At 48.3% G+C, this 71,353-nt stretch overlaps 2 protein-coding genes across 4 annotated transcripts in view; one reads left to right on the top strand and one right to left on the bottom strand.

Annotated features, from left to right (window-relative positions):
* Positions 1-27,687: 27,687 nt before the first annotated feature.
* FKBP6 (FKBP prolyl isomerase family member 6 (inactive)) lies at positions 27,688-62,390 on the bottom strand. 2 transcript variants are annotated; one of them, XM_054008448.1, is made up of 9 exons: positions 62,340-62,390; positions 61,415-61,532; positions 57,605-57,694; positions 55,916-56,118; positions 54,790-54,909; positions 53,412-53,606; positions 52,648-52,757; positions 48,759-48,887; positions 27,688-28,186 (listed from the first exon to the last, which is right to left on the bottom strand). In XM_054008448.1, the coding sequence occupies exons 2-8, from the start codon at positions 61,503-61,505 to the stop codon at positions 48,764-48,766; spliced, it is 933 nt and encodes a 310-aa protein (XP_053864423.1). In that variant the 5' UTR covers positions 61,506-61,532; positions 62,340-62,390; the 3' UTR covers positions 27,688-28,186; positions 48,759-48,763. The 2 variants fall into 2 exon arrangements, with proteins under 2 accessions (XP_053864423.1, XP_053864422.1); XM_054008447.1 differs by having other exon boundaries at positions 48,797-48,887.
* Positions 62,391-64,228: 1,838 nt separating this feature from the next.
* The window catches only part of TRIM50 (tripartite motif containing 50), a 17,236-nt gene continuing 10,111 nt past the window's right edge, over positions 64,229-71,353 (top strand). The window contains exons 1-2 of one of the 2 annotated variants that reach the window (XM_054008814.1): positions 64,229-64,605; positions 68,909-69,371. In XM_054008814.1, the coding sequence (XP_053864789.1) occupies positions 68,967-69,371 (405 nt within the window). In that variant the 5' untranslated portion in view covers positions 64,229-64,605; positions 68,909-68,966. Of the gene's footprint in view, positions 64,606-68,903; positions 69,372-71,353 lie in introns of both variants that reach the window. The other variant, XM_054008813.1, reaches the window with a different exon arrangement.

Raw genomic sequence — 71,353 nt, 5'->3', positions numbered from 1 at the left:
ATCAGGGTTGGAAGGGACCTCAGGAGGTCATCTAGTCCAACCCCCTGCTCAAAGCAGGACCAACACCAACTAAATCATCCCAGCCAGGGCTTTGTCAAGCCGAACCATAAAAACCTCTAAGGATAGAGATTCCACCACCTCCCTAGGTAACCCATTCCAGTGCTTCACCACCCTCTTATTGAAATAGTTTTTCCTAATATCCAACCTGGACCCCCCCCACTGCAACTTGAGACCATTGCTCCTTGTTCTGTCATCTGCCACCACTGAGAACAGCCGAGCTCCATCCTCTTTGGAACCCCCCTTCAGGTAGTTGAAGGCTGCTATCAAATCCCCCCTCACTCTTCTCTTCTGCAGACTAAATAAGCCCAGTTCCCTCAGCCTTTCCTCGTATGTCATGTGTCCCAGCCCCCTAATCATTTTCATTACCCTCCACTGGACTCTCTCCAATTTGTCCACATCCCTTCTGTAGTGGGGGACCCAAAACTGGACTCAATACTCCAGGTGTGGCCTCACCAATGCTGAATAGAGGGGAATAATCACTTCCCTCGATCTGCTGGCAATGCTCCTACTAATACAGCCCAATATGCCGTTGGCCTTCTTGGCAACAAGGGCACACTGCTGACTCATAGCCAGCTTCTCATCCACTGTAATCCCCAGGTCCTTCTCTGCAGAACTGCTGCTTAGCCAGTCGGTCCCCAGCCTGTAGCAGTGCCTGGGATTCTTCCGTTCTAAGTGCAGGACTCCTTGTTGGATAAAGGAGGGAGATCTAAGGAGGAACTAACTGTGGTGTGTGTCTGGGCCCTTGGGAACAGAGGAACTTGGGTTTTCTGTGATATTACAGTGAAAAGGGCCGAATATCACAGGGATCTGCTTATGTGCTATCAGAGGGATTGGGTTTCCCAGGGGACTGTTTAAATTCTATACTAAGGCTGGCAAAAGCCTAGGGCGCCCATGAGCTGTGTGGTTAGCTGGTGTGTCTAAGGAGCTAGTCACAGCTGGCACTGGGCTACCCTCCCTGCTATTGAAAGGTCTGCCCTGAAGTGGAACTCACTGTCTTGGCTGTGACAGAGGCATTACTCTGGGAGTTGCCCCTTGCTTGTTTTTCTGTTTATTTCTGGACTCTAAACTGTTTTACCTTACAGGTGCCAAACATGCACCCACAATGAGAACAGTGATACAAAGCGATAACCCTGACTAGGTCATTGCATGGGGTATCGAATGGGCAGAGTGACACCCTGTCAGAAGGGAACCATCATTACACCAGGACAAGGTCCCTCTAGGGACCTTCTTCAACTGAACAATCATTCTGTCGGTACTCACTAACAAGCCACCGCCCATCGATGTTGTTAATAATTTTTAAAGGTGAAGGGATCTTTGCTGTCATATGCAAAAATGGCAACCAACTATCTAAGTATGTCTTTGCCCTCTGTCTGTTTTGCCATGTATATAATTGTAGTAATTTCCCCCTAACACTGATCCCGTCTACAACAGAACCTTTCCTCCAGCTGGGAGAATTTTCCCCTCTTCCAATAAGAAGCTACCAACAGTCTAGCATCAACTACCAGATGAGAGATTAATTTTTCAGTTCTTTGAGTGAGACCATTTCTGCTGGGAAGACACAGGAGGAGCATTTGGTGATAAATATCCAACCACTGGTAATTGTGACCGGGATCCTAGTGGGGGCCAGCTGTGGTCACTCAATTAGGGTGAACTGCAAAGAATGGGGCAGACAATCCCCCCAAAGCTGGTGAATATTCCAATACTTAGATTCACCAAACCAGCACAAACAGCTTCTTTATTACCTTACTGGTTCCTCAGAAGTCCAAACAACACAGTTCCCTTAAAGAGATCCAGCCTCAGGTCTCCATCGAGATACCCACATCAAATATGATGAAAATTTCTGTAAATCTTATTTCATCATATAAAAGAAAAGGTTCTACCAGTCCCAAAGGATCGGACACATTTCCTCCCAGGTTACTGAATATTCCAGGTCTTACCCAAATACACGCTACTGCCAATTCTTATTAACTAACCTAAAATTTATTAAAAAGAAAAGAGTGTGGTTAAAAGATCAGTATACACACAGACAGTTCAGTTCTTAAGATTCAGATTCAGAGCAGAGATGGTGAGCTTTGTAGTTGCAAAGAGTTCTTTCAGAAATAGTTCATAGGTTATAATCCAATGTCCAAATCTCAAATTCAGGGCGTACCAGCATAACTGGGACCTCAGTCTTGCGACTCAAACTTCCCCTGATGAAGCCTAAGCAGATCTGAGATAACAGAATCAGGACCCAAGTATCTTTTATCCAATTTCATGTCCTTTTTGACAAGTTGGAGTTGAAAAGGTAATTGGCATGACTTTGAAGGAGGTCCATCAAACCGGTACTTAGCTATAGATTTAACATAAGGCAATTTGCTTGTTCCTCCACCATTCACAGATTAGTTGCTATACATGTCAAAGGGAGATGAATACAGAGATTTCCCATGTTTACAATTCATGTAAATGATAGGATGTTCTTTTGACCTCTGAATTCTCAGAATACAGCATAGACAGGGACTGTTGATTACCTCGTTGACCCTACTCATACATATGTAAATACACAAACATTATCGCTCCACATGTCCTTTGAGGGATATTTATTTTGCAAGATGTTTAACCCTTTCTGGCCACGCATCACAGGAATCAATATCCAAAATTAGTAATAATGGGCTACAAATCGCATCCCAATACTCTTAAATAGTCCGACACATCCACCCTGAAATCACCTTTCCCCCACACAGTTTCTGCAATATCTGTCCCCACCCTATTTGTATAGTGTAGCCTTACTGCAGTAATGTAGAACTGAAACCTTATTTTAAAGAAATTTTCTTTTATCACACTGCAAATCCGGGCTGCTGATCAAAAGCAGTATATAAGAGCTTGGTATTATTATCTTCTTGTTCCTCTGGCATAATTTGCCCAAATCCTTTTCCCCATTGTATCGCATATGGGCATTTTCTTACCAGTAGAGACTGATCGAAATTAGTTATCACTGTATTGCTTCCTATTTGTCCAGAAGCCATCCCTTTGAATAAAGTAGCTTTCTGTACAAAACAGCTTTTCTAGAAAGCTGACAAAAATAAAGCCTAATCTAACAGTCCCATGAAAAAGTGGGACAATTACGGATGATTTTGATTTCTAAAAGAATCAGAAAAGTCTCTTTGGCAAACAATTGACCAGCCATCTGTATTCCATGACTCTCCAATCCTGGACAACTCTCTGGTTCATTATTTGGGCTACGGTCTGTACTATCTGTAATAGGGACCATTGGCGATTACACGTAAGTTATTTTCTCTCTAGGTCCAGCCCTAACTCAGCGAGTGAGCACAGGTTCCTGGAAGGTGTGATTTTTAAATTAATCCATGACAATATTCACTGCTGCAATGTTCTGGATCCAGAAAGAGCCCATGGTGGGCTGGACTACTGTGCCTTCAATCTGCTTTGAGTTGGCTGGCTTGACAGTACCATCTACTATACATAACAGTGAGTCCATCCTATTTAATGGTGGGGAGGGATATAAAACAACTGCACTTGCTCAGACTGAGTTTTGTCGATGAAAGTTATGTCGACGACCAAAAAGCGCTATAATAACATCGCTACTGCATGGTCACACTACGCTCCCTCTGTCGGCCGAGCGCAGCCACACTTGGTGCTGTAGCATCAACAGTGAGAGCGGTGCATTGTGGGTATCTATCCCACAGTGCTACTCGCCACCTTATGCCACTGTGACTTGTGGGTCGGCAGAATGGATCGCAGCACATCATGGGTGCGGGCTCAACATCCCATGATGCATTGTTTTCGGTCCCAGCATTCCATGGTCTTCCGGCTTTGGTTCGCAGCATTTTTCAATGGCCCTTGTTCGCTGTCCACCCGCCATCTCTGTGTGAAAGGATGGAGCCTACACTGCTCTCCAGTGCTCTGCTAACTGTCAGCATCCTCCCCTGCTTCTTGCACCCAACGCTCCTCAGCTGCAGGGGCAGGGGCAGGGATTACTGTACAGGGAGCTGCTCTCCCATCCACTCAATCCCCATGCAGCTGGACCTCCCATACCCAGACACCCCTGCCAAGCCTCACTCCATACACCCAGAACCCCCCTAGCCCTCCATACTCAAACCCAACAGTCTAGCATCAACCTGAACCTCAACCCCTGCATCTGGAGCCCCCCTGCACCCAAACCACCTGCCTCCAGACCCCCACCCCTGCACCCAGACCACCCCCCACTGAGCTCCCTACACTCAAACCCCCACCCTGACAAGCCCCACCCCCCTGCACTACCCTGAGCCCCCACATCCAGACTCCTCTGCTGAGCTGCAACCACTTTCACCTGGAAGCCCCTGCGGAGACCCATTGCCCCTGCACCTGGAACCCCTCCCCCCATCCAGCTCCTCCCACACCTAGACCCCCCACTGAGCTGCCTGCACCCAGATTGTCCCACACACAATCCTCTCACCCCACACCTGGATCCCCCTATACTGAGCCCATCCACACTTGGATCCTGCCTGGTTGAGCCTGCCTGCCCAGACCTTGGTGTGCCTGACGCAGAGGGGCAGGGCCCCAGGGTGTTTCCAGAGCAGGCCCAGGCCTTGTGCTGTATCAGGGTTGAGTCCGTGTCCCGCGGGTGGGGAGGCTGCAGGGTGATCTCCCACCTTCGTGCAGCCAGTGCCCTGTGCTCCCCACTGCCAAGCTGGAGCCTCTGCATTTATTTATTGACAAATAAAACTTGCAGAATTTTAAAATATTGTGCGCAGAATTTTAAATGTTTTGGGCGCAGAATGCCCTCGGGAGTAATAGTAGGAAGAGAGCCTGAGATAGAAGCCCTTGTATTAGAAGTCTGGTATGAGGCCTGAGCTAAAGTAGTGGGCAAGCTCTGCTTATATAAAGCAAAGTTAGGCTATGAGCAAACATCAGGCTCTGCCTGCAAGTTCACAGAATCTGGCTGGAACAGGGCTGATATTACAGAAACACACATTGCTAAGAAGCGCTAGGCACAGCGTGCTCACGCAAACACATTCCGGAAGAGTGGTACCAGATCATCCCGATATTAAGACTGGTATAAAAACGTTCCCCAAGGAGAACAGGAACACACTGATCCCTCCTAAAAGCTAAGGTCAGGCTGACAGTGTGATGAACAGAGATGTTTTAATTGAACCAACATGTACAAGGACATGGGTAATAACGAGTGACGTCGGGGGCAGTAACTAACTGTGTCAGAAGCAGTACTAATTTGTTTGTATCGGGGTATAACGATGTATCTCAGAGGGAGTATCTTTGGCCAGCCGAGGGGGGAATGGAAAGTCCTGCCATTCACTGAGCTGCGTCCATTGTCATGGGCATCCATGTCTTAGTATCTTCGTAGATGCTCCGAGGTGCTATCACCGTGCTTGGCCGACAGGAAACCTGGCCTGGTGCCTTTGTCTTGAATGGATCTCTCCTGCTTCTTGCTTGCTAGAGTAGGAGAGCCGGGACTGGCTAAACCTCTCTGGGTGGAGAACAGTTCTTGACTGGCCTGTCCACATGGCGACCCCACCACGGGCTCCACAGCATCCTCTAATTCCACCTTCTTGTCCATGACCTCGTCCTCTAGGTTAGGTCCACTTTCCACCGCCTCAAGCCCCACAGAAGTGTCCACAGGGCTCTTGGAGGTGGGGTCGCTGCAGAGCATAGCGTCCAACTCCTTAGGCCTTCAGCGCAGCACACGAAGGACAATTTGCCTTCCTTGCCTTCTGGTACGCCTGTCTCAGCTCCTTTATCTTCGCTCTGCCCTGCACCGTGTCCCGATCGTACCCCTTTTCACGCAAGCCACGAGAAATTTGCCCATAGGTATCAAAATTCCTATGGCTGAAGCACAGCTGGGACTGCACAGCCTTCCCTCCCCAAGTACTGAGCAGCTCCAGCAGCTCCGCAGTGGTCCAAGTGGGAGAGCGTTTGCCCCGTGGAGCTGCCACGGTCAGCTGGGAAGATGTGATGTGAGCGCTCCACCCTGAGCAAACAGGAAGTGGAATTTCAAAGATTCACAGGGCAGTGGAGTTCGAACTGTTGACCAGAGCGGTCAGGATGGGCATTGTGGGACACCTCCTGGAGGACATTTACAGCGTGTGTACACTGGCACTTTGCTGCTAAAACTTTGGCACAAAAAGCACCATGTCTCTCATCGAGGTGATTTTATTTTGTCACCAAAATAGGGCAGTTTTGTCGCCAAAAGTGGCATTGCTGTATGTACACCCTTGCTGTTTTGCTACCAAAAGCTGCCTTTTGCCGACAAAACTCTGTAGTGGAGACAAGGCCTCAGAGTCTCTTCTTTTCCCCTGTTCTCTCTATAACTACCACTGCTTGATCTGGAACGTCTGCAAGAAGATTTTGAAATGAGAAAGAGCCTGGAAGAGAGGTTTGTTTTGACAGTGACTCTTCGCCCTGGGCAGGAGTTTGCACAATTCTCCCAGAACGCTGCATCTCCGTTGCTCTGCTGCTCTCCTTGTTGTTTAATGTCGTGCTTATCACAGGGAAGTGCTATGGTACATGGGAGCAATGGTTTATAAACTGATGCTTAATAACAGTGAGTGATCCGCCGATCCTCGGGCAGATTCCCAGCTGCTGCGTTTTGTACCAGTTGCTCACAGCAGGGTCCATCAGCCTTTCACTCACTGAATCACTCAGAACCCGGGTGTGCAGGACATATGCGCTGGCCTCATTCCAGAAGAGCCCCAGGGGTGAAGACACAGAGGGGGGCAGGGAGGTAGGAATGGAGAGCAGAGGGACGATAGAAGGGAGAGGCAGAGACAACAGCAACGGTAACAGGGATGGGTGGAAAGGGGGTAAATTTGAGAATGAATACCCTAAAGAGAAGAACTTTAGAGAGAAAAGTTAATGGAAATATTTATACAGGGTGAAAAATGTATGTATTCTATATAAACAGAGATGTTTTTCCTGACATTTAACCTAAACATTTATTTCCTTAATTTTGTTCCATCAGTCCTAGGTAAAACCTAAATATCTCACCTAAATCATGGCATTTTGAAGGGCAAACTGGCTAGCTACTTCCACTCTGTGTGGTCACGCTGGATTTCAAAGCCAGGCACATGGCCAGGCAGTCATACGTCTGCTGTTATGATGCCTACTTCCTTTTATGCCTGAAGAGCTCTCCCTAGGCTAAGCAACTGACCCTGAGGCGTCAAGGCAAAGTCAGAACATTGGCTCTAGACTATTCTTGTTATTCCCCTCAGAGTTCACATTCTAGCAATTTCTATTTGGGTGTTGGCATAAATGTCCTGCTCGTGAAAGCTGCCGGCTGGAGAGCTCTGGAGATGGAGTTGACGGAGCTGGTCCAGCAGCCAGGGCAGTGTTGCCAACTCTCACAATTCTATTGTGAGTCTCGAGCTATTTGGTGGGTTTTGAAATCTAAGAGAAAAGCTTGACAAGGTGATGCGAGGGCGCCCAAAAGACTCACAAACCAGATGCAAAGAGAAGAACCCAACAGTTGTTATATTTTTAATCTCATGAATTCTTGGGACCCAACGCCTGTTTCTTGAGTTTGTGGGGTTGGGAATACTGCTCACCAGTCTGCTCGGCCGAGGCGGCTGAGTCAACTCTGACCTGGAGAGCCTCTGAGGGGCAACCTGCATGGCCCATTCAATCCTGCAGAGGCTAACAACGGGGGGGCCAATTAGAGCCAAGATCATTAGGAACAAGCCTGACACCAAACATCCATGAGAGGTGGCCCGGACTGGATATGAACCATCAAGACGAAAGGCTCTGTACTCCATTGTTAATCCTGAGACGGGCCAACCCTCCATAATACCCACTTCTCCCCATCTCCTCCACACACAAAACCAGCCCTGTCTTCGGCGCAGCCCAGGGCAGAAAGAGGGCTCTAGTCTCCCGGGCAGGCCCACCCCGCAGCACTGGGGTGGCTTCATGAGCCAAGCCTGTTAAGACAATAGAAGGCTCCAGAAGGGCGGATTGCTGATTGATGGGGGAGGGGAACGGGCTATAGATACACACATACAGAGGGCTGCTGTATTTATGTCGAGGTGAATGGGGATGGGGGTATTTATATCGCATTCACAGAGGGTACATGCATGGCTCACGCTGTTTCCTGGGGATGGGTATAAATAGCACGAAGGCATGCGCGGCTTATGCCCAAACCGAACGGTGTACAGCTCTTTCCCCTTTTCCTTCCTTTCTTTCTGGGCCAACAACGTGCACATCTAATACTTTTCCATCTCACGGCGGCACAGCTCAGCCAAAACAAACCCAGCAATGTGTTAAACTAACACACTGTCGCTGTCTGAGCGTCAGGTCTGTGGAGCAATGGGGGCGGGGGCTTCCCGCTCGGACACCTACCCCGAGAGCAGAGATCAAACAGCGCCCGCAGGACAGGCCGGAGCCTCTCCCCAGAGCTCTCTGCGTGTCCCTACAAGAGCTGTGTGTCATGGTTGCAGGGCTAGCTTTACCTCTGATCCCTCTCTGGTCTCTCTGACACTTCGGGGCCTTTACTTCTCCTGGGGTGGAATTCCACCAGGCCCCCACTCCTAGACCAGGCCCCAGGCCCCAGCACTCCGCGGATCCCCCGTTCTTACCCTGCAGGTCCGACGGGGTTCTGGTACCTGCGATTCTTTCCTTTGGGAGTCTGTGACCAGGGGATAAAGTGATCAAACAGCCTTACACCAAACGCATTGTTCAGTTTCAACAGTAGGAGCAATACGATTAGAGAAAAGGCTTTTCAAACAACAGTCTCTTCCCGTGTCTATCTTGCCCAGAGCGCTCCCCCACCCTCGTGTCAGCCTAGGACGGCCGAGCGCCTTCAGCCACCCCGGCAGGTGCCCGTGTCAGTCTGAACAGCAACCCCGCCTGGAAATGGGCAGGTTTTGGAACAAGCCGAGTTCCTTTCTCTTTCTCCGGGTCCTGCCTTTTGACCCTGCTTGTCCAGAGCCGGTCGGCGGCTCTGCTTGGGACTGAGCCAGCATCTCCAGAGGCAACAGCAACGTTGTCCCATAGCAACCCCCAAGCGTTACGGGCAGTGGCTCTTCTTGACCCGTTGTTTCTCTTTCCTGCTCGCCCTGCTGACCTAACCCAATATCCACATACTGCAAACAGCCCCATGACCAGGCCAACACTCAGCACCATAAATTATTCCAGAGCTGCTCACATCCACCACACGGTGCAGCAGCACTCCCCACACAGCTCTCCAAACACCTCTTCTCAGGAGGTTGCTGGTTGATTGGCTGCACATTACTCAGCACGCTGTGCTCTGGCTAAGGGAGCTCTCTGGTTAGTCCTGAAAACACTTGGCTCCCCAGAGTGGGGGGCAGGGACATGGGGCCTGACTTGCAGACGTGCCGGAGCCGAACGACGCCAGCTGAAGTCCACGGAAGCTGCCAGCGCTCAGTGCTTATTGAGTGCAAGAGACCGGGAGGCTGGACTCCTGGCTTCTGCTCCCTGCCCGACTTGCCACCTGCAAGATGGTCTCATGTACCTGCCGCTGTCCGGGCCTCGTCTGGGCCAGGACAGACGTGTTGGTTAGGGCGCGTTCGCTGCCACGTTCCCATCACAAGGGTGGACAAGGCCGTGTTGTCTTTAACGTGGGCTACGTTGGCTGCGTGAAGGCCTGGACTCCTCCCTACGGTGACGCCGCAGCTGGAGGTGAGAGTACCAGCTTGGGCTCAGTGCTGGCTTTGATCGTGGCCACAGCGGTGCTGGCGGCAGTGCGGGCTGGCCATGAGGGCATGGATCAGGGACCTCAGATGGGCCTGCACTTAGGTCACTAGCCCAAGCCACCACCTGCACTCCCAAGGCTATGCTATTTGTAGTATGCTAGGTCAGTCAAAGCTAGCGCATGTCCATCTACGCCAGCTGGAAGTTACGCCTCCCTAAGGGTTAACGCGACCAGCCGGGCACACACAAAAAAGGTCGTGTGAGCCTGGTCTGCAGTAGCTAACATCACAGGCGGGTCGAGCAGCCCGGATACCAGGCATGCACCTCGGGGGGCTGGAAAGCACAGGGCCACCCTCGGAGCAGAATGCTCTGTGGCAGCCGTTCTGCCCCCAAGCTCTCCCAAGTTCATCGCAGAGGGGCCAGTTCTGGTAAAGCCACAGGCGGATCCAAAACAGCACAGCAGAGGGGGAAACAATGAGACGCCAAAGCCAGAGGCCTGAATAGGGATTTTGGTGTCTAAAGCAGGTATTTTGGGGGTTAGGTCTAAGCACTCAATCAGGCTGGGCCCAAGGAATCTTCTCCTGCCATAGATACCTACAGCCAGTGACGCTAATCACCTTGCGTCCCAGGGCTGGGCCTGCTTGGGGTGATGCCCACGGCTCCTGGGGCCCAGTCCGGTTCCCACCAACTCCAGGAGGGGCAGGACCATAACGAAGGAGATTCTCTTCCTCCTTTTGACTCCCAGAGCCAAATTCATCCTGGGGGGGGGGGGGGGGGGGCTCCAGGGGAGGCAGCAGACGAATCTGGCCCTCTAGTTGCCGAGCCAGAAGTTCTCTCGTCGCACTGCCAAGCCCCTCTGCTGCGGTCGCTGCTGAGAACACCTGACTGGCTGGTCGGCATCAGTCAGCGGCGCATCTGGAGCAGCTGGCACTGCCAATGCCAGTGCAGCGCATGCCACTTGTTGTGCCCTCTTGAATTCACCATCTAAATAGACAAGAAAGGGCACGGGGAACCCAAGACCTGGGGTGGGGGGTGGGGTGACTTGCCCACGGGACGGGCAGAGGCAGGAAGGGAGCACTGGCCCGTGCTACCCCAGGGAACCCCGGGAGAGAGAGAGGAAACAGCTCCCAGCTCCAACCCAATGTCTGCAGGGGGCAGGGACAGAGGCAGACCCTGCACGTGTAGGGAGAGGCCACACCCCTGCCAGTGAGTCCTTCGGGGTAAAATCAGCCTGGCTGGACATTGTGGGTTTAATTCCCCTGGGGCTCCAGGACAGAGGTCCCCACGCACTGTCTGCAGGCCCAGGTCTCTTTTTCAGTCCCATTCCTTTGCCTTTATCCTCTATTTCTTGAGCAGCCCTAACCACACATGGCTCCCCGGCCATTCAGCACACCCAGATTATACAGCTGCACATCGGACACCAGGGCAGCTTCACCTCTCCTTTCCAAGGCTGGGCAGAGCTCTGGGCAAGGCTGTGGAGAAGGTGGGACTTCACGATCACACGTGATTTGCTACAAGAAAGGCTGAGGCCGAAGGCCCGGGGGGGCCAATATCCAGCTGCCTCGTGCTACAAACGAGAGCCAGGCTGACCCTTTCTGCCCTGAGTCTGACAGGTGAGTCGCTATTGCCCTGAGCATCTTCCACAAGCAAAGGTTCTTTCTCGCTCCCTGCTCCACCCGCTCTGGCAGCCACATTTTTCACCGTCACTGCATCTGCTTCGACCGCAGCGAGAAAAGCGACAGCATGGAAAGCCAGCCTATTCCAGGAGCAGCCGTGCCACCTTCCCCAGCCCCGTCCGACTCGCAGCTCACACCCGTTATGTTCTGACTGACCTCCCCATCATTCCTGATCTCCAGACACTAGGTGCAATGTGATGGGCATCCTGGTGGCTCCTGGGTGCTCATGAAAGCTGGGTCCCGGGGACAGCGCTGGGCCAGGAAGGGAGCAATATCTTTGCGCCATCGCTCTGTGCCAGGTGTCTTGTTGTCCTGCTCTGCTCCCACTCCCTCCGTGCTCTATGGGCCCCCTGAGCCCCCATGTGGCAGAGCTGATTCCACAGGCTGAGGGTTTGGAGGGAAACAGTAACAGCAGCAGGACGTGAGGCGGGTAAGTGACCACCATGCCATGTATGGGACCATCACAGCCTCGTGGGGAAATAACGCGGAGAAAGTCACAAGCATCTGGAAAAGTCCCTGCAATTTGCCCTGATATTACTCCTCACATTCTGAGCTTCTCCACCAGTTCCACCTCTCGGCTCCCACACCAGCCCTGCCACGTGCTGCTCTCACACCAAGCCCTGGGCAGAAACATGGTGTCTCGCCTTAACTGCCTCTGTGTTATTGGCTAAAGCGAGCAATTCCCAGAGAGAACAACCAATCACTCGATATGAATGGGGAAGCATCTGAAACCTAACCCAGCTGGGACAAGAGGTTAGCTCTGAGCCACTGAATACTTGGGAAGTTCTGTTCCTCCCTTCCCCCCTCCTCCCGCTTACAATCCCACTGCTGGGAATCAGCACTGTAACCTCTCTCCTCCCCTTAGACTGACTGAGTCATGCAGTGTGTCAAACACTCACTCACTCCAGGGCCATGGCAGGGACTTCAGTCTTAAGCTTAGACCTCATTTTCCATTTTAAGCCCAATTCTCAGCACCCTGCCCCCAAGCCCCCTCTTCACTGCCTGCTCACAGAAAAGCTCCTTTCTGCCTGAAGCTTTTCATGTGTGGTCTCCTGCCAGAGGAGAATTTTGGGGGGAAAAGTTTGAGGTTAATTGGACAAGGCGTTTTTGAGATGTGGGGCTTTGGAAAACACAGATTGATTTCCACTCCTGGAAAAGTCCAATCGTTACACACACCCAAAGTCATGTTCCAAAGAAAATAATTCAGCTCTGTCTAGAAACTTCAAATGTGTCTTATCCTTCCACAAGCACTAGTGCAGAGGGCTACTTTGAATAAGAGTGGGTAGATCATTGGAGTTATTCCCTATGCAGATGCAAAGCCCGAGGCTACATGAGGTCTCAGTGAATGTTATAGAGCATATTGCTTGGTCTTGAAGAGCGCTCAGGCTTCAGAGATAGCCAGAAGAACTGGTCAGGTCAATGAGTCAGATTGCTTGTGTCAAGGAGCTTACAAGCCCCAGAGCTCTTAAATTCCATGAGTCCTCCCGCTAGTTCAAGGAGTTTTCAATCTCTGCTGGCAAATCTGGTGGAACTTGTACATCATCAATCACCATCACAGCAAAGGCCAAAGGGATTGGCCTCCTTGCAAATCAAGGGCCACCCAGACTGATCTCTGGCAACGTGCTTAAGGGGGTCTGATCGTATATTCAGTTTATGACCATTACTGGCAATCTTATCGCTCCACCGAAGCATTTGGTGCCTACATGATCCCCGGCCATGTGGCAGCACGCCATGGTACACACGCTTCGAATTTAGCTGGTCTTCCATTCCTATCATATGTCACACCAAGCTGCTGAAACCAAACCAGTGCTGATTGAGGCAGCTGCTGGGTTCGGCTTTGAATATCCTCATTGCTGATCTTGTCCTGCCACGTGACGTGGAGCAGCTGATGAAGACGAGACTCAAAAACATCAATCCAGTGTTCTACACCCTTGCCGAGCACCCGTTTCACTTCCATACAGCAGAACTGGTACAACTGTGGTTCTATAGAATCATAGAATATCAGGGTTGGAAGGGACCTCAGGAGGTCATCTAGTCCAACCCCCTGCTCAAAGCAGGACCAATTCCCAACTAAATCATCCCAGCCAGGGCTTTGTCAAGCCAGGCCTTAAAAACCTCTAAGGAAGGAGATTCCACCACCTCCCTCGGTAACCCATTCCAGTGCTTCACCACCTTCCTGGTGAAAAAGTTTTTCCTAATATCCAGCCTAAATCTCCCCAACTGCAACTTGAGACCATTACTCCTTGTTCTGTCATCAGGTACCACTGAGAACAGTCTAGAGGACTGTTCCTCTTTGGAACCCCCCTTCAGGTAGTTGAAAGCAGCTATCAAATCCCACCTCATTCTTCTCTTCTGCAGACTAAACAATCCCAGTTCCCTCAGCCTCTCCTCATAAGTCATGTGCTCCAGCCCCCTAATCATTTTTGTTGCCCTCCGCTGGACTCTCTCCAATTTTTCCACATCCTTCTAGTGTGGGGCCCAAAACTGGACACAGTACTCCAGATGAGGCCTCACCAATGTTGAATAGAGGGAAACGATCACATTCCTCGATCTGCTGGCAATGCCCCTACTTATACAGCCCAAAATGCCGTTAGTCTTCTTGGCAACAAGGGCACAGTGACTCATATCCAGCTTCTCATCCACTGTAACCCCTAGGTCCTTTTCTGCAGAACTGCTGCCTAGCCATTCAGTCCCTAGTCTGTAACAGTGCATGGGATTCTTCCGTCCTAAGTGCAGGACTCTGCACTTGTCCTTGTTGAACCTCATCAGGTTTCTTTTGGCCCAATCCTCTAATTTGTCTAGGTCCCTCTGTATCCTATCCCTACCCTCCAGCGTATCTACCACTCCTCCCAGTTTAGTGTCATCTGCAAACTTGCTGAGAGTGCAGTCCACACCATCCTCCAGATCATTAATGAAGATATTGAACAAAACCAGCCCCAGGACTGACCCCTGGGACACTCCACTTGAAACCGGCTGCCAACTAGAGATGGAGCCGTTGATCACTACCCGTTGAGCCCGGCAATCTAGCCAGCTTTCTATCCACCTTATAGTCCGTTCATCCAGCCCATACTTCTTTAACTTGCTGGCAAGAATACTGTGGGAGACTGTATCAAAAGCTTTGCTAAAGTCAAGGAATAACACATCCACTGCTTTCCCCTCCTCCACAGAGTCAGTTATCTCCTCATAGAAGGCAATTAGGTTAGTCAGGGATGACGTGCCCTTGGTGAATCCACGCTGACTGTTCCTGATCACTTTCCTCTCCTCTAAGTGCTTCAGAATTGATTCCTTGAGGACCTGCTCCATGACTTTTCCAGGGACTGAGGTGAGGCTGACTGGCCTGTAGTTCCCCGGATCCTCCTTCTTCCCTTTTTTAAAGATGGGCACTACATTAGCCTTTTTCCAGTCATCTGGGACCTCCCCCGATCGCCATGAGTTTTCAAAGATAATGGCCAATGGCTCTGCAATCACATCCGCCAACTCCTTTAGCACCCTCGGATGCAGCGTCTCTGGCTCCATGGACTTGTGCTCGTCCAGTTTTTCTAAATAGTCCTGAACCACTTCTTTCTCCACAGAGGGCTGGTCACCTTCTCCCCATACTGTGCTGCCCAGTGCAGCAGTCTGGGAGCTGACCTTGTTCGGGAAGACAGAGGCAAAAAAATCATTGAGTACATTAGCTTTTTCCACATCCTCTGTTACTAGGTTGCCTCCCTCATTCAGTAAGGGGCCCACACTTTCCCTGACTTTCTTCTTGTTGCTCTTGCTAGCTGCAACTCCAAGTGTGATTTGGCCTTCCTGATTTCACTCCTGCATGCCTGAGCAATATTTTTATACTCCTCCCTGGTTATTTGTCCGATCTTCCACTTCTTGCAAGCTTCTTTTTTGCATTTAAGATCCGCAAGGATTTCACTGTTAAGCCAAGCTGGTCGCCTGCCATATTTGCTATTCTTTCTACACATCGGGATGTTTTGTTCCTGCCACCTCAATAAGGATTCTTTAAAATACAGCCAGCTCTCCTGGACTCTTATAGATCCGCAGCTTTGTAGCAAGCTTGACAGCATGACGTCCCCATAAAGGCCGCCCAAGCAGTGCTGCTAGGTGAGCGTTCACATCACGTCCTCCAGCACAATCTGTGATGCTGCCAAAATATTTGCCAGCTGCCTGATGTCCTGTCTGGACATTAGTTATGTCGCGGAGTGCAGGGGACTCAGGGCCCTGCGCCCCCGGCTTCCTGCGATTCACCATGACTCTCAGCCAGCCAGTAAAACAGAAGGTTTATTTAGACGACAGGAATACAGGCCAAGACAGGTCTTGCAGGCACAGACAACAGGACTCCCCTCAGTTGGGTCCATCTTGGGGTCTCAGGGCACCCCAGTCCCTTGGGAGGTCAGAGCGCCATCTGCCTCCCAGCCATCTCACCAGCCAGCTCCTGAAAACTCTCTCCTCTGCGACCCCTCCCACAGCCTTTGTTCAGTTTCCCAGGCAAAGATGTCACCTGGCCTCTAACCCCTTCCTGGGTTCTCATGTTACATGCTCAGGTATTCTTCATTGGTCAGTCTCCCATCCCCCAATGCAGACTATCCCAGCCACACTCCCCTGTCAGTATTCAAAGACCACAGTAAGAACAGATCCAGTTCGTCACAAGTTAACATTAGTCAAGCTGGTTGTAAATCTGGAGCTTGAGACTGCTTGATGGTAATGGCGAGGGACTTTGTTTTATCCAGATTAATAACTATACTTGTGCACGCTGCTTCTTGTCTGACCAAATTGGCCATCCGCTTGTACCTCGGCCCAATAACTATCCATGGGCCACAGACGCTGCACAGCCCAGGGAACGTTGTATACAACAGTCATTCTGCAGAGAAGCATCAAGCACGAGGGAATCGGCTGGCAGAGGAGTATTGGAGCATTTAACTTAGGGGTAACTGTGTAGGCAAGGGGAGGCTATTAACCCTCATTCACTTTTCTATTACACAGCCACCATTTAATAAAATCCCCTCGAATTCAACAGGCCGAATGACCAAGCGGTAAGGAGGCTCCCAAGCGGGCGAGTCAGGCCGGAGTGGAGCTGGAGATAGAGACACATGGGACACGATGTGAAAGGCAGGAAGTTCCAGGCTAGGGCTTCACACCCTTCCTTACCACTGAGCCCTTCCCCGTGAGGCTAGAAAACCCCCTACCAAGCCCACCCTGCACATTGACATTTCCAGACTGTGCTACCTCAGACTGCAGGTAAGTACCAGTCACCACCTCATTTATACCTTCCACACACTGGCTGGAGCCCCGACCCTCTCAAAGGTTATTCTCATAGTATGGGCCAGATATCACCATATCTTCCTTTACCCTCCACACTGCTCCGAGAGACACCCTGTTCCAACCCCACCGCACTAGGAGCCAGAGAAGCCAACGAACAGATGAGAAACCCCCTGGATCGACTTCACTCACCCTCCTGATATTACTCTTCGGGTCTGTCTTCAGGCAGGGTTAACTGGCGTTATAAACGCTCGGGTTACGCCTCTCTGGCTAGCCTGGTTCGAGTGAGCGCGTCCATATCAAGCCGGAGGCTGCACTCGCTCACAGGTGGCACTCAGCCAGGTGGGGAAATCCCAGGGTGCTTAGCACTGCAGTAGGCTGCGCTGCCCTGGAAACTCCTGCCAAGTGTATTGTGGGAGAACTTGCCTGTCCTTTCTGGGCACCCGGGGAATTGTGGGAAGGAAGTGGAGAACTAGCAGGACTTGAGTGGCGCCAACCTGCATACCCACTACAAAGTGGTCGTGCTAGCAGCTGATGAGTGGCGCTTCACTTGGATTTTAGCTTCTCCCCTCTCTCAGGCCAGCCAGCGGGAGTTAAGTGCACCATTGCACTCAAGTGAAGGGTTGTGTGCACAGCCAGGACTCAAGTGAGGGGCAACACTCGAGTTATAACTCGTGTTAACTGTCAAGTGGAGTAACCCCTTCGTGGACTAACTCACACCGCAGTGAAGACAAGCCCTTAGACGCTATTCTTCATCCACGGGCCACATAGATGCATTTTCATCCCCTCCCCTTCCAACATACAGGGCCAAGTTCGACCCAGTGTAAAGCCAAGGACCCTGAGTTTGTGAGCTGCTACAATGCTTCATATATGCCCATCAGGGGGACAGTAGGCCAGGATACGGGTCATGGATATGGAGTCTGTCCAGACTGGCTTGGCAAGTTAACGCCGTTTTCTGAGTTTTAGATGCTAAAGCTCTTTTTAAACCATAACATTCTGGGGAGGTTCTTTCTGTTCATGGCCTATAAATAACTCACTTTAACTCTACCCTTAAAGAGCATTTGTACTAGAGAGGTACATGCAAGAGAGTTTTTGCAGCGTGGGGAGGGAGACGACCATGTCATCTGGGCCACAGAAATCGGCATCAGTAGCAAAAGCAAACAGACGTTCACTGAAACAACTGCTAATTTTTACCAATTACGCCTCATTCTTGAATGATCATAATTACATGGGAATGTCCCTAATGCATTTCCCAGGATTGTAAAGAACGATCATAGCTGACCACAGGGAAAAGAAACACATTCACTTGGCTTCTGCATTTTTGAAGCCAGGCGCAATGGGGGGTTTTGTGTGTTTACATTCCTTTAAAAGGAGAAATATGTGCTTGTAAAATACTACTGCTATATGCTTCTCCATGCCTTTTATTTGAGGAGTTCAAAGCATGTATAAAACATTAATTATATCTCAGCATGGTTATGAGATAGATAATGAAGATCTAGAGGGACGCTTTACCACTACTGAAATGCAGCCATTTCTCAAGTGGAACACGGCAGCTGATTTAACAGCTCACAGCAACACTGCACAATACTTGAGGATAGAAAGTGAAGGAAAAGCACGGCCAAGGTAGTTGTGTCATAAAGGCCCTGGAGGACACCTAGGTCAATTCCCGGCTCTGCCACAGACTTTCTGCATGACGGTGGGAGAGTCACTTAGGCCCAGATCCTGCAATCAGTGGAAGTTCGGCGCCTGGAGGATCTGGGCCATAGTCTCTCTGTGTCTCAGTCTGTCAGTCTGTAAAATGGGACTAGTCTGTCCCTGCCTCACAGGGAGGTTGTGAGGGGACATTTGTGCAGTGCTCAGAAAGTACAGGGATGAAAACGAGCTAGAACTCAGACTGCAGGGGGACTAGAACTAGGTCATCACTAGGGTGACCAGATGTCCCGATTTTATAGGGACAGTCCCGATTTTTGGGTCTTTTTCTTATATAGGCTCCTATTACCCCCCACCCCCGTCCCGATTTTTCACATTTGCTGTCTGGTCACCCTATGGCCTGAGTGTTAAAACCACCCTCACTCAGCTTGTGGAAAGTGCCATGAGATCTTTAACCAGCATAAATCTTCAGACCCGTTTGTTTGTTTGTTTATTTGGAGATTTGTTGATCTTCAGCAGCACCATGGCATGCCCAGGTAGTGCTCCGTACAGACTTGGGGTGGGAGGGCATATTGTAATGGGGCACCTCAGCGTTCCTGGGAAGCCTGCCATCCAAGTACTGGTCTGGATCAACCCTGCTGAGCTTGCAAGACCTGACAGGATGAGAATGGAAAGAGTCATGGATGCAGGAACAGTCCGATACTTGATACGGGTTAGACCAAACACCAGTTGCTGCACAGGCCGACTGCATTAGGACACGTTGAGAGCACGACCTCCCAGGGAAGGGGTTTGAGAACACAAAATCAACAAGCATATCATGCAGGGTGAGGTGGGGCCGGCCTACATGGCCTCCTAGAGGCCTCTGCCGGCCCAAGGCACAGGGAAGGATGCAGGAATTCCACAGCAGGCTCAGAACAGTGGGGCAGGGCTGGACTCTTGTCGCAGAGTGGCCAGAACTAGATGCTGCCGCCGAATTCTGCAATAACGTGTCCCCAGGAGACATTTCTTCCTAAGGCCGGAGTCAATGCTTTGTTTGGGTCCTGAACCACGAGAGCTGACGTCCTTCACGCATCCAATCCCAGCTGTTGTAGCGAAAGCTATACCTACTATTCACACTGATGGAGTTCTCCTGATAGGCATAGGGGCCTTGTACTAGTTCCTGTCCATGTGCAGTAACTATCTTTCAAAGACAAATGTCTTGGAGGCTTTACGGGGGGAGGGGGGGGGGGAAGAGAGGGGGGGCTTAGCCCAAAGTACTAAAAAAACCCACAGTTGTATCATTTCATTTCTTAAATCACAGCAAGTGTGAGTTCTACTGATCCAAAGGCATCTTCCATTTGTTCCCTTTCCATTTCGTAATTAAAAACAGACCACGCCCTTTTCTTTTTTGAATATGTAAAGGAAGACGCTTCCTCTTTGCTGGCTCCTGTGTGGCTGGTGGCAGCAGAGTTCTTGGAAAGCAAAGCTCTGAATGATTAACTCCGACCCAAGTTCACAGCCCCCTGGTGAGCTGCCCTTGCATAACCCCTCTGGCTGAGGGCCTGTCAGCGGAGCTGCGCCCCGGCACCTGGGTCCATCAGCTTTTGAGTCCTTTTTGCAGTGTCTGCTTTTGTTTGAGAGTCTAGTCTATTAAGGGCTTTGTGAAAGAAATCTCTCGCCATGGGATTTCTAATGCACTTCTCACCGGAGCATCGAGAGGCCACATCCCAGATCCTTCTCTAAGGTTACAGTATCCTACTCTTCTAGGAGATGGGATATCTCCATTATTATTAGTATCCTACTCAATGTACAGTGCACAGTGTATTAAATCCTGTTCGTGTCAGGCGTGTACAGAGAGACCGTCAGGCTGAGACAAGCTCACGAGCAATAGTGCTGGCCCTTCCCGGGGGGAGAGAGACTTCTCTCTGGGTTCAACAGCTGGAGCAGCTGCATATGGCCAAGGCCGGATCACCTGCGTGCATGAGAAATGGGTTCAGGTCCACGTCTCGTTAGTCCTCAGCCTCCCCATGGCCATGGCCAGCTAGGAGGGAAGTGTCTGATAAAAGCCGCCTGGAGACCAGTGAAGGATCACTGCCTGGTCAGCATTTCGTTCGTTACTGCCACGGGCTGGATTTGAACAGTGAGCAGGAAGTGACATTACTCTGACTTCTGGCTGGTGGCCAAACTACATCAGGCAAGTAGCCCCCTGGTTAGCCACATTCACTGTTTACACTTCCTGCCCATTCCCAAAGCCAACACAAAACCAGGAACCTCCTTGGGCCGCAGAGAACAGGGCTTTCAAGGAAGCCAGGTCTCCCCTCAGTCACACCTTCTGCTGAGCTGTCTTGGCCAGTTTCCACTGGTGGCACATTTGACATTCATGCTGTCCCGATCCCGCCCTATACTGACATCAGGGCCTCCATGCAAATGGCATGAGTGCCGTGGCAGTGCCCAGCAGGAAGCTGTTGATAAGCGTGATGCAGTCAAGTAGTTTCCACCCCTCCAAAGGTGAATTGTGTATCAGTTACAGCAAACACACAAAGGTTTGCCCAGCGTTTGCCTACTGCTCTCAGGGCGAGGGCCAGGAGCCCGGCTCCCTTTCCATGTGGCCTGGTTGAGGAGGCATTTCTGAGGCTGGAGCCTCAAGTTTATCAGACCATGAAAAATGACCTGAATGTGTCAAGCGCTGTGACTAACTCAACAAACAAAACCGTCTCAGGATGCGAGCGCTCTCTCCTCCCCCCACTGCCCTGCACGTCAGCAGGAACACAAGAGATGAAAACAAACCCGTTAACCCCTGGACTGGGCAAGGACTCCAGCCTGTGTGTGTGCCTGAGACCTGGGCTGTGCAAGACTGGATGCTCTGTGGATGACGAACCACCCGAGGCCCCACAGCACGCCTGAAAGGTTCTCCAGCCCTTTTCACCCCCCACCCACAGGCCATGGGGTTTGTGGCTTTCCCAAGGAATGGGTTAGAACCAGCTACTGAGCTGGAAACGCCACCTCGCATCGCCTTGCAGCTGCGTTCTCCAAGGCGCTGCATCAGTCTCCTTTAAAAGGAGAATGGATTTAAATAAAAGACATGTAACGAAGCTCCATCCCCCTAAACCTGCTGATGCAGGAAAAGTCTTTACCACCTACTAAAGGAATGAGCTGAGTAACCCTGTGAAGTGCACACAGGATTTCCTGAGGTTGAGCCCCAACGATGCGTGATCAAGTCGTGTCAGGAAATGCCAGATTGCAGTCCAGTGGACAATGCCGGCAGCAGACAACCACACGCGTCCCTGCTCCAAAGAGAAAAATCCCCCTTAAACCAACAGGGAAAACCGGTGACAGAAAAAAGCAAGTGAGCCCCAAAACCGAACTGCACAGATCTCCTCTGAATTTGCCCTCAGAGGACCTCATTCCTCACGTACAAAAAACCCCACTCCATTGCCGTTTGGGAGAAGGCCCGAGGGTGGCTCGATGTTGCAGCCAGCAGCGGTACCAGCACAGTGGGGCAGTGTTCCACCACCCTGGGAAAGAAAGGGATTTCTGTCTAAATCACAGATACCATCAGCTTTCTCACTTCCCTTCCACCAGAAAAGCCCAGCCCTCAGAATACTGCTGCATGAAGAAACTTTTATATGTATTTTTGGAAGAGGGACTTTTTTCTGCAAAAGAACCTCTTTCAGCTAATAATGAAGTGAATATTATATTAAGAATGAAAACACAGTCAGTGTAACTTACAGAGAGAGACAGAAAACCTTTTCATAACACCCTGGCCACAAACACAACTGCCAATTAAATCAGCTTCATTCTCCAGCAACTGCCAACACAAACGAGGGGAGAGGGAGAACAGAACATGCAAAAATAGTAGCGCTCAAGGTGCCAGTGCTGGGGTTCGCAGCAGCGAGTCAGCTGGCGCCAGCGAGTAGTTTCCGCTCTGCTGAGTTTCAGAAACGGCAGCCGAGAGTAAAAGGCACGGCGTCTCAAACAGCCCGGCCGCCGCGCAATCCCGGCACTGACAGAGATTTGACCAGCTCCGAGAAGGGGAAGCAGTGAGAGGCGACTACAACGAATTTGGGAAAGCGACAGGTCGCATCAAGCGAGAAGTGACTGAATTCCCCCGTCCCTCCAGCTCCGGATGCAAGTGAGCAGAGAGGGGAGATGCACTGGGGTAACCTCCTGAGATACACACCTCGCCCCACAGGGGAACTGGGCATCTCCTGGGCATCTGCTCCAGTGTAAAATTATACTGGAAAACTGCTTTAAAAGCAAAACAAAACCCCTTTGGTTCGCTTCCTCTCGCTCCAGCAGAACCCGCGGCCTGGCCCCTGTGACACTGAGCACTCCCGCACTGGCCACGGCCACAGGGGAAGACAATCACTAGCTATTCGAGTCCCTCCAGTCATACGCAAACAGGCACAGAGCAGCGTTATTTCTATTACAGTACTGCCGAGAGGTCTCCGCATGCTAGGTGTTGCAGAGACAATTCTACTCCAAATAAACACGACGGATGAAGGGTGGGAGGGGAAAAGAACCTCGGAGAGGTCTCGTCGCTCGTGCAAGGTCATGCAGGACACCTGTGGCAGAGCCAGGACTAGAACCGAGGGTTTCAGATTGCCCCCCCAGTGCCCTAGCCACTAGATGACGCTGTCTCCCCAGAGGGTCACAGGCTTCATCGAGTGGAGCAACTTAGATTAGAAAATTAAACAAATAAAATGGACAATTCCGAGTCCTTAGCTAGGTGTCTGGATCTCCAGACAGTCTGTGCTAGTTGAGGAGATCTAAGCTCAGATTCTGGGTGCCATAGTCAAAGATGAATGGGTGCTGGGGAAGCTTTCATGGTTTTCCAGCCCCTACTGAGTATGTTCATGCCAAGTTTAGACTGTCACCCACTCAAGCATTTCACGTATTTGACCCGCTGTTTGGAAAGGAATGAGTTCTCGCCCTCAGCTACCAAGTAGTTACAGTGCTGGTAGTCAACCAACTTGTGTTGGTGCTTAGATCTTCCATGGCCAAGCAGTCACAGGGGCGGTGAGCTGGGAAGAATGCAACCTTCTACGTATAGAAGGCAGCGGGGTCATTGCCATCCCAAATCTTTTGCTTACCTACCTACAGTCCTAGCCTACTGTGACTCCATCTAGAAGACACAGCCTGCTGAACCCACCCCAGAAATGGAAGACAATGTGAGGTACTATGCAGCTTGTTGAAAACCAAGACACCATGGTATTCGAGCTATAGTAATTTCAGTTGTATTTACATTTGCATTATATTTCTTGTGTGGTTACTAGCAAAGAAGCAATTTGCAAGAGCTGGCAATAACCAGGAAATACTGACTCATCTCTCCAGCACATAGGAGCCAATGTGTTAGTTTATTTTTTAGAATTAATGTTTCATCTCCACTTCACAGACTGCAGGGTAGAAGTGGGAGCAGACTGTGTCCTGGTCTTTTGGCTAAGGTCAAGTAGCTACATAGGGAAAATACAGCTGATATGTATCTCTTAATTTAGCAGACAAAGGCATAACCAGATCCCAGGGCCAGATGTTGACATTAGAAAAATCCAAACTGGAACTAAGACAACTTGTGATTGGTGAAGGTAAACTCTTGGAACAGCATACCAAGGGATGTGGTTGGTTCTACAGCTGGTTGAAGTTTTTCATCAAAAACATTTTCTTTTAATGAAAGATAGCTTTTTGATCAAAATTAAATTTTCATGGAAATCTTTCATTTTGGTCAGAGTTTTCTGGGTTCATGACAAAAAAAAAACAAGAAAAAAAACCTAAAATTCTCAGTAAAATTGTTTGGATTTTGGTAAAAATTTACATTTTTCTTCTTTTTGGTTTTGTTTTTTGTGGAAAAACTGAAATTTTTTGATGGTAAATTTCAGAAGAGAAATGATCCACATTTCCTGCAGGAAATAACTCATATTTTTGGGCAAGCTCTAATTAAATCACGTGGATGTCTTTAAATCCACACATTGGCTGTCTCCCCAGGGATGTGCTCTAGGTAATCCACCGGTAGAGACGGGAGAACAACTCTTTTAGTGGTTTCCTGGCAGTTTAAAAACAAAAACAAAAACAAACTTTTTTTGTTTTGTTTCAGGTCAACTGAAAACTGAAATTTTTCCACTATTTTTGATTAATTGAAAATTCAGACACAAAACAGTTGGGAGTCAAAAAGTGTTTCACTGAGCAGGAGACAGCAATTCACTCCCCACCTGGCCTTTAGAAGACCCAGGCTCAAATCCCACCCCCCTTCCTAACCACCAGCTCTTTGCTGTTCTGGGACAAGTCTCCAGAAGCTGCTCCCCTTCGTATAAATATTCATTGAGCCACCGAGTGAGAATGAGTCTAGTCTGGTGGTTACGGCACGCACCTGGGTCAGGAGACACTTGGGTTCCAGGTCCTGTTCCGATGAACGTTTAATTGATACCAAGTGGAACAGCTCCTGCTGACACGGAGACCCCCACCCCAAAATAACCAATAGCCTAGTGCCTAGAGCACTCACCTGTGATAGGGAGAGCTGGAGTCAAGTCCATGTTCCAGGTGGGTGCCCTAATCACTGGGTGTCTGCCTCTTCTTCTGATTTGTGAATGGTACCTACAACCCCGCCCCCCAAAATTAAAAGGATAATTCCTTTCACTGCAGGAATTACTGTGTGAAATTCTATGGCCAGTTGCTGCCTGGCACAGATCACAGGGGTCCCCGTCTGGACCTAGGGCCCAATCCTGAAGCCTTACAGCACTGCTACACACTCTGAGCAGGGCCATTGAACAAGACTATTCACATGCATAATGTTAAGCATAGGCTTGAGGTTTCTGCAGGATCAGGGCCTTAGATTCTGTGAATCACAGCATATAAGTTTAGTACTTGGCAGATTCAACCTTTGCCTAAGATGGAGTCAAATACTGACATAGATTCAATAGGTTTTTGTCCCTAGCTTTACAGCACCTGTGTTCATTAACCACAAACGACAGCATGCTAGCTTTCCTACAGTGACATGCTGGACGGAGCTGGCTGCTGGGATACGGTCTGGAAGCGTAGAGGGAAAGCTCCTGCTGCTGAAGACATAGGTAGCTATGTAGTGGAACTCCATTACAGATGTGCCTTCTTCAAGAATGTCTCTTGTCCTCATGTGGAGTCATGAGATACGAAAGCTCTCTGATTCTGGCAGGGAACGGCCATCAGCTTCTGATCCAGGAAGTGATCAGAACAATTTGTAGAAAAGATTATTAATATTCAGCAATATGAAGTCTGTTAGACACTAACCCATAAAAGTTGCTTGTATTTATGAAGAGGAGGGATATATTGCCATCTAGTGCCTAGTCATTAAAATCTACAAGACTCATTTTAACATCTTTGGTATCAACCTGTTTCTTCAAACCTATCAGTGCCTAAAAGAGACGTGACCCCCTAATATTTATCATCCTGAAAGAAAGCAGCGAACAGAGCTAAAATACCCTGTTTCCCCGAAAATAAGACATCCTCCGAAAATAAGGCCTACTTACAGTTTTGCCTCTCGTTGTAATATAAGGCATCCCCCCGATAATAAGACCTCCCCGATAATAAGGCATCCACCGATAATAAGGCATTTTTCATTTCTGAAAAATAAGACATCCCCTGAAAATAAGACCTAGCGCATCTTTGGGAGCAAAAATTAATATAAGACACTGTCTTATTTTCGGGGAAACAGGGTAGAACTTGCTTGAGAAGCGGGCTGCACAGTACATCTGACAAAAGAACGGTTAGGACAAGATTAAGATTAAGGAGTAAGATTTAGGACAAGGAGTAAGATTAAGTCTCAAGCGTTACTGAGGCCTGTAGAAAAATCTGTCAAGTGAAGCAAGATCAGATACACGCACAAAACAGAAATGACAGTTCACGTTTATAATTTTATCTACATTTGTGTTGGCTTCGTAACTCACAACTGATGACCCAGCTAAGCCTTCCTGGCGTGCACCGTACAGAATTCAGTTGTGGATTACGGCAATGTGCTATTAGTCAAGACCTAACATGAGCCAAGTCCCTAAATCTATTACAAATTAGGACAGTTATTAGCCCAAGCTACTATTATAGATGCATTTTCCTTCTCCCCAAGAGAGAATTTTAAGCTCCTCTGATCCTTTAAAAGGAGCAGATATGAACGTCTGAACTGTTCTGCTTAGTTTAACTTCTTTCCTAATGAGCTAATATCCACCAAGTCCATACACATTCATTTTGGGCCCAGTTTTATGCTGAGTGAGACAGGTGCAACTGTCACTGGAGGTAAATGGGAGAATGACATCATGACATGGGGGAGAATTTGACCATCTGTCTAGCCCAGGGGTCAGCAACCTTTCAGAAGTGATGTGCCGAGTCTTCATTTATTCACTCTAATTTAAGGTTTCGCGTGCCAGTAATACATTTTAACGTTTTTAGAAGGTTTCTTTCTATAAGTGTATAATATATAACTAAACTATTGTTGTATGTAAAGTAAATAAGGTTTTTAAAATGTTTAAGACGCTTCATTTAAAATTAAATTAAAATGCAGAGCCCCCCGGACCAGTGGCCAGGACCCGGGCAGTGCGAGTACCACTGAAAATCAGCTCGCCTGCCACCTTTGGCACGCGTGCCATAGATTGCCTACCCCTGGTCTAGCCAAATAGGACTGTGGGACATACTTCCTCCATAAACAATGAAGTCTACCATAAGTTAATCATGCTGTAAATTACATATTTAGTATTGTGCTTAAAAGACACTGACAGATCAAGTCTTTTGGCACCCTAACTTACCAGTGTACTATCTTTGCTTGCTGATTTTTAAGTCAGTCAATAACAGTTAAGTTTGTTGTTCATGTGGAATACAAGAGCCAGAAGGTGCTCGTGAAGGTGGAGAAAAACAGGTTGAGAAAGCTCAAGAGGTTTCTTTCTTGGCAAGCAGTCTCTGGAATGTGTATTCACCAGGGCGATTTTCCTTCACACCCTGCTCATTGCCTTACCACTGATGTGCAATGTCCAGAGGGCATGAGCTGGGACATACAGGGTGGGAGCAGTACATTCTGCTTTGCCAGTTTCCCCTTCCATGGAATCTTTGTAAGGTTTCTTACTGATTTTGTATTGGCTGTATGCTGTTCATTAGCATGCATTCAAATCTACATTTAACAACTGTCACTCTGCAAGGCAGAATCATTCAAAAACAATTCAGGGACATCGACATGAACTAACTGGGGAGATCTGATATTTGGAGGAAGAGGAATAGGTAAGGGGTATATTCTGAAGTAACTTCGGATTTAGCATCAATATGCACGAGAACGTTCATAAAGCATAACATGTTGTATTGTCTAACAAGTGAAGCAGCAAGTTGGCAAGACAAACCAAATCATGTTTTCAAATTCTGATTCCTCACTGTAGCGTCTTTAAAAATAATAATAATAATAAAATCACCCTTGGACAATAAACTGGGACCAGTCCTGCTCGGATTATTTTCCAGAGATCGGTTTATTTTTTCAAAACAAAACCAAATTTTAAACCATTATTCTAAGAACAATCTGCGTAAATACAAATTCCATGGCATCCTACTTTTATTTACATATTCCCTCTGTGCAGCCCAAAACTTGAAAGAGGTCGGAGAAGACAGAAAAAGTCTGCTTCAAAATAAAGTAAATATCAGCTTCTGTGAATAATCCAGAGCTCCATTAGCGAGAGAAAGTAAAGCCCAAGGGGCAGTCCCTCCTTTTCTACAGCAGAGTTTAATCTTATTTTCAAAGACAGACTCAAGATTTCACGAACAGAAATTAATAGCTGGAAAAACATGTTGTACGTATAAAACTGAGAACAGGCTTGCAGCCTCCTCAATTCTGAGCTCTCCAATGAAACAACGTTTCTTCTCCCTTCCTCCCAAAACACGGATGCAATGTTTGCGGGCTAGAGGTAGCTTCCTCCCAGTTATGGAACCGTTCCTTTCATCTGCAGAGGATTCTAGAACGAAAACCACAATCAGCAACATTCAAACACTGATCACAAATGTAGTTTGACTTGACTGATTGGCTGTAACTGCTTAAAGCTTGGTTTATTCTCAGACACTTGTGATTTATGATTGACGTTACTGGCTCTGAAATAATTCTGTATTTATTCACAGCTCAATACCCAGAGCACAGTAAGAGTAAAGTTCCCACAATATTCCTCCAACAGCCTCACCCGTGGCCTGAAAGGAAATGCCATCTCTAAATGTTATGGACTCCAACCTAGCCTTTATTTATCCTTGTAGTCCACTGAGTAACTTTCCCTTCACTAGCATTTATACCCATCATATACTTGTAGATAGTTCCCACCATAGGTCGCCAACATACAAGTGATTCAACTCTATTCAAAAAGAGTCAATACTCCAAGCCCTATGATCATTTCTGTTCCTCTTTGTTTACTCCCTTCTAAATTGGTCAATAGCTTTTTGGGATCGAGGTGCCCAGAAATGAACGCAGGTACACCTGAATGTTACCCCCTTACTCTGTGACATATTTGTACAAGAAACCCCCACAATGCACTACAAACCCCTACCTAGTTCGCTGTCCCCCATCACACCCAGGTCTCTTCAGCATTACGGCTTCTCTGCTTTCTTCTGCTCGCTGAATTTTTGGGTTTAAAGCATTAGCTGGCATCTTTCTAATCCGTTTGTCATTTTTTGTCTGTTTTTCCAATCTGAGTCCTTTTGTGGCGTTTATTGATCCTCACATCACCTAGGTTATCACCTTATTCTAGAGTAACATGGTTCAGTCTTCATCATTCTATCCAAACTCGACACCAGTCATTGGATTCTTCCTTCAACTCTACAGTCTCATTTAACAAGACTTGAAGAAGAGCTCTGTGTAGCTCGAAAGCTTGTCTCTCTCACCAACAGACGGTCCAATAAAGGGTATTCCCTCCCCCACCTTGTCTCTCGTTTGTAGTCTTTCCGCTAGTTTTCACTCCAGATGATACTGTTCTTCTCTAAGTCTATTTGAATTATTTTTGTACATTTTGGACAGACGCTGCAAATGTGCCACTTAAATTCAATTATATCACACACACTACGCCCCTTTTATTCTCTCTTATTAGTTTTATAATTCTACCTAAAAAGCCATCAAGTGTGTCAGGCAGGATTTGTTCTTTAGATTAGCCCATACTGCTGGTTGCTCACGAGTCTATGAAGCCCTGCCCTCCATTTCAATATCCTACTGCTCATGACACCACAACATACTGAACTGTTTGCAGTTACAAGTGGTAGCATTGAAAACGTTCACGAAGATGCACTGAGGATCAAGAAGATGTTCTACCCATTTGCCACATGCTGTGTCTCAGATAGAACTAACCCAGATTTAGACGTACTCAGGCCCTGATCCCATTTAGTGTACGTCTACGCACCAAAAAACCCGCATGGCAGTGAGTCTCCAAGCCCAGCTCAACATACTCCACCTCACTGGGCTCACACGACTGGGGTAACAATAGCAGGGTAGGCATTCGGGCTCAGGCTAGACCCCGGCCTCTGAGACTCTCCCCCCCTTGCTGGGTGTCTGAGCTTGGGCTCCAGCCCGATCCTGAACGTCTATTTTTACCCTGCAGCGCAAACCTGAGTCAGTTGACCCAGGCTCTGAGACTTGCTGCCGGGGGGGAAGGGTTCTTTTTCTGCCGTGTATATGTCCCCTTCCATTGAAAGTCAGGCTTAAAAGAAAAACCACTGTCAAGTTTGCTAGGAGTTAATCCAAATCTGTTCACGTAGTTCATGCAGAGTGAACGGTAATCAAAAAACAAAAGTAGCGCATCTCCAACGGCTGTTTTATAAATAAATAAATTAATGGAGATATCCCATCTCCTAGAACTGGAAGGGACCTTGAAAGGTCATCAAGTCCAGCCCCCTGCCTTCACTAGCAGGACCAAGTACAGATTTTGCCCTAGATCCCTAAGTGGCCCCCTCAAGGATTGAACTCACAACCCTGGGTTTAGCAGGCCAATGCTCAAACCACTGAGCTATCCCTCCCCCCCAAAAAAAGACCAATCCCCAGACAGATTTTTATCCCACTTATCTTCTCTTAGTTCACAGTAGCCACGTTTCACTTGTTACAGTTTCAACAGCTATATCCACTTCAGTCTGTTTATCAAGCCAATTACATAGCTCTTGGGTCACCACCCCACTCTGCAAGCTTTTAAAAATTAACTTCCCAGTATTTATTTATCTGAAAGGATATGAAGGAGAACAGGTCACAATTTCCAACTCCAACTAACCAAAACACAAAGCCCAAGAATTGGGAGCAAAACAGATACCTCACAAAAACAACGAGGAGTCCTCGTGGCACCTTAGAGACTAACGAATTTATTGGGCAGAAGCTTTCGTGGGCTAAAGCTTCTGCCCAAATAAATTTGTTAGTCTCTAAGGTGCCACAGGGACTTCTCGTTGTTTTTGCTGATACAGACTAACACAGCTACCCCTCTGAAACCAGATACCTCACAGTCAGACGGAGGGAAAGGCCAAGTTACAGCAGGAGGCAGGAGATGTCTTTTGTGCAATATTCTATCCGAACACAAAATATTTTGCACTTTTAAACCCTCCTCTGGCAAATGGTTGTAAAGCACTTGACTTACAAGTGAAACATTTGTAAAGTTCCACTTCAAGGTTATGCAAGGTGACTCCAAACAACTTCAGCAGGAGTGGGATGAGGCCATTCATGAACTCAGACAGTCTGTGCGGTCGCTATCCCCATTTTGCAGGTCAGAGAATGAAGTCATGGAAAGGTCACACAAGCAAGACAGTAGCTGGACTGGGAGTTTCCTGGCTTCTATTCTGGCACTTTCCATCACGAAACCACCCTCCCTTCAAACCAGGTCAGTACATCCCTCACTACTGCGACATTCTCCCAGTTCAGACTGAATCATCAGGGGGTTTTGAGATGGGATTGAAATATGCAACATTTTGAAGCCAAACTGAAACCACTTGTGGGTTCAGGAAGGTGGTACAGCTCTCAGCTGTGTTAGAAATCCAGCAGAGGGTTGAGGATATGTCATACCACTGCCAAGGGTTCATCCTGAAAGGAGGTGGCGGGAACAAGGAATTAGGATGAGAAGGAGAAAATCTTTATATATCTCACTCTCTCAATTGCTAATCCACTGGCTCCAGATGCCAGTCAGTCATTTACCGAACCTGCAGCACAAATTCCTATCAGCTATGACAAAGTATGACAGATGTTTTTAGAGAAGGTATTCTGCAGTCCTCCGTACTACATTAGAGCAAAGCATCTCTCGACCATGCTAATGCTGAGCTGCCTTCTATGTTATGGACATACATGGCTCTTTTCATAGGTCCCTGATAGGCGTATTTAAAGATAATCACTTGATGTTTCCACTGGCTGTTAGTTGTGGCTTGGGGGTGTCTAGCTGGGTGTAAAACTGCATCTACTGAGGCTTCTTGTGCACCATAAGCAGGGAGGGGGGGAGGATCAAACTGAGAATCTTCTATGATCACGGTTATTTGAAGTAATAAAGTCTTTACATGGAGCTAATTAAAAATATTCAAGCTGAAACCCTGAAGGCATTTCAAGGAGTGTTTGATCAGTTCATCCCTTTCATTTCCACCTAATGGCTCCACAATCACCGAGGAAGCGGAGGGGGACTCTGACCTTGAAGATGAGAAGGCCTGGACTGCATTCAAGGGGCTGCTGCTCCAGCAGGTAGGAGAACTACATGCCCCAACTAGGCCATCCCGCCAGTGTTTCTCTCCTTCCTTTAAAAGCAGTTTGGCAAGAACTACACAAAAATCAACACAAACATACACTTTCAAGCTCAGAGAGAAGTCTGTTAGCGCTGGCTATTTTAATTCACAGGCTTCAGGAAGACAAAAGTCAGTCATGAATTTATAGCTAGAAAATGACATTTCACGGGTCATTTAAAAATCACAATTGCCTTTATTCTGCATTTAAAACAACAGTTAACAGGGAGCGTTTAACTAATACTTTTAATTATTTTAAGCAGCCTGGCCACTGGTGCCTGCAGAATCAGATCAGCAGCAACGCAGCAGGGCTGCTAAGAGCGAACAGAGGTTGCTCCTCTAGTTCTACTTCCCTGCCAGCCTCTCCGAAGGCAGCGGGAAGAGCAGGGCTGAACAGACATCACTTACGCCAGAGCTGGGGCTCTTCCAAAAAGACGCAGGCGTGGAATCTGGAAAATAAGCGCTGCACGCTTCTTGACAAGGCACCAACCCAATGATGAGAGTCCCTGCTCTTTAACCAGGCTCTACACGGGCCGCCCTCAAGGGACTCAGTGAAACCACATGGAAACATCCCAGAGTGTCAAAAAGTCACGGAGATCTTTAAATAAAAACCAGTAATGGAATTTGTGACTTCTGTGAATAAGACGCAGCCTTAAACATAAGACCACTTGAGCTTTTAAACTAGAGAAAAGCACGTCTCCAGAAGGGTAAGACTAAAGCTACTTTTACAAAGAGAATGAGCCATCACGTGCTCTCTACTGTAAGCAGAATGCCTCCAATTTCAATAGGGATTTCAGCTTAAAATCTGATGATATAATATAGCCCAAGATTGTTAGGGCAGTGGTTCTCAAACGTTTGTACTGGTGACCCCTTTCACACAGCAAGCCTCTGAGTGTGACCCTCCCTTACAAATTAAAACCACTTTTTTACATATTTAACTCCATTCTAAATGCTGGATGCAAAGCAGGGTTTGGGGTGCAGGCTGACAGCTCACGACCCCCCATGTAATAACCTCGTGACCCCCTGAGGGGTCCCGACCCCCAGTTTGAGAACCCCTGTGTTAGGGTGTGTGTTTGCCATCCTCTTCCCAGCCTTTTCAAGGCTGACATTCAGGTCAATATGGCACCTTTCATGCTCAGGCTCTAGAGAAGCACTCCATAAGGTACAACCAAAGCTTGGTAACTGTATGCGCACCAGTGAGGTACTGTACTATTCGAGAACTTTATGTCCCAGATCTCCAGACCAGCCAGATTTAAAAAGGAACACAGCTGGCTTGTCTAAAGTTAGCAAGTTTTCTTCGCTGCTTCTCACTCCTTTTGAATTCCACTGTCTGAGCGCCTCAGTTGGTGTATCTAAAGTTAGCCACTTCTGGAAAATCGGTGTGCTTGAGGGTAGGCAACAAAGTATCTGGTAGGAACGTGCAACACCTCAGGCTAAAAAATTAGAAGCTGCTTGTCCAATTGCCATGCAGTTTAATGCTCTTATTGATTACATCTGATTGAGTAATTTAATCGGCCGGGAGTCCTGTACTAGACCCAGAAAAGGCACTCACAGCTGGAGGCCTGCGATGCAAGATCCCTGCAATTACTGGCCTGGGGTAGTGACGGTGGATGGGGCTGCAACTGCTTTAAGTTTCAGACCTGTCCTTTAGGATAGACCCTCAGGAAATATACTACAGACGGTTCAAGGGGGCAATTTAGATTTTTGCTGCCATTTGCTGTTTGTATACAAAGTTATTTTTTTCTGATCCAGTCTGTTTAAGCTGAAGATTTTCCCCTTGAGAAAGAACTAAGAATTTATATGTTCACCACCCCAAACCCCACTCCAGGAATGTGCAATTCTGGCATGACTTGCTCATATATATTCCAACACAGTAGGAGCAGGATATTAGAAAGGGAAGAAAGCGGTTTAACAAATTTGTCTCTCCCTGGTGAAGTGTCACCATCAATCTAAAAATCACATCAGCTAAAAACATGTCATTTGCGATTATCAGAATGTATGGTACCAGGAAGGGTTAAGGCAGAAGGAAAGGAATGGAGCATGGATTTCACATGGTACCTTATGGCCGGACCTGAAATGCCCACTCACCTGCTTGCCACTGGCTCAAGTGCTCATTAAAAATTAAGTTTCTAGTTCTTATGGTTGTAAGGTCAGCTGCCCCCACATAAAACTGAATGCTAACCAGCCCAAGTCTGGCATTCCAGAGCCTGCAGCCAGCACAGCGAAACTGAAGAGAGAAACAATTTTTCCACTACTGCCAACTAATTCTTAGCAGCAGTGCTGCTAGACAGAGCTCTGAGCCCCAAAGGCAGGCTTTGTTCATGGAGTCCCCCCCTCATCCTCATCTCCTCCAAAACAGAGGTTGAGATCAGAGCAGGGTAAGAGAGCCCTTCGCAGCAGCCAAGCAGGAGGGTTGGGGAGAAGTGTAGCTGGCAGAGGCCCCCTCCCACCTCCATCAGGAGTGCTGGGTAGGGAGGTCTCATATTGAGAGACCAAACTCAAAGCGTAGTTATCGATGGCTCACTGGCAAGCTGGAAGGTCCGATCGAATGGATTCTGCGGGGGTCAGTCCTAGGTCTGGTACTACTGAATGCTTTCATTAATGACTTGGATAATGGATGGAGAGTGTGCTGCTAAAATGTGCAGATGACGCCAAGCTGGGTGGGGTTGCAAGCACTCTGGAGGAGAGGATCAGAATTCAAAATGACCTTGACAAATTGGAGAATTAGTCTGAAATGAACTAGATGAAATTCAATAAAGATAAGCGTGAAGTACTGCTCTTAGGATGGAAAATTCAAATGCACAATTATAAAATGGGGAATTAACAGGCTAGGTGGTAGTTCTGCTGAAGAGGATCTGGGGGTTCTAGTGGATCACAAATTGAGGAGGAGCCAACAATGTTATTGATGCACAGGCAAGAAAGGCTAATATTCTGGGGTGTATAAACAGGAGCGTCACATGTAAGACAAGGAGGTGGCTGTCCTGCGTTACTTGGCGCTGGTGAGGCCTCAGCTGGAGGACTGTGTCCAGTTCTGGCCTATGTGCTTTAGGAAAGATGTGAATAAACTAGAGAGCGCCCAGAGGCGAGCAACAAAAGTGATAAAGGTTTAGAGAACCTGACCTATGAGGGAGGGTTAAAAAAAACTGGGCGTATCTAGTCTTGAGAAAAGTAGACGGGGACGGACGGACGTGATAACAGTCTTCAAATATGGTAAGGGCTGTTCTAAGGAGGACAGTGATCAATTATTCTCCGTGTCCACTGAAAGCAGGACAAGAAGCAATGGGCTTAAACTGCGGCAAGGGAGACTTAGGTCTGATATTAGGAAAACTTTCTAACTCTAAGGGTAGCTGAGCTCTGGACTAGGCTTCCAAGGGAGGTTGTGGAATCCCTATCATGGGAGATTTTAAGAAGAGATTGGATGAACAGCTGTCAGGTCTGCTCTAGGTTCACTTGGTCCTGCCTCAGCAGGAGGGGCTGGACACGAGGACGTCTCGAGGTCCCTTCCAAACAGCATAGTTCTATGACTATGTTTCAGGCACCTACTAGCTAGATGTCTATATTAAAGATGGTACCCCTGAGCACGGTCCAGGGACGGTATCCTGACAGAAATCGCAGAACCTCCTCCTTAACACAACCCCTTTTTAGAGGGAGAGGGAGCAAGGAAGATGAAGTGGGCTGGGACCTTTCACCAGGACATTGTATTTGAATTTCTCTGGTGCTACAGAGAAATTCATTTGTACCACTCCATGGTACAAGACCTGAAGATTACCAACTCATCTCCTTGCACAAATATTGATGTGAAGCAGCGTAACACAAACTTGTACTTTTTTTTTGCCAAAAAAGTTATCACATTTCAATAGAGCAAAACACCAAAACTTACCCAGAGCAGTAATGTTACTGGAGCACACGCTAGTGCCTAATGCTCTTATTCACGTCCTCGTTAGACACCATCTCCTCTATGCCTTCTTCTACACGGCCCCCTACGCATGCTCTCTCCCTGAACTGACCCACTAGGCCCCTGCCTCATCCTCATTCTTCAAGACTAGTTCACTTATCTTAAAAAAAACCTAATTTGGTGTTCTCCTTCCCCTAATTTCGGTCTGTCCATTTGTTTGTATACTGAGAGTGCCTCAGGAGACGGATTGGCCTGCCTTGAAGATCTGTGAAGTGCCCATTATAGACACTGCTCTGCAAACCAGAAGGAAGGGCTGGGATCTGAAGAGACAAGAGTTGCAAAACAACTCTAATAAATCTTTTTTCCTTCCTCTCCTTACAGAAGCTTTTCCCAGCAGGGGTGATGCCTAGTTCAGTTACGCCTGAAGCCTTGTTATTTATAGCAGCACTGAGCTACTTCACAGAACTTCCTTCTTTATCTGGGAAACCCCCGTAGGTGGGGTATTTTGCACCTGCTAAAGGAACATGCACAAATGTGTGTGAACGTGGTAGTGTCTCAGATGTGCAGCTCTGTACCATGAGTCCACATAACACGGGCATGAGGCATTTTTAAAGTCTAAACCTCAGCTACAAACGGGGTGGGGTGGGAGGGGAGCAGCAAGTCACTGTTTACTCAAAGCCTGGATATCCCAAGTCAGGAGTTTTGGCTGTATTATGCTCATACTTCTCCGTTTATTCGCAAGTCTTTTAGCTCATTAGGTCAGTTTAATTGGCAGCTGCCTCTGGTTCTAAGCCCAGTTATAGTCATTTCTACCTGGCGACCCAATCGCAGCGCGGCAGCCAAGTCTCACCAATTAATAGCAGGCCTAGCAATCTGGAAGCCATTCCTAAAATCTCGCCGGCTGACCCTAGGAGTCACAGTTTCCTGCTGTAATTTCAGCGGTGCTTGTTGGCTTTGGAACAGCTCGAAGTGCCGAGCCGGTTTCTCTCTGGTGTACGACAATTAGAGCGTAGATTAGAGGCAAGCTTTCAACTTTGGCCCACCTTAGTACAAGGAGACTCGTCCTTCTGGAACGAAACCATCCCTCCCCCCGAGCACGCAGACATTTGCAGGGAGCCTGCTCCACACGTCACAGAGCAGCATATGAAAGAAGGAGTTCTTTAGTTCCCTGTTGCCTACGACGCAAGGCTCTGTAGGACAATGCACGGATACAAAATTCCATCCCAGCCTTGTGAAGGAACAGAAATCTTTCCATGCTAACAGTCCAGGCTTCACAATACAACAGTGAACTCCAGCAGCCCAGCATCCACCCCCGCGTGCGCACACACACACTTTTACCTACCTCAAGTTTACAGATAATGGCCCCTCACCTATGTACAACCTCCCCCCACACACACACACCATGCATGTGCACTGATCACATGCACACAATAAATCCCCTCACCTGAAGTATGTAGGTGATGGGGGTGCGTGGCTGTGAAAGAGACAGTTACCTGTTCCGTAACTGGTGTTCGAGATGTGTTGCTCATGTCTATTCCGCGGTCCCGTCGACATTCGCTCCTTGAGGATGAGCGGTGCCGCAAGTCCCGGCTGGATGGAATCCAGCCAGACAGTCTGGTTGGCGTCGAGGGCGATCCACCTGGACTCTCCCCCGAGCGGTGATCGGCGTCGGAAACATTCCCTGGACCGAGACCGGTACAGGGCCAGAGGTGGCTGCGGGGATCCCAGCGGCGGCTTGCGTCTGGCGCGCAGGGCCGACATCGGCAGTGCTCCAGGCAAAGGCATGGACTTGACGCCCTGGGCCGTCTGGAGGGCTTCAGGCGTGGAAGGCATCCGGACATCCGGAGCTGCCTGTTCCGAAGGGGTCGGGCTACTCCGCTCGGCTTGAGTCGCAGGCCTGGGGCCCAGTGGGGATCGAGGACTGCCCGACATGGGCCTAGCCTCTGTCCCAGATTTCCCTCAGTGCTGCTGCGAAGAGGGAACCTTCTTGGCCCTCTTGGCATGCCCCGTGGACAGGGAATGGTGCCGACTGGTCGATGGTACCAGAGGGTCTCCGCGTATCAACGCCGCGATGCCAGGTACCAGTTCGGAGCGGCGTGCCGGGGTCGGGGCCAGCGCCGACTCCATCAGGATGGCCCAGAGCCTAATGTCCCTTTCTCTTTTGGTCCGAGGCTTAAACGACTTGCAAATCTTGCACCTTTCGCTGATATGGGTTTCTCGCAAGCAGCGCAAACAGTCTGTGTGCGGGTCGTTCCTTGGCATAGAACGTCTGCAAGAGCCGCACGACTTAAACCCTGGGGCGCAGGGCACGCCCCGGCCCGGGCTCACTGACTAACTAAACAGCTAACTGACTACAGGGATGAACGAGAATTTTAAAACGCTATTTAAAGAGCCTAGGAGTCTTGGCGTTGACTAACTGAATTGAAGATGGTGCCCAGAATTTTGCTGATCCCAGCTGCTGCTGCTATCAGAATTCTAGAGGTGAGAATGAACTGAATTTTCAGCTCCCATGAGTAGCTGTCGATGTCTGAACTACCTGCATCACAGGTTACAGCTGCAACATGGTTCAGCCTGTATCTTTTTATGTCCAGAAGTCAGGTACTGTATACTCTGGCCATGCTAAATCAACTGAAATGCTCACTTCTGAAGCATTCTTCACACCTTGGGACACAAGTCTGGATGGGGGGGAGGGGGGGGGAGGGGTGGAAGTGGAGAGAGGAGAGATTTATGCCAACCAGAACCTCCACAAAGAAAGTCTATTTGGAGCAAGACATTGCTTGTGGCAGCTAAAAGCACGCCCGACTTTACAATTCCTATCTGAGAGGAAAGGATCAATCTGCAAACTTGATCTGTGGCATCACCATGTAAACAGGCTTGCTGTTAGAGACTGATATTCCAAAATAGAAAAAAAAATAGCAATCCAGGCCACCCTTCCCTGACGAGTTGGAGATGCCAAGTAGCATGTACTGAGTATTAGAGAGAGGCTGGGTATGCTTAATCACGTCTAGCTTGACTTGACACTAGGTAAGGATCATGCAACAGTCCTGGACCAAGGCAGAGAAGTTGTTACAAGAACAAATGGAGGTAAAAAGTCAAATAAGCACTTCAAAAACTGGTCAGTGTTAAATGACTATGGTCAGGGAACACCTACACAGAGGCTCTCCATGTGAATCAGACCGGTTTTGAGAAAAATCCAACAAAATGGTAAAACTGTAGGCTTGAGTGCTGAATTTAGCTAGAGATTGGTCCAGTTTCTCACTGGTGATAACAAACTTGACCGTTAGTAAACTAAAAGGCTTTAATAATTTACCTATGTGCGGTTCATTAAAGTTGGCTATGTGGGACAGGCTTGAGAGTAATTTTAATGAGTAATTTTATTAGATTATGTTGTAAGGAGTAACTGTGGTTTCTTTTTAATGCCTCAGTTGACTCCAAATGTTCACAGGCAGTAGACCCGAGATAAAATGATGAGGCAGACCCAATTACAGATTGGCTTAACATAAACTTCAGACTGTAACCCCAAGGCAAGGCAGCTCTTACCTCATTTCTGCATTAGTTCTGGATAACCACAGATTCCTTCTGATAGTGTTTGAGCTAATTACAGCTGCAAGAGTTTTGGTTCAATCTTTATGTGGACTTATTTAGCCAATGCTTTTTTGTTTGCTGCCATGGCATGCTGAAGTGGCCTCGGGGTAGAGTGAACGGATACCCTTCAAGAACCTTGGCAGCAGCATGTACAATAGATTCTGTTGCAAAATCTCAATGGATTGCATTCAGTTTAAAGTTCTCGGGCGGAGGGGGGTTAAAAGGCAGTCTAGAATGGCAAAGTGATGGTACTAGTCCTAGGAACTTCACAGAACAAGAACTAGAGGGTTTATGGGCTCTCATAACGGTCACAGTTTAAGCCTGGATGAATGACGAAGAGCTCCAGTGGCTGTCATAGAAGAAAAGCAGCCATTGCAACCTAGTGCACAAGTATGATTCGATAGCGACTGACCAATGACCTGGCACCTACTGTTCAACGCTCTACCCGTCTCGATTTCCTTGGGGAAAATGCTCTTCGCATTAATTGACAGAGTCAGCCTGGAAATAAGGCGTAAAATTAACAGTGAGTAATTAGCCATTAGAACAATTGACCAAGGGCCGTAGTGGATTTGCCATCACTGACCATTTTTAAATCAAGTTGGGATGTTTTTAAGAGCTCTGCTCTAGGCATTATTATGGGGCAGTTCTCTGGCCTGTGCTATACAGGGGATCAGACCAGATGATCACACTGGCCCCTCCTGGCCACGAAACCGATGAATCTACTAGTAGTAATTTCTCCCCTTGGGCGTTCTCCATTAAAGGTTTACGTCACTCTTCAGCCTCTACTGATCTTTTCAGAATGCTGTTTTAGAGCTGTTCTTTCCATGACACATTAAGGGTGCACCTAATTAACAAACCACACTTTCATTTTTCCAACCCAGAATCAGGAAGGACTGTTTAGAAAAGGAGCATGTTAGCTTACACCCAAGTACAAAGGTAACCTTCCCTACTGCTGCTTCTAGGGCAGAGCGAGTTGAGGAAGGAAAACAGAGTTCTCCTCGCCATTCTATTACTCGGGAAATTACCCATTAGTAGCTCGATCACAACAGCAAAAAAACCTTTCACCCAGCTTCATACTCCTCCTCCAACACCTAGGCTGCAGTCACTCGTGGGAGCCAGATCCCAGGCTGACCACCACTTGAAGTAAGAATGTGGTTCTTGGCGTACGTTACAGTAGCTGAATGCATTGCTATAAGTACCAGTGTGTTAACACCCCGTCACAATTTTCTATTGTGGCACTAACATGTTATAGGAGGCAAACGTGCAAGGACAAACAGGAAAGGGCCCAAAGTGCAACAGAACATTTGGACTGACTACTTAAGCGTGCACATGACAGCTGCAAAAAGCTAATTCTATTTTCTTACTGACTGTAGTTAGGACCCAGAACATGGACTATGAAGTTTTGTAGAGTCTGGGAATGTTGGAGGTGGAGGGTCCCTTCCACAGTAACAGTTTTTCCAAATAAAGACAGGTGGTTTAGAAAGCTGGTATCGCTAATGTATACATGGATTAGCGATAGTGAAATCTGTCCAGAAATGACTGTTAACTTCATCAGATTCTTGATTTAGCCGTCTACTTCTGCCAACGAGAATGCTACCAAGTTCTAGCCAGCTTCAATTCTTTGGAATATACTTCAGCAAAGAGGAGTGTTCTGCCACATGACTTAAGATGAACAAAATTTGAACTCTTTGGGGAAGAGAGCTCTAGGCCAATGGGCCTGCAGTTGAGAAGACTGCCTCCTTTTCTCTAAAATTTATGAGTGGCCAATCACAGCATCGCACAGTTGCCATGGTGGTTCCCAAAAAGGAATAGTATGGACCTACTGCTTTAAAGCAGCAGCGTCAAACTCATTCTGCAGCGAGGGCAGAATGGCCATTTTGGTTACAGTCCTGGAGTAGAACATTCACAAGCAAGAGGCAAGTTTAGCAGACTTGCCTGAGTGCAGAATAAGCCTCTTCAAGTAAAGATAAATTGTAAGTAAATACAAAATAAAACCTTAACAATAAATGCATTGATGAAATCCCCCTCTGCCCATGAACTCTCCTCCTATTTATTTCCCTCTAGGATCAGTTCCTCACCCCACCAAATCATCATCATTTTGGGATTTTCCCCCCCTTTGGGCATTCACCCCAAGTGAATTCTCCCCTAACTGCTTTTATCCTTTGAGGTGGGGCTGGGAGGAGAATCCCAGTGTTTCTTTGAGGATTCACTCTCTTCTCTCCCCTCTGTTCCCTGGAGGTGGAGGCAACAGGAAGGAGCGGAGCTGCCTCCTTGGTCCTGGAAGTGAGGAGCAGCAGGGAGATGCAGCTTTTGCCCTGAGCCGAAGTTGTGGGGAGTTGAAGTGCTGTGCAAAGAGTTCCGCGTCTCCTGGTGCCCCTCAGCAGAAGTGCAAGGGGGCTGGGAAGGGTCAGCAGGCTGGATCTGGCCAGTGGGCTGTATGTTTAACAGCCCTGCTTCTAAGAGCTGTGTAAGTGGCTACTGCATGGAATGGGGAAATAAGACAACACTCTGTCTCATCGTATTGAGGAGACGAGCCACCACACGATACACCAGCTGCAGCTTCTCTACGAGCTTCTTGCTCGGTCTCAGGTAAAGCAAGTAACAGTAGGGCAGGCTGGAGGTGCTGAAGGCATAGATCACTCTAAGTCAGTTACTCATAAGGAGCAAATGGAATCTCACTAGCAGCAAATGAAGGCAGCATTTCCTGTGATTGGTGCTAGCGGGGTGTCCAGATCAGCAATTAGCCTACAACAACCCCAAGACTTGACGTTGTCCTGATTACTGATGGCCACCTGCCATGATTAAGGCTTAGATGGTGGCACTTATTAATCAGCTCCCACAAAATGCTTCCCTCTTCCACTGGCATCAGTTCAGCCTTTCCCAGAGTTCATCAATACTCCTGTTCCTTCCATGCACCAAGAGAACCGGGATCACTGCTGTCTGGGCTGCTGGTCGTGTAGTCTGTATCATCTCAAAATTTACCACCAAGCGTATGTAGACACTAAATAATCATGACAGGATTGAACCCTGTAGGTCTCCACATCAAACAGCTCTTCAGCAGCTGCTCCTCTCCCTCCCTGTCCAGCAGTGTGGGAAACAATGAGAAATCCCAAGAAGGTGGCTGTTCACCCCACAAGTGAATCTCCTGGCTGAAAAACGGGCATAAGTCAGCCCGGCTGCCAGATGACCTTTGACTGTGCTTAAAGCCAAACCAGACTTTAATAAAAGATAATAAATAGTCTAGGATAGCGGAGACAGATGAGCAATCTTTTCAGACCACACACTTTGCTACATATGTTTGTCTCGTGGATACTTGGAAGTACAGCAATATTGTTGTTACAAAGGTCAGTCACAGTCTGCTAGGGTTCCATGGTCCAGACAACTACCCTGTGTGTCCAGATGGAAGATCTGACCCTGTTTCTATGAAAGATGATGGGGAAGTGTGGGGAGTTGAACTACTGATGCTTTTGCCAAGGCTAGGTGGGCTCCCAGTACCTGCACTAACCTGCCCTGTGAGGAGCCCTCCACAATGCTGGACTCAGCGTCTATCTTCCTGGATACTTTATTTCCCGAAGTGTTGAAGTGCACAGAAGAAACCCCTTGCTACAGTCCAGTAAAAAGCCACCTGTCAGAAAAATTAAAAAAAAACAAAACACTTTTCCTTTCCACTGTGTAAAAGAAGTGTTGACACCCCACTGCAAATAGATCTTTGAGTTCTCGCTCTACAAAGGCATACAGAATACAGAATTCTTAAATATGGCGTTTTTCACACAGCAAACCTCACTTGGGATCAACCCACCAAGACATTCTTCTTGCCCAGATCAACACCACCAGCATGGAAGACATGGTGATGGATGCACCAATGGATGGAAGTTGCTTTCTAACAGTGGCCATTAGAATGAGCAAATGGATGTAACACATGGTAGAACCTGGATCACTCTCCCCTTTGCGTCAGGCAGAAAGGCCCTGAAAGCCAGCCAGACAAATTTAAAATTATATTTGTTAGACCTCAATACTCATGGCCCCATTCTGTCACCCTGGCTTACTTTGAATAATGCTTGTGACATATTACGGATGCATGGCATATCCAAGGACTATAGCATCAACTTTATAAATGTTACATGTACCTGCATGGCCGAGGTATTGTATTCTAGCTCGATGGGGGAGTTACAGGCCTTTCCTGTGGGAACTAAAATCACTGCAGGGTAATTAACACAAATCCCCAGGCTGGTAACCAGCCTGGAGAAGACTTGCACCTTGTGGAAAGTGGCACAGACTGGTTTGACCTGGTTAAAGAGATCCTGGTAAACAAGGAACTGAAAATTGTATGAAGTGTCCACCCTAGCATAAGGGGAGAGATCACTCTCACATAATCCAAGCTCTTTATTGTTGTTAAGACCTGGTTTTGTAATGCTTTTTGTTCTAAATAACTACTCTGCTTTATGGCCGCTGGCTGGTCCTTGGTTAACCCGATCATTGCTCCATGAGATCAGGACTGCAGGAGCTGAACTAAAGGGGGATTGCCCCAGCCACTGCTTTCCAAAGGATTCCAACCTCGGTGTCTCAGGCACTTGTAGACACAAGTGTGGGGATCAAGAACTACAGTACTTGAAGTACTGGCACGTATTTTATCTGTGGGTTGCTCTGAGCTCATCCTTTGCTACCCGCAGCATTGTGCGTGCCATGAGCCGGCTTGAACCCTGACTGGGAAGGGAGGGATTGAGGGGATCAGCAAGAGACACATGCTACTGAAGCCGCTTCGCTCCCGCGCCTCATAATGAAGATTGTTGGCAGAAAGCCCTTAGAAGAGACTCAGACGATAGCATGTCTCAAGGCAAGTGCTCGACAGTGACGATCTCTCAGCACTAGGCAGATGCGCTCCCGAACAGCTAGTCGGGGCACATAGCCAAGCTGCGGGTGGGTGGTGTGCAGGGGCCTGTATTCTGAGCTATCCAAGGTAACAAATGCAGCTTAGCCAGTGATAGAAAACGGTTTATAAAAACAAGCCAAAGCTGGAGACCAATGCTGGTACAAACTGGATTGTTAACGTTAAAAGGACAAGCTTCAGGTTAAGTCACCGGCTGACAGGACAACAATCGGAAAATTTCTCTAAATGGGAGGAGGTGGTTAGGTTGAAATCAAAACTGATTGGTTAATCACAATGGGAAGAGGCTGCCTCCCCTTTCTGGGCACTGTGTATCTGGAGATCAGGGAAAGACCCGGGGGGCAGCAGGACAGGAAGGAGGAAGTGTCCCCAAATCATGGCTGCTGCTGCCCCTCCTGTCTCCTGGGATCCACCAGGGAACCACCGGGCTTCCACTGCTCTGACCAAAGCAAGCCAGAGAGGGAACCCGATGACATACCCACCTGTAGGTCAAGATCCTGACCATCTGGAATGTGACCCTACGGTTCTGCTGTTAAACCCTCCCCATAGACGAGGAAGGACAAGGAGGTCTCTCTTTTTGCCCTGTCTAACAAGAGCCTGGCTTAACTGGCCAAGACAACTCCACCTTTTGCAACACTGCTATGCGCCTGTGACCAGAAAGCAATACCTCCAACAGCGCAATGTTGGTTCAGTTTGCCAGATCTCAGAATAGCGAACAGCAGCACGTTTCTCTCCAGCAGCTAGGTTGCAAGTGAAAATAAGCAGAGACAGAAGACAGATAATGTATCTTTTGTTAACCTTTCTTTCTCCCTGTGTTTGTCTTAATAGAAACAGGATTGGACTTCAACAGCAACATTTAAAATAACTTTCTTCCACCTCCAAAAAAAGAACAGATCAAATTGTTTAAAGAGACCATCAAGCAGTGACTTCCCCCCCAAAAGAGATTCTGTACAGCGAAAGTGAATATGGAAAACAGTTAAAATAAATGTCTTAATTCTTTACGTTTTAAAGCATTGAACTGTTTTCCTTTGTGTGTGCTTAGTAAGGGGTTGAGAAGATTTAGGACGATTACAATGGGAATAATGCCAGTGCAGACACAAAACGCCAGACCACACTTAATTGCTTAAATATTATAGAAGCATGCCAGGTTTTTTATCAACATCTTTTCCCTTGCTGGGCCTGAGATGCCCCCTAACCACCACAACAGTGGCATGGACTTGTCAGTCCCACGTGTGGAACTAAGCTCAGTTCTCAAAGCGGATGGTGGAATGCTGTTTTCTGCTCCAATGTTTCTCTCAGGACCCAAAGGTTATCAGATTCTCACAGTTCTGTCAGCAAAAGAGGAGAGCTCCTGTGCTTATCAGTAGGCAGTCTGGGTTTATTAAGCCTACAAGTCAGAATGGTTCCTTTGGTTGGACTCTGGCAGATGCTATGGACACAGAGAAGGAGATCTGCAGCATTCTGCCTGCATAGAAGGTCTTCATACTGACACTTCAGCCTCAGCAGAATTGATCATAGAACCATGGTGACCTGCGCGGGCAGTGAAAGGGAACAGGGCCATTGATCCCGAGGGAGGATGACTTCCCTGCTGCACAGTTTTGGAAGCCTATGAGGTCCATCAGTCTTTGTGAACAGGTCTATTTATTTAGCTGTTAGTAGATCGGATTGGGAGTGGGGCTGGAGAAGTTTCTCAATTGAACCTGGAGTGGATTATGGATTAGGATAAGAAGCTGACTGCTACATCTCTACTCACTGCAGACTAGACCCAGCGTGTGACTGTCAGATGCTACTAGTCTGGATGTAAGCCATGATTGCTCCTGGGAAGCAGAGATTATTGGCCAGCTGATTCAGACAGCTTTATAAGGGTGGAGCTGGTTCTTTTGAGTGCAGTGGACTCCACTGTCGAGTGTGACTTAAGTTCCTTCCGGTCCAGGTGGGAGTTGGTAGTTACTCTGGATGGGCACATCTCCTGTTGCCATTTGGGACTGGTATTCCAGCATGTACACTCAGAAGGATTTTGATTTAAGAGTGTAGCTCTCTTGCATGGCCTCAGATGCAAACCCTAGAGACATGCCTTATTTACCAGCCTTGGAGCATATCTGAGCTGAGAGCATAGGGCTGGCAGAGTTCCCCAGCCACATTTTGGAGATACGCAGGTCAGGGTATCTCAGCCAAGATCAGACCATATATGAAGGTTTCTGTTTTTATGATCTTCATATAGTCATTTGACTGATATACCCCTTTATTTCCTGCAGGCCAATCTTTCCGTGGCCTTACAGTAGAAGTACCTATGATTGGAAGAAGTTTATGGATTTGCTCACAGGAAAGATTTGGCGGTATCAAAAAAAACCCTGTTCCAAGTTCTTAGCACCAGTTCAAATATTGCAGTCGGGATACACATCCAACTCAAAGAGCAGAATTTCTCACCTATACAGCAAAAGACCAATCTCAGAATTCTGAAAGCCTTCCAAACTTCACTTTCGCTAAAGCACGTACCATTAACGCACCACAGCCTAGGGAGAGCCAATCCCAATATTCTGAAGCCATGTCCCTGCCAACGTACTCCTGCATCCTCAGCCACTGTGATAAGACATATGGCCACCGTCTCAATACCATGAAGCAGAACTCCAGATTGACCCTCTGAAGCGATTTTCTCTTATAAGGCAGGCCACACATAGCTTTCTCTGGAACTTGCCGTTGCTGTGGTGATCAGGCAGGAAGAAAGTGGGGGTGGGAGGGTTGTAAGGGGAAGAATGAGTCACTGAAGGTGTTCTTGTTGCCAATTTAGGGATTTCCTAACCCACTGATGTGCTGCTAGACTGCCCACCTGATAACTCTCCTCTGAGAACACCTTTCCTCAAAGCATTCGTGACCAGATGTTCCATTTTTAAAGGGACAGTGCCATATTTAAGCCCTCCTGAAAGTGTCCTGACTTTTTCTTCTAAAACAAAAACAAACAAAAAAAAACACACCACACACCACGGGCAAATTGTCCCATATTTTCTGTCTCCCCCTCCCATCAATACTGGCAGGTCCTGCTGCTGGCCAGATCCCTGCTAGTCAGATGCCCGCCCGCCAGCGGTGAGTGGGGTCCAGAGTGGGTGTGAAAGGCTGGTGGCGGGACGAAGATGCAGCGTGCGGGACTGGCTGCTCCCCCGGCTGGTCCATTAGCGCAGCCCTCACCGCATGCCGGCTCTCAGCCAGCAGGGCCCCACCCCTCGTCCCATTTCCGGCTGGCGCTGGCTGCGAGCTGTGGTGGCTGGTGAGTGTGGGCAGGCATCAGGTGGCCAGTTACATGTCGCCTCTGCTGCCCACCCATCAGCCCTTTATGTGCTCACACTCTTGCTGTCCTCTCCCTGCTTTGCCCTTTTCCCCCCCGCGCTGCTCCTCCATATCTCCCCCAGCGGGGCACGTCCCACTCCCAGTGTTGTGCGGAGAACCAGCCCCTGGTTGGAGTGCTCAGCTCACCAACAGCCTGGCTGGGCTGGTGCCCCGGGAAAGCCCAATACTCACTGGCCCAGGGCACTAGCCGGGAGAAGCCAAGCCCTGCACGTGCCAAAGCCCCACACAGCCCTGGCACGGGGAAGCTTCTCAGCTAAGCTCTGGAGTGGGGGGGAGAGGGGAGAAAGCGATTTCCAGCCTGTTCACACCCTGAACCTGAAGGCTCTACAGCAGCCCCCGCGGCAGGGACTTAGCACCCTCTTTGCCCTCCTCCCCCACTCTGGGTCCTTCCCCCAGGGAGCGCCGGGCTGCTCCGTCCCCTAGGCACCCTCCGCTACTGAGCCGCCTCTCTGGCCGGGTTCCTTGAAGCCTCTGCAATCAGGTTCCCTGGGCTCTGGTGCACAACGCATCTTTAGGGCTTAACTTCTTCCTGCCCACGCTGTAGCTGGGGTTATGTCAGTGGCCAGCAGCAGCCTGAAGGTGTCAGCTGCCTCTCGACACTGTGCGGGCAGGAAGGGACAAGCTGCTTCCAGCCATACGGGAGGAGACGAGATGAGCTCTGCAAAGACACAAGCCAGGTCATCCCTTCCCCTGCCTCCTCCCCTGTGGTTGGAAGCAGCTCCCATCCCTCCTGCACAGAGCTGAAAGGCTGCTGCTCGCCACATTCTGGTGTGAACCCTGCAGAAATCTGGGGCTTGATGTTAATTTCAACGTTTGTACTGCCTAGTTCGGACTGATTGCCGTTGAACTCACTTGAATACGAGTAATTTTACCAGGTGTCCCGTATTCAGCACAGGGAGATATGGTCATCCTACAAAGTGTAGACAACATTATGCAGGTCCAGAAGTTAGGGTTGGACAATACCTTACTGCCACACTCCACTACAAACACTCCTATGTTAGGTTCTTCCTCTGCAGCTTTCAGGCAGAGGAGAGAAATTATGTTCAGCAGTTTTGTGGTTGCCAGTGAATACAAGCCCAGGCAAGACATGAAGATCTGAAAAGAAACAAACCTGTTTCAACCCACATGCTCCTCTTGACTGTTTGTTACTTTTATTTCTGGTTCCACAGGAGAAAAGCTGAGAGGAGCAAACATTCGGCAGCACATTTCCTTCTCCTTATCCATGTAGTCCCTGTAACAGCTGCAAAATCAGGCACATTGTTACAGGATGGCTATTTCGACAGCTAAACCAATATGTACACCGATACGGAGGGAAGAACTGCTCTGAACAGGGCTATACCAGGACAAGATCAGGGGTGTAAATGGCTCAACACAGACAGACTTATTACCTTTTCGACTGTACTAAAAACGTGATTTTTGATCCTATACAAACAGAATTATGTTGCAGGGTTGGAGGTATCCAAGACCAAGTCTTTTTTGAGCCATAACTACCACCACATAAAATACACCACTACCCTCCAGACACAAATCTCACCATAAGAAACAACCTTATTCTTTCAGTTTTGGAAACAGGTAAAACAGGGAGGATACATCTAGGTGGCATAGTAGGTTCAAACATTTTACCTTTGGAGATCCAAGTAGAGTCCACGTGAAAGCAAAAGTCAGTCTAGATGACACTTGTTCACATCACGAAAGCCATCACAACCCAACAAAATGGGGAACCTACCACAGCTAACAAAAGCTGTGCTCATAAGCACCAAATGCGTTTGGCAGCATTTCTAATGGCTCTGTAAGCTCCAAAAAAATCATGCTTTGGTGGGATCTTGCCTACATTAGCCCCACTGAGAACAAGCTTGGATTTTCCATCACAATTTGACTTCTGACACATAGCTGAACTATGGTTTTAGCTGTGGTTTTTCAATACTCTGTTAAATACAGTGAAATCCAGTTATTGAATGAGCGCTATTGATTAAAAGAACTATAAAAGAGTTGGGTATTATTACTAATCAATATACTCTGGTAAGTATCGGGGTAGCCGTGTCAGTCTGTATCTACAAAAACAACAAGGAGTCTGGTGGCACCTTAAAGACTAACAGATTTATTTGGACATAAGCTTTCGTGGGTAAAAACCCACTTCTTCCAATACTCTGTTGTTTTTCAAAAAGAACTTAAATAGGCAAGTCAAAAGCCTTTTGAGAGCTAGGTATTATTTTAAGAAGTGCTGGAGAACAGAGCTCCACCAGATGATGGGATGATTTAGTTGGTGTCGGTCCTGCTTTGAGCAGGGGGTTGGACTAGATGACCTCCCGAGGTCTCGTCCAACCCTAATATTCTATGATTCTAAATACAGAAAGTCTCCTTCAGCTGGTATGGATTGTTTTGGATTAATAAAATCATGAGTGATGTGGAGAAAGTGAATAAGGAAAAGTTATTTACTTGTTCCCATAGTATAAGAACTAGGGGCCACCAAATGAAATTAATGGGCAGCAGGTTTAAAACAACTAAAAGGAAGTTCTTCTTCACATAGCGCACAGTAAACCTGGGGAACTCCCTGCCTGAGGAGGTCGTGAAACCCTGTTATACTCCTAGCCTTAAAAGAGAACTAGATACATTCATGGAGGTTAAGTCCATTAATGGCTATTAGCCAGAACAGGTAAGGAATGGTGTCCCTAGCCTCTGTTTGTCAGAGGGTTGGAGATGGATGGCAGGAGAGAGATCACTTATACTCCATCTTTTGTAGTTTTTCCCAGATCACATCAAGGAGCCCTAGAGGTGTGCCAATTTGACAAAGCTAAACAGATTTAGCCAGTTACCTCACATTCAGCCTGAAAACATTGTTTTCTTCTATTGTACATTAAGGTTTTTTTAGATTAGTAAAGTGCAAAAAAAAAAAAAAGACGATAATGCTCATTTTAATTTCTGACACCAACCCACAGAAGCAGAAACTGCAAACTGACATTCCCTTAGCCAGCTCCTCCATTGTGCTCAAGTTCCAGGGTGTATGCTTTTTAAGTTGCACATGCTGCAGCACCCAAAGACAAAAGGGAGAGAAGACGACAAACCTGAATTCAACCTGGACTCTAGAGCACCTTGTTAGTTATCTGTGGTTTAGAAATATTTTATATCTGATGGGTTTTATTTTGCTCAGCTCACACCTAAGAAAAAGATTAGGATTAGCTCATAAAAGTCAAGAGAGCTACACACACCTTATATTGGTCAGAATTAGACCCTATATCTATCTATCTATCTATCAAGAGTCTTGACGAAAACTTAGACGGTCTAAACTCTACATAAGATCTTACATGAAGCTACCCAGAATCAATTACTTCTTGGGCATCCTACTACAGTACAGATCAGTCCACAAGCTATAAGACTGGATGCAAAATCTAGTCCTGAATCAATAGGCTAACCACCTAGTCATCCAGAATCATTTTGTAATTACTGCTTGTTTAGCTGTGTTTGTAATGCATTTAGCACCTTGGGATTGAGATATATAATTGACAGATTAAGATGCTGAACATCATATTTCATAATATCTCATCAACATCCACTGCCCTCTGCTACTTACAACTTGATTACAACTTACCAACAGATTAACAGCACAAAACTGAGGTCTGAGAAATAGAGCCTTTCACCCACACTCGTAATGCAACTTTCCACAACTGGAGAAAGGAACATTCAAGCCCATGCCTCAATGGGGGGCATCATTTTCCATCCCTTTACTTCTCTTTTCTTCTGCCTTCTCTCGAAGGGCACAGAAATAATGCTCCTGGTCTCTCATAACACCAAGTCCACTTCACTTCCTTTGCTCTGTATTTTCTCTAGTCTAATTCATGGGCAGGGCAAAGAACTAGAGGATTGCGAAAGGGCCAGGCAATACTCACACTGCAAGCAAGCATTCAACCAAGGCAAGACGTTGTCATGCCAGAGAGCTGAAGAGTGGAATGTCCTGACATATGCAGGGCAGCGAAGAGGTAAGCTTTCACCTCTGCTATTACAGACTTGGCCTGGAGCTGACCTGAGCTGGCCAGAATGAAACTGGTTAGTTCGACCCAACAGCTGTTCTGATGCCGACCTAAGTGAGTTGGTGACCTCGCTGTAGCTCTGAGGTCCTCATTGCATAGTTCCCAAAAGTGTTTGCAACATAACTGGCACAAACAACTCCTTTGTTGATCAAGTATCAGAGGGGTAGCCGTGTTAGTCTGAATCTGTTAGTCTTAAAGGTGCCACAGGACCCTCTGTTCCTTTGTTGATATTTCCCCAAGACGACAAGAACAGAATGCAATGGGGACACTAGAGTTGGTCTCATGAAAACGTGACCAAGCACATTGGTAGGGAAGACTGTGCTGCGACTGCTTGTGTTGTACTTCTTCTGGGGGCAAACAAAGTTTATTTCTCCAAGACTGTTGATTTATCATCACCAAGGCAGCATGAAATTTGCTTTGCAAACACTAACTAATTTGCAGGGAGATTCTGACAGTGCTGTAAGTGGTAAGTATCCTCCTCAATAGTGGAAAAGCAGGGGAAGTCAACCAACACATCTTAAAGGAAACAGGACCTTCTCTAGTGAACTCTAATGTACAATATTTTATTGATGTCAAGATATTTCAGCACTCCCAGCCGAGCCTGTCATCAACAGCCTGCCCTACCCACTCGAGTGAAGTGTATAGCAGCTGCAACCGAGATATTCCCCCCAGAGCAATTGTATGGAAACAGTGGATCTCTGTCATGTACTCACGAGTCACTCTGAAGTATTGCATCTGCAAATTAATCAAACTAACCCCCCCCTCCCCCCTTTAAAGACTTGTGTTTCCAGAGCTCAACCATTTGCTGATTCAATCTTTACAAAAGCTAGTCTGCTGGCTCTTTCTTTTAACACATTCTAGAGAGAATTTCTAGACAGTTATTTGCCTTGTGGAAGGTACTGAAGTGTGTATTTTTTTGTCCACCTAAGCAATCTCTCCCCCACCTCTCACAATAGGGAAAAGGAGTTCTCTCACCTGGCCAGCTTTTTCAGCTCATTGTTAATATCGTGGTTAAAGGGCTGTTCTTTTTGAGCTCTGACAAGGAAATCCCGAGCTTTTTCATATTCTGTCAGAGAGAGACAAGCCTGTCATTGAAAGAAGGACAAGAATTAGAGAATAAATATCTCCTCACAGTAGCTCTTCGGGATTACTTTATGGGAATACACCTCTACCCCGACATAACGCGACCCGATATAACACGGTAAAGCAGTGCTCCGGGGGGGGGCGGGGCTGCGCACTCTGGCGGATCAAAGCAAGTTCGATATAACGCGGTTTCACCTATAACGCGGTAAGATTTTTTGGCTCCCGAGGACAGCGTTATATCGGGGTAGAGATGTATATGTTTCAAGTTTTGGAAATAAGTAATTCCTAAACAACTGTCTGAATCCATGAAAAAACAGAGCTGTGCACTGTATTTGCAAAGGGCCGGGTTTTCAGACATGAGCATTCAGCACAACTCCCACCAACTCTTATGGTAGCTGCAGACACCCAGCACATCTGAAAGCCTGGTCCAGGATTTCTAACAGATTTTCTGAGCGGCTCATTTTGTTCTATTGCAGGTCTTCCCCACAGACTAGCAAGGCTGGGGTTTAGCTTCATGCAACCTCTTAACCCACAGACACTCCATGCATCTGAAGAAGTGGCTTTTTACCCGCAAAAGCTTATGTCCAAATAAATCTGTTAGTCTTTAAGGTGCCACTGGTTTTTTTAACCCAACAGAGGAATCTACTTTTGCTCACCTGGCCACACCTGAATAACGCTTTGGCATTTCTCTCGTCGATCTCCAGCGCCTTTTCTCCATATGTCAGAGCTCGGACAGGACGCTCCAACTTCAGGTAAGTAAATGACAGATTCAGGAACACCAGCAGTTTGGCAGCATCAATCTGGCACTGCTCATCCCCACTGGAAGGCCTGCGACACAGGATCGAAGAGGCCTGGGCAGATGGGATTAAAAAAACCATAGAAATAATGCATGGTGCATACGTCTGTGGAAAATTGAGGACTTTATCTGATCACTGATCTAGAGAGAGACATCAACTTAACCACCTTTGAAACAGGTTTCAGAGAAAAAGCCAAAAAATAGAATGGCATTTGCGATGCATCCTGAACATGACCAGTCAGCTCAGTCATTGCAGTTGTGGTCCAGCATACCTCTTCCGCTTCTTGCTGACTGAGATTAGACCAGGGACCTGGTTTCTGGTTCGATTTTGAAGTGCCTAGCTCACTGTGAATGCTACAGAGGTTGTTTGGAATTGCTATTTTTTCTAATATATACACTGCAGAAAGGAAAATCTCACACATTTTAAAAGTGTGGGTAGAAGAGGAAACCATCCACAGAAATTTCACTTAAGTACATCCCCGCCCAGGCAAAAGTGGCGGTAGAGAAGGTATCCTCAACAGAAACAACATTTCTGTAAGACACAAACACTCATGTCCTAGCTAAAGACTAGGAGTGGGAGCACAGCTTGTGGCATTAGAAACAAAAAGATAAAGTCTCCCAGCAACAGGTGATGGGGTAACATTTCCTTGTTGGGAGACTACGAGTCAAATTTTCAAAAGCACTTCAGTGATTTAGAGGGATTAGACTTCTAATAAATCTTGGTGTTCTGAGAGCCTAAGTCACTTCTGAAAATGTTATCTCAGCGCTCCCTCCTTGCCCAAGGCCATGCTCTAGGGCTAGGCTCTCCTCTTTCTGCTGAAAACTGTGCTGGAGGATTCCAGCTAGGTGACGGTCGCAATTGAAGTAATTATGTTCAAAGCCTACAAAGCCATTTCTAGAACTTGAGCTGTGTTCCAAGCACACCAACCCATCTGTACATTTCCTGCCTATACTAACTGGGACCTGCGATTCGCATACTAGTACCAACCTGTATTTCCTTTCATTGCTCTTCAACACATACCTTGGCTGAGCATACAAAGACAGCTGCTTCATATGGTCCTTACATTATCAACTTCTAACAGAATTTAAAACTTTAGCTTAACTGTGTCTCCCAGGTGTATTATGCTACAGGGTAATTGTTCTCTAAACCGTTTTCCACTTTGTGCTTCCAGCTAATGCTTAGTTGTCACTTACTATCTTCTATAGACTGCATAACCCTGTCATCCTGGTTTTATTACCCGCTTGTATCTCTCTCTGGCATCCATGAAGCGCTTCTGGCGGAAGAGGTAATTGCCAAACTCCCTCTCTGTGTTTGCCACTTTCAGCACCTGCTGTAGTGGGAACATATCCTGCTGCTCCTGGGTACAGAAGCCAAAATTCAGCTGATTAGTAGACACAAAATAGGACTGCTGAGACAAGCAGCAAGTACCTATTGCACTCCCAAGTGGTCAGACAAGGGAGTAACATTCAAAGTCTAACACATACAGCGTTGGTATAAGAACAGCTGCACAAAGGACACAGGAGGACTGTAGCAACAATAGGCCTATCTTTAGGAGTGGAAGCCATCCAACCGAAGAGTGACGCTGGGAAAGGTCAGCTCAGAAGCAAAGAAACTACCCTCCCCAACCTAACAAACATTGATAAGAATGTACTACGTGGGCCTTGAGCTGTTCTACATACATTCAGTTCCACTAGATTCAGAGAGGGAGCTACACTCCAAGATTCTTGTAGGACTCACTAGAAATGCGCTGCTGACTAGCTTCTCCCCGGGATTACGCTCTGAGTTATGGTACGAATAAGCAAACATGTTTATTTGCAAAAATGCAAAGCAGTTTTAAGAACTACAGCTTCAGTTTGCTTTAACGCTTCTCCCAAGAATCTATTTTCTTTAATTTACACTTTGAAATGTTCTCGACACAGCCTGGGAAGGAGGGAAGTTTCAACTGTGAGGGAAATCTGGAAGATTTTAGGGCCAAACCTTCAACTGGTTGTAAACGGATGTAGCCCCATTGACTTCACTGGCCTGGAAGAGCATTTTTTAAGTCACATTAAGCATCTCTGCCTGCTTTCTTTTCTTTGCAAGCTACAGGGCCTGGAACATGGGGCACGGCAAGGAGTGAGATATGGTGCAGTGTGGTACAAGCTGTCGTTTTACAAGTACGTAGGTAGAGGCATGAACAAGGCCATCAAGCCCCTTCACAAAAATGTACTACAGGTGCTATTCGCTGGAAGCTATTTTGAACAAGAGTATCGGACATCATCCTATTACTGCAGCAACGGGCATACATAACAGGGAAGACAGCAAAGAACAAAGCCTTAAAATTCGGTGTGTATGGCTCAAAGCTACTTGTGTAACTAACTCACGGTAGTCAAAACAAAGAATTTGTCACATTCAGCCGAGTCTAGAAAGTCCAGAAGCTCCATCTCAAACAAGACTGTGGCATTAGGGGGAATCAAAGGCGGACAGCCCAATGCCCCATAGGCATAACTTGGTGTGAAGAGAAATCTTGCCGACTCTCCTTTCTTCATGGTCAGTAGGCCAACCTCCATGCCCTGAAGTGTAATCTCTGGCAAAACAAGAAGGGGAACTTTTAAAAAGTGGGCCTCAAAATCCTTAACCTGAAGGACCGATGTCTCTTAAAACCTGGTTTGCAAGCTTTAGCTTTTCCAATTTTCAACATTTCTAACCAGCAATGGCAATTTTATACACATCCAGCAGCACAGCATGCACCCTGGATCACAAAAATGATCCACCCATATTCCAGGAGCCTGGCAGACACCAGTGTTCAGTCTCAATGTTGATAAATGCACAGTGGAAAGCATAATCCCAACTCTACATATAAAATGATGGGGTCTAAATGAGCTGTTACGACTCAAGAAAGATCTTGGAGTCATGGTGGATAGTTCTCTGAAAACATCCGCTCAGTGCGCAGCGGCAGTCAAAAAAACAAACAGAATCTTGGGAATCATTACGAAAGGGATAGATAATAAGACAGAAAATATCATATTGCCTCTATACAAATCCATGGTATGCCCACATCTTGAATACTGTGTGCAAAAGTGGTCGTCCCATCTCAAAAAAGATATAATGGAATCGGAAAAGGTTCAGAAAAGGTCAACAAAAATGATTAGGGGGTTGGGAACGGCTTCCGTATGAGCAGCAATTAATAAGACTGGGACTTTTCAGCTTGGAAAAGAGACGACTAAGGGGGGATATGATAGAGGTCTATAAAATCACGACTGGTGTGGAGAAAGTAAATAAGGAAGTGTTATTTACTCCTTCTCATAATACAAGAACTAGGGGTCACCAAATGAAATTTAAAGGCAGCAGGTTTAAAACAAACAAAAGGAAGTATTTTTTCCACACACAGCACAGTCAACCTGTGGAACTCCTTGCCAGAAGATGTTGTGAAGGAAAAGATTTTAACAGGGTTCAAAAAAGAACAAGATAAGTTCATGGAGGATAGGTCCATCAATGGCTATTAGCCAGGATGGGCAGGGATGGTGTCCCTAGCCTCTGTTTGCCAGAAGCTGGGAATGGGCGACAGGGGATGGATCACTTGACGATTCCCTGTTCTGTTCATTCCCTCTGGGGCACCTGGCATTGGTTGCTGTCGGAAGACAGAATATTGGGCTAAATGGACCTTTGGTCTGACCCAATATGGCCGTTCTTATGTTCTCTGCCTCCAGCTTTGGAATGTAACGAGTGTTTAAAATATAGCATAAGCTGCAAGGCTCATGTGTTAAGCAAAATACAGCCAAATTCTACAGCTCACAGGTAGCTTACATTGTCCCCTCTGGACCCATTTCCAGGAGGGGAAAACAGCTCTCAGCCATCCCTTCCCCCACACCTGGAAGCAGGAGGCAAAGGCGCAGTGGTAGCTTGTAGTCCCACAAACAGTAATGCCAACCCTTAGAACATATGACATTATGAAAGCACAAAACCTCTACCAGGCTTTAAGGTATTAACACAGCCACAGCCAGAGGGCTGCAGAAAGGGCAGGGTCCTTATAGCCTTGTACCTTCAGTACTAGTTCTTCAGTCTCGATTTACCTTCTCCAAGTTTCATCAGCCTAGGATTCCTCCTGTACCAGTTTGTGTCAAAGGGCTTATCCATGTATTCCAGGTATCCAGAATATTTCACTGCAAGAGTTCCAATGCAAAGAGAGAAGGGCAGGAGATGTTAGAGAACTTAAGTTACAAAATACTCAAGAAAACGGTCCCTTCTTTGGTGATACAATTGCTAACCACTCACACTCTGTACAGTTCTTTTGTTCTGCTTTTCCATGGGCTGCCAAACAGCAGAGGGAGCACAGACTACTCACTCCAGGATATCTCTGCCATCAAATAAGTAGTACAGTGTCAATTTCACTCAACGCTGCCTACAACTTTTTACAATACAACTCTGTCTACCAGTTTGTCATTTTCTATCTAGCAAAAATGTGTGTGATTTAAAAATGTGTGTGAATTTAGTACTGGGAAAAGAAGGACAGATGGAGAGTTCTAGAAACACAAATCCTTGATCTATCGGCAGAACAGGTATAGCACATACAGCAACAGCTGACACAAAGGAACCAACTCTCAGGGTTGGGCCCCTAACTCAGAGCTGTGCTGAGATTGTCTCCTATTCTCATACATACCACGAAGACCGAGAGAGGAACTCAAACTGGAACAAGTGCAGAGAAGGGCTACTGGGAAGACCAGAGGAATGGAAAACCTACCTTACAAGAGGAGACTCAAGGAGCTTGGCTTGTTTAGCCTATCCAAACTAAGGCTGAGGAAAGATATGATTGCTCTCCATAAACACATCAGAGAGATAAATACCAGGGAGTTAACTTAAGCACCAATGGGGACACAAGAACAAAGCACATGACTTGATGCTCAGACATCTGCTGGGAAAAAATACAGCAGTGCACAGCTTATTGGAATGCACTGGAGTCAATTTTTTCTTTCAGAAGGTGGAGAAAGCTACTAGGGGCGAGGCTGTTCTAGATCTGATTTTGACAAATAGGGAGGAACTGGTTGAGAATTTGGAAGTGGAAGGCAGCTTAAGTGAAAGTAATCATGAAATGACAGAGTTCATGATTCTAAGGAATAGTAGAAGGGAAAACAGCAGAACAAAGATAATGGATTTCAAGAAGGCTGACTAGCAAACTCAGGACGTCTGTAGGTCAGAGCCCATGGGAAGCAAGTCTAAGGAGGAAAACAGTTGAAGAGAGTTGGCAGTTTTTCAAAGAGATGTTGAGGACACAAGAGCAAACTATCCCACTGCATAGGAAAAATAGAAGCATGGCAAGAGACTACCCTGACTTAACCAGGTGATCTGAAACTCAAGAGTCCTGCACCAGCACTGGTAGCTACTTCACTGGTGGAGGTGGGTTTTCTATAGAGCTGGGAGAGCCGCGACTACACAGCCACGTTAAAGCGCTGACGTGAAGACATGCCCTTAGTTTAATAAGTGTATGGAGGAGATCATCTGATGAGACTGCCTACAATGGCACACAGCTGATCTGTGACTGCTAAAAACAAATATCTCCAATGTCCGGTGATGGGACGGCTCTGAGTTACTACAGAGAATTCTTTCCCGGGTGTCTGGCTGGTGGGTCTCACCTACATGCTCAGGGTCTAACGGATCGCCATATTTAGGGTCAGGAAGGAATTTTCCCATGGGTCAGATTGGCAGAGACCCTGGGGGGGTTTCGCCTTCTTCTGCAGCCTGGGGTACAGCTCACTTGCAGGTTTAAACTAGTGTAAATGGTGGGTTCTCTGTAACCTGAAGTCTTTAGTCATGATTTGAGGACTTCAGTAATTCAGCCAAAGTTTATGGGTCTATTACAGGGGCGGGTGGGTGAGGTTCTGTAGCCTGCAATGTGCACGAGGTCAGACTTGATGATCAGGATGGTCCCCTCTGGTTTTCAATCTATGAGTCATGTCGCAAAAGGCAAACCACCATCAAACTGAAACAGCTTTCAGCCAATACTGACCTAGGCTCAATCTAGTGGTGAAACGCTTCCTGCTTTTCTTAAAAATCAACATGCCTCTTCATTTAATCTATTGTACACCACATTTTGATGACAGCACTTGGAACAGAACCTGTTAACTTGTAACTCCCTCTGATTGTCAGCTTCTGGGACAGCAAACAAAAGCTACAAGCAACACTAGAAGATACTCTCCAGCCAATAAACGTCAACTTTCAGTCAAATTTGAGCCTAAACTCTTCCACAATGTACTTTATAAAGAGTAGTCATCTCAGGTTCATAAGCGTAGTACTTCTGGACAGCCACAAATACTCGCCAAAAGTACAGATCCTGCAATGAGAGTGAGACCAACATGTGCAGATCTCATTGCAGGGCTGGGATCAGCTGACTGAACATGAACCTAATTGAAACCTACAGCTTTCACAAAAGAGGTGGGATTCCTTTTACAGATTTCCTTACGCAATACAACCCATATTTTACTGAGACTGATTTTTTTTTAAGTAAGCAGCTTAAGAACAGCCTAAACCAGCAGTCCTGAACAAGACATCCTTAAATAAAAATCAAGCACATATGGCAGGGCATATTGCTCTCTATAGCAAATTAGTTAAAGCTCTTTTTGGTAACATCTTAGAATCATAGACTACCAGGGTTGGAAGGGACCTCAGGAGGTATCTAGTCTAACCCCCTGCTCCAAGCAGGACCAATTCCCAACTAAATCATCCCAGCCAGGGCTTTGTCAAGCCTGACCTTAAAAACCTCTAAGGATGGAGATTCCACCACCTCCCTAGGGAACCCATTCCAGTGCTTCACCACCCTCCTAGTGAAATAGTGTTTCCTAATATCCAACCTGGACCTCCCCCACTGCAACTTGAGACCATTGCTCCTTGTTCTGTCATCTGCCACCACTGAGAACAGTCTAGATCTTTGGCATCTCCTGGGAGTCTGCGATAAAACTGAATTCAGATTTGTATATTGTAAGTGTTCAGAGACATGAAGGGGCCTAGAGAATCCTAGAACAAACCTGTTGCATCACCAACTACCTCCATTTGTTCACATGTGCGGCAGAGAAGCACAGTCACCTAGGGCTAGGACAAGATTTCTCAACCCGTGGGCTGCAACCCAAAATTGGATTACCAGAACATTTCAAAGAGTCGTGCAGCAACTCTTGTGGCTTTGCTCCCCTGGGGCTGCTCAGCTCCCTGCTCTGGGCATTGCCAACTCTGGGGTTGCAGTACCACTCTGGTTTGACCCAGATGCCCCTCCATCATAATAGGAGACTGGCCGGGACAAGTTTGAGTGGCACTACAACCCCATGTACCAGGTTGCAACACCACTCCCACAAACGTGGCCCACCTAGCCAGGGCCACACCTGAGTGGCACTGCAACCCTGGAGGTTGCAACGTCCAAAGCAGGGAGCCGAACCCAGCCAGCCCCGTGGGACCAGAGCTGCAGGAGCCACCACTGCAGGATGAATGCGAGGTGGGCTCTGGAACCTGCCCCCAGGGCTTCCCCTTGGGGCAGGATCCAACATCCCCCACCAGCCTATTTACTGTATTGCGACAGGCCATCAACAATTACAGATGGGTCCTGAGCCCAAAAAGGCTGAGAACCAGTGGTCTACAACAGAGGTTTTCAACCTTTTTTCCTTTGTGGATCCCTAAAAAATTTCAAAGGGAGGTGCAGACCCCTTTGGAAATCTTAGACACAGCCTGCAGATGTGGGGTCTGTCTGTACACCACAGGCTGAAAACCACTGGTCTAGAATACCAGCCACTAAGCAAAAGTCAAAGTTGTAAAGTGGACGTGGGCAGAAAAACAAAAACAAACACAGACATGCTCTTTGGTAGATAATCCCAGTAAAAGGCCTCCAACGAGACCGGTTTTACCTAACACAGAAGCATCCTGGGGCACAATTTCTCCAGCGCCAGCACGGATAACCTCCTTTAACACCCCTCTATCACCAGTAATGTCCTGCATGCGTTGGCCCAACCGCTGGTAAGGAGACTATGAAGGGTAGAAAAAGAAGGAGGCCACTTAGCCAGCAGATCTGAACAATGCACTTCTACATTATGAAATGAAGATGTCGCAGCTGTAACTAGTTAGAGGGTCTCCGCTCTGAAGGACCCTAAGCACTGTGCTGAAATACTGCAGGATATACACAATCCTGCCTCAAAGCTGTACTGTGCCGGCAGCATCTCATGCTCCAGACCATGCAGAGGTCACGCGGCTGTGATGTTCTTGGATTTCTCACACTGCAACAAACTTTATTCACAGCCTAAAATTTCAGGCAAAAACCAGATATGCCAGGTCTAACGTGCAGGGTGTCGAATGCAGATTGGCTGAATTTGCAGCATTAGGATTAACTACGGTACTTGGACTCTTCCCTTTAACCGCAGCCATTGCCCCCCGAAGCGCTGGGGCTGGCGTTGGAGGAGCGCCCCGGGAGTCGTGTCCCGGCTCCCCAGACACCGGCCCTGCCACACTGATGGGCTGTAAACACTTCGCTCCGGGCCTGGCCCTTTGGCACCACTCCTCTTGGGCGGGTATGAAAACGGGCTGGGCCCGACCCCAGCCCCCACCGGCAGCGGGTTCCCAGCCCCGCCAGGGGCACCCGGGGCGGATCTGAAACACCCGCCGGCGGCCTGGCCCCGGCCCCGGCCCCGGCCCCGGCCGCGCCCTGCCAGGCCTGGGACTCGGGGCCCCGGGCCGCGAACCGGGCACAGCGCGCTGCGGCCGGGCCCCGCGGCGCTGGGATCCGGAGTCACTTCGCCGCCGGGCCGGCTGAGGGGCTCCAGCCCCGCCCCGCCTCACCGCGCCGCCCCCGGCGCGCGCCTGCAGCCCGTTGAGCTGCTCCCGCGTCCAGCCCCGGCCGCGCCCCGCCATCTCGCGCCGCCGGCTGCACCGAGCTCCAATCCGAGCCCGCCCGCCTTGCTCCAGCCAATGGCGCTCCGAGAACCCGTCCCCGCCCACCACACCGCCCGCGCACGTGCCCGGTCTGCTGCGCCTCAGGACAGCCGGCTCCCCAGCAGCCAATCAAAGATCGGCGCATCCCCAGTCTCAGCCAATCCCACAGAGGAAGCGTTGAGACGTAACCTCCACCGCCCACCGAGGAAGTGAGGCATGCTGGGACATGTAGTTTCCTTAGCGCCCCTCCACCGCCAGCCAGAGTGAGCAGTAGAGTGAGCCCTGGGGCCCCCTGCACCCACCCGTGTCCTGCCCTGCGGGGGGAGGCGCCCCAGTGGGGCTGTGGGGCAGGCTCCATGGGGCAGGCTGGGGGAGTTGGCTGCCAGTGGGTGTTAAGCACCTGCTAATTTTTTTCCCATGGGTGCTCCAGCCCCAGGGGCCAACTTTCCAATGTGCCGGGTGGTGCTCGACCCCCGTCCTCACTCCTCCCCCAGCCTCCTGCACACTGTGAAACAATCAAACACTTCGCAACCTGATTCTGTACGAAAGGAGAAGCCAGCCCTGCGCCACCAAACTGCAGGAGAGGCGTTGGTGGCGAGCCCTAGTTCTGTTGGGTCTATATAGCCCCCTCACTGTATCTGAGCACTTCACAAACATTAACAAACTCTATCCTTAGAACAGCCCCGTGGAAGGGAAATATTATCAACCCATTTTACAGAGACACCCAAATGATTCACTGAAGGTCACACAGAAACCTAGCAATTGCAAGACCGGATCAGAGCAAAGCAGTCCCTCTCCTCTGACAGTGGCCAGAGCTATCTGCTTCAGAGGATGTTGGAAGAACCACCCAGTAGCAGATATGGGATAATCTGACCCACACATTGGATCTCCTAATCCTTTTTTGTTAGAAATTGGTTTAAACCCTGAAGCATGAGGTTTAACATGCCATCCAAAATATTCTCATTAACTACCGTAAAAGTTCCCCCCCCCCCAAAAAAAAAAAATTCCCATGAAAATGTTTAGGTTTTCTAAACTGTTTTCAGTAAAAGTTTTAATTTTTGGTTAAATATGTGACCAAAAATTGAAAAAAAAAAAAAAAAAAGGTTTCTGTTTTTGTAGAAAAACCAGAAAATTTCAACCCAAGTGAAAATGTTTTTTTCATGGAAAAAATGTTTCCATCATCTCTGCCAGTTGGACTGGATCCATGTAAAACCCTAAACCAATGGTACTTAACCATTCCAGACGACTGTATCCCTTTCAGGAGGCTGATTTGTCTTGTATACCCCAAATTTCACCTCATTTAAAAACTACTTGCTTACAAAATCAGACATAAAAGTACAGAAGTGTCACAACCACACTAGTACTGAAAAATTGCCGACTTTCTCATTTTTACCATATGATTATGAAATAAATCGCGACCACCAGGTTGAGAAACACTGATATAAAACAGTATAAACGAGCCATTGTCTGTATGAAATTTTAGTTTGTGCTGACTTCGCTAGTGCTTTTTATGTAGCCTGTTGTAAAACTAGGCAACTCTCTAGAGGAGTTGACATACCCCCGGGAAGACATCTGTGTACCCCCAATGGTACGTGTACCCCTGACTGAGAACCACTGTCCTAAAGGACTTCCTTGGAAGCCATATGCTGACTGAAGTAACCATCTGAATCCCTCTTATCAAGTGTGGAGCTTTCCGCGGCTGGCTATTCAGTCATATGATGTGTGTGTTTACACCTGATTTTCAGTGAGCTCAGGCGGAGTGGAACATGGGGTGTGGTAGGGTGTTAGCATGAGGTAAGCACCATGGATTGGTGCGGGAAGATAGGTAGGCTCTTGTTCTCAGTACTTGTTCTCTCCATGGCTGTGGGCTGTGGTGGGTCTCATCTTTCTGTACGTTTGCGGGCCAGGTTTAAGAAAACAAGGGGGAAAGCTCTCAGTAGGACTTAAAGAAAAGGGAAAGAAGTAGGTGTGACAGGGCGCTCTTGCTTTGCTGCCGTGGAAGCTGTGTGTCCATCATTTGTCACAGTTAGCTGGATTCTGCCCGCCTGAGGGGACTGAACCTTTCTGTCAGTCGCAGGCTGAATAAGACCCCTCAAGGTTTGCTCTCTTGCCGAGCACCCTGCAGCTCTGAAGGGGCGAGCAGGAGAAGGAAAGAAAGGCTGAGCAGTGGAAGGTGAGTAGTGCTGGCTCTGGGGCTCATTGAGGGCTGTAAGGTTTATTTAGAGGAGTTTCTTTTGAAAACCCTCCCCGGTCTATGCACTGTGGAGCCATCGGTTACTGAACTTGCTTCATCTGAAGTGTCTTCTCCAGCCTCTCTCCCCACGTCAATACATCAGCCAAGACTGGTCCTTTTTATTTGTGTTTTCAGTCGTTTACTATCTTGTAATTATGTGTTTAGTTTTTGGTTTGGGCTGTGATTATATTTTAATTCTTTGGGCACTGTCCCAAGCACAATCTCTCTGGGTATTTGTCCTGCGCTCTTTGCATTGGAGTTTGAGTCACGTTGCACGTTTGAAAAGCCAGTACAGGGAAAGGTTTCTGTATATGTCTCCCCATTTCCCCTTTGGTCTGCCTGACTTGTTGTGGGAAGATGAGATCAGGGAAATGAGTCTGACAGTCCCACTTAGATCTGAAGGAGGGTGGTGGTCCTCCTGGTTTCTTTAGGCAATGACCTTCCTTAGTGAGCATGCCCTCAATGAGAATGACTTCACGGTCGTTGCTAGTCCTTTGCAAAGCTCTCATCTCCTTACCAGCAGTAGCTCCAGCTTGGCTGGGTTTGGCTTGAGCCCGCTGCTTTTTGTCTAAGTGCTGAGGTCCTCCAAGCATTGAGAGATCTGGGAGAGGGTGCCGTTCACATTAGCTGGAAAGCGCCGTGCTTCATGTTGTGTGTGTAGTGCTGGCATTTGAGCCCATGTGATTCACAATCCCCAGTTCCTGTGCCCAGGAGCACAACAGAGAAACCTAATTGACATAATCTTCCCTAGCTGCCTCCTACAGCGGTTAAGCAGGATGGGAGAGAGGATGGATCACTGTGGAACTTTATAGGGGAGGCAGAGAAGCTGGTGCCCATCACAGCTCTCTGGCTCTGGTCCAAGCAGAATGATTGTAGCTACCTCAGTGCCTTCCCACAGACCTCAGCTTATGCCCCTAAGACAGGACATCAGCATTTCATTGATTGACACTGAATGACATGAAGAGACCCTGCACTATGAGAATGGATAGATGGCTCGTCTTCATAGCCATTTCTGTACTTTCTCCTGACCTGAAGCCTGACTGGGAAGGCCCAGAGTATTGGACGTATCCAGGTGGAGTTAACAGAGCGCCTTGATGAGCGTCTCACTTAGCCTCCTCAGAAGTGAAAGCACAGCTAGTGGGTGGTGCAGGAAACGCGGGCAGCATGGATTGTTTCCCAAGTTCTGGCTGGACTAGGCCATGCTTAAAGGAGGTGCTGTCAGTCTCAGTTGGAAGGGGCCCCATGAGCTCTCCATGCTTTCACCAGCCAAAGAGAAGGATCAATCATAGGTGGTGCATGGATTTTCTGCAGTGTTTCTAGGACTTCCAGCTGAGGGATGGTCCAAACTCGGAGGGAGGATGTTATGTTATTGCTCCAATGTCTATGTCTGGAGAGGTCATCCCAGATGTGGGGGAATCTTTTCTGAGAACAGGCTGATTGCATCCTGCAGCCCAGAATCTCTTGCTGCCAGGAGCGTGGAGCCGTTCTGGGTTGGCAGAGTGATTCTTGCTCCAGAAATGTTCATTGGGGTTTAGCTTAGGGGCAGGGGTGCCATGGCAGAGGAGATGGAGGATATTGCCACGGATCCACATGACCCAGCTTTTAAACAGTCTCTTGGAGGAACCTCTTCAGCCCAAAGGATCCCACTCCTCCTTCAGGGTTGGCCACACAGCCTCACCGCCTCCAGGACCGAGCCCCTGGGCTCCAGCACTGCTGTTTCAGACCATGAGCTGTGTCCAGCAAGTCCTATTGAGATACACTCTGTATGCTCTTCAAGGACTATTGCACTTCAGCAGGCATTTGCAGCGACACCAGGCAGCATTTTCAAAACAGAGTAGGGTTTATTAGTCATCTGGAACGCAGCATTGGGAGCCCTTAGGTTAGCACAGAGAAATCAAGGTTAAGACATAGTCCATCTGGCCAGGCCAGAGCAATCCACAAGCCACGCTGCTCCAGACTTCATTTCATGCTCTCAGTCCCTTTGCCCGTCCACAGGACGAGCTGCCCAGCCTCTCCCAAAAGTGACTCTTTATTCCCTGCCTGGTACCTCTCAGTCCTTCTTCCCTGCTGAGGGTGTGTGTGGGGGAACCTCCTTCCTCTTGGTCATTGGTTGCTAGGTGTGAATGAAGGTTTCCCATTGTCTTCTCAGATTTTCCACTGATACGGATCAGCCTCAGTCAGTCCTTTAATGATCCATTAAGTCTATCCCGGACAGCAGGTGACACACACACCTCATGTCTCCTGCGCTGCCCCAGGAGCAGACTTAACCCTGTAGCTCCCATTGGATAGCAATGCAAAGTACGGAGGAAACTGAGGCACACACAAGATTCATAAAAATATTACAGAAAATTCCCACTTCGTCACAGGCCTCTTGGCCTTTTTCATGGCCAAGGCACTGCTTGTAAGAATTCCATGCGCCTGAGTCTCTGCGTTTACTCACGTGTTAAGTTTCTTTCCCTCCAGCTGCTTCTGTTGCAGGTCATGGGAGAACTATAGAGATGCATGGAAGTGAAGAGGGAAGCATTCGTGGGCCAGAGGGGCAGGGACAATGCTTAGCAAGTGGTTGTAGTCCTTCAGGGAACTCAGTACATTCAATCATTGTTATTAAACTAAAGTCAATTGTAGATTTATTCCAAGTTTTCCAGCGAGATGGTGCATGTGCATATCCCTTAAATACCCTGAAACATCACAGCGTCTAAGGGGAAATCCTCCACCCAGGCCTGACTCAAGAAGGGAGTGGGTGTGAGTCTCAAACCTGGATTTCGCAGCTTTGCTTCAGTATCGGATTGGAACAATTTACCCGGGGTCCTGATGGATTCTCCGTCACTGACAATTTGTGAATCCAGACTGGATGTTTTTCTAACAGCTCTGCTCTGGGAATGATTGTGGGGCAGGTCTCTGGCCTCCTCCAGGAGGTCAGACTGGATGATCACAATGGTCTCTGGGGCTGTAAAGCTATGAATCAGTGAGTTTTTTCGCAGAGGATTTCTGTGGGTGGTTGTTCTATAGTCCTGTCTCCTGAGCATCGACTCTTTATTTGATTGATTCCTCCATTCATCTTGATATTTCACATGCATTAATTCCAGGCCTCCTAACCATGGGCAGCGGGAGGCTGAACCTCCCCAAACAGCATCGTGTGGCTCCGCCCACACTCCGCCCCCAGAAATGCCTGTGAGTTTCTGCTCTTTCATGGCCCAGGCTGGGGCTGGGCTCGACGGCCTCCTGACGGGACTTGGGGAGGCCAGGGCTGGTGCCCGCCTGGTGCTCTGTGGCTGGGGTCAGGGGCCCTGCGGCTGCGCCACCTGCTCCATGCTTCAGTGTAGGGGTTGAGGGCACTGTAGCAGCGCCACCCGCCCGGTGCTAGGGGTTGGGGTCGGGGTAGGGGACGGGGGTGCTGTCCTGGGTGGGGGGGCAGTGGCTGCTCTGGGCTCCAGCAGGAAGGGGGAGGAATGAGAGGGGCAGGGCCTGGGGCAGAAGGGGAGGGGCCTTGGGCGGAAAGGGAAGGGAAGGGGCTAGCTTCCCCCAACTGCCAGTTCACCCGCTGCCCAGGCTCCTAACACATGTTACCATGAGCGCAGGGGACTGGACTAGACGACCTCTCCAGGTCCCTTCCAGTCCTACCCTTCTATGAGTCAATGATTCTACGTACAGTATTTGAGCCAAGGATTCAACAGAGACATAGAAATGAGCCCAGTGCCAACGAAGACGTGTCCCCGCTGTCAGGGAACACCCCACTCCACTCCCCCTCTATCCCATGCAGAAGTCTGGGGAAACAGATCGGCCTTGCAGCTAGTCATCAAATATGGGCTCCGGCCAGCCCAGGGGGGAAATAAGCGCACTCTATGCCCTTTTATCAAGAACAGCCCTATTCTGTGTAAATGGGGCAGCCACCGACTGGAGCCGAGCACAGCTGTCCTGCGATCACACCAGCAGCGGGGCAGGATCTCAAAGGTCAGCAGGGCCCAAACCATTCCCAGTTTCATAGGTTAAACCAATACCTAACACCTCACACAGAAGCTAGTGGGCAGCCAGGGTGGATCACAAGCACCACTGGAATGTGCTCCCTGTGGAGGGATCTCCCATCCTAGGTGGACAGATGTGTTTGGAGGTTTATTCAGTTAAACGCCCCAGAGGGATGTGCTCCTCCTAAACTCCTCAGCCGGTGGGTGACAGATTTCCACTGGAGGCATCCTGCTTGTTACATTAGGAACTGTTCTCATGAACTCTGTGTTTTCCAGCCCAGGTGCTCTTCCTCCAAGCCTGGACCAAGCCACCGTGTCGGGACAGACGCCTGTGGCAGGATGGCTCGGAAGATGAGTGTCTGTGAGCTGGAGGACCAGCTGCTCTGCCCCATCTGCCTGGAGCTCTTAAAGGAGCCCCTGATGCTCCAGTGCGGGCACTCCTTCTGCAAGTCCTGCGTGGGGTCCCTGGTGTGCAACCTGGACCAGCAGCTCCTGTGCCCCGTGTGCCGCCAAGCTGTGGACTGCAGCACCTTGCTGCCCAACGTCACGCTGGCCTGCGTCATCGACGCGCTGCGGACCCTGGGCGATTCAGATCCCAACCAGGAGTCCTGCCCTGTCCACCACAACCCCCTCAGCCTCTTCTGTGAGCGGGACCAAGAGGTGATCTGTGGGCTGTGCGGCATCATTGGGGCTCACCGTCAGCATAAGATCCTGCCAGTCTCTACCATATACAGCCGGATGAAGGTAAGCGCCTGGCAGCGGGTCATGGGCACTGACTGCGTCATGGCACCTGTTGGGGAAAGACACAGGTGATAAAAGCACAGCCAATGGAGCACCCCTGATTGGATTGCCAGACCTGCTGGGGGTGTGAGAGAGGGACAAGAGCTCTGGCACAGGTAGTTGAAATAAATCCTGAGCCCGGTGTGGGAACTGGGAGCACACCAAGACGGGGGATCGGGCTCGCTGGGGTTTGTCCCGCAGCCACAGTAACCCACGGGGTCTGAGCACTGCCGTCAGGACGTGTGATTGCAGCACGAGTAGGCGTGATCAAAGCTAGCTCGGATAACAGTAGTAACGACGCAGACAGTTGCATGGGCTAGCCCTGCCCATACAGGACCCCGCTGTGCTGCCAGGGGTTCACTGCTATTCTTACTCAAACTAGCTTTGACCTGGCTAGATCTGAGCCGGCTCGGCTGCGCCTCAGTGTGCCACAGTCCCACACGCACCCTCGGCGTGAGGCCTCATATCCCATCATCAGTGTGTCCCTGGACCCATCCTGCGTTGAGGCTCAAGTGAACTTTGACCCGTAGCATTGGAGCAGAGACTCCAACCATTGACACTACTATTGGAAAGTTTCAGAGTAACAGCCGTGTTAGTCTGTATCCGCAAAAAGAAGAACAGGAGTACTTGTGGCACCTTAGAGACTAACAAATTTATTAGAGCATAAGCTTTCGTGGACTACAGCCCACTTCTTCGGATGCATATATGCATCCGAAGAAGTGGGCTGTAGTCCACGAAAGCTTATGCTCTAATAAATTTGTTAGTCTCTAAGGTGCCACAAGTACTCCTGTTCTTCTTTTTACTACTATTGGAAGGATCAATAGACCAGGGAAAAGCTTCTGCAAACCAATTGCTTAGGCCTCTAATTTATTAGCAGAATCTCTGTGCAGCCCTGAGCTGGACTAGAACCTACCATCCCGTTCGGGATGCCCCAGACTTTGGGGAAAGCGAGACCCTGATCACAGCTCAGGCCCGTCTCTAGTATCAATTAAACATCTCAGAGCCCAGCCTGGAAAAGGCCTCCCAGGCTCTGTGCCTGCTCTGTCTCCATGACTCCAGCGCAGATGTGCTCACTGGATGGCCTAGTGATCCAATCGCAGGGCTGGCTCCTCTGTTCCAGTCCCACTGTGGACAGTGACTGGCTCCATCTGTCACCTTGAGCAAATCCTTCAGTCTGCTTGGCTTGCTTTCCCGCTCTGGGAACCAGGGATAACAACATTGAGCCAGCTCCCCGGGGCTGCAAGGGTTAATGTTTGCCTGCGAGGGAGTGCAGGAGGCATGGGAGGGCGGGGGTGCTGGAGGGCCTTTCATCTCCACTGTTCAAAGCCCTTTGGAAAAGCGGGGGCTGATAAGAGCTGAGATAAGGCAGCAGGGAAGCTGGGACACAGCGCTCTGCTAGGCTAGGCTGCAAGGCAAACAATGGGCTCCGAGCTGTTGATGTAACCAGCACCCAGCAGATCATGTGGCAGCCAGTACATGGAAACGCACAGCCTCAGCCCCTGCTCCCTTCCGCTCCTGACACCAGATAGGGGGTGGGAGGCAAGAGAAGTGTATCCTGCCCGGAGTCGGGGCCCTGTTCAGAAGTGGGGTGTGTCTGGCCTGCGACAGAACTAGAACCTTGACTAGGGCCAACTCTCCTCTCCCTGACTCTGTGCTGATCTGGGATACCTGCTTCAAGGCTTTTCTGGGTCCCGGCTGCTCACCCCAGTGAAAATGAGGAATCATAACCAGCATCGGTGCAGAGCACAGGGACGCAGTTACTGCAAAAGAACCCACTCACTGGTGGCATTTGAATCAGTGTCATGCTGGTCACTCTGGCTACACCCCCAAATCGTTCTCCACCCGATCACCCAGAAAGGGCAATGAGCAATGGCCACTGACCAGGTTAGAGGAAGGACACAGGGATTCACGCTATGCTCGTTTTTAACTTTATTCATAGTTTGGAA

The sequence above is a fragment of the Malaclemys terrapin genome, chromosome 18 (genome assembly GCF_027887155.1).
Source record: "Malaclemys terrapin pileata isolate rMalTer1 chromosome 18, rMalTer1.hap1, whole genome shotgun sequence".
In the NCBI taxonomy this organism is placed as follows: Eukaryota; Metazoa; Chordata; order Testudines; family Emydidae; genus Malaclemys; species Malaclemys terrapin.
Note: the sequence above shows the minus strand (reverse complement) of the source record. Positions and strands in the feature narration are given on the sequence as shown.

Bases quoted from the DNA above. Each gene is read 5' to 3' on its own strand.
- FKBP6 (XM_054008448.1), bottom strand. From the start codon at position 61,505: ATGCAGGACATTACTGGTGATAGAGGGGTGTTAAAGGAGGTTATCCGT. The intron at 56,119-57,604 runs GTAAATCGAGAC...TTGTTTTGCCAG, and splicing joins GCTGATGAAACTTGGAGAAG to AGATTACACTTCAGGGCATG. The intron at 53,607-54,789 runs GTAATAAAACCA...CCATCTGCCCAG, and splicing joins CCAGAGAGAGATACAAGCGG to GCCTCTTCGATCCTGTGTCG.